Below are 72,089 nucleotides of genomic sequence, written 5' to 3'. Positions count from 1 at the left end.
AGGCCTGAAATCCACCAGAGAGAGAAGCTGAAGATCCTACATTCTAATGATTTTTCCAAAATCTCAGAAAATGAGCTAATCTAGAACAACTTGTTTTTTAAGATGACAGAGTAATCGGTCTGCCGCAACCCATAGGACCAACCGGAGCCTCCGGAACTCGGGGATAATAGACCCACCCTGTACCCTTCTCCACTTAAAATACCAAGCTTAGCTCACATGACACAAGGCTCGAACCTATGACCTAAGTCACAAGTCCCTCAACCTTTGCCACTTGAACTAAGACTGGGGGCAATCTACAACCTTTTGTCTACTAAATGTGCAAACTAAGAAATATAATATAGTAATACTACCCACCACATTTATTCCGGTGATAAATATACAGTTTAAGCCTTCCTACTGTTCAATTTTGAACCCCAATCACTATTATACACAGGATTGGAGGGGGGACAGAGTACAATAGTCTCCCTTTGGTTTTGCAGGACAATTATTTAGAGACATATACTTTTTTTAACCACAAATAACAAGTCTCAGTGTCAAAATCCTGAATAATTTACCTAATTACATTTTCTCAAATAAATTTCAACCTCCAGAATATTATGAGTCCCAACTAGCAACCCTTGGTTTTCATGTTTAATTCACAGTGAATAAGAGAATTGCAAATAGATTTCTGCTAATTACTTAAAAAACTAGTTATTAATTTCCATAATTCGACACGTTATTAATTGCAATCTGCAAGACCGATAATCATTTCCTATAATTAAACACATAATAATCATTCAATCATACGGATGGGAAAAAAACATTAAAATGACAAAAACAAAATTGAGGAGTCGTATATTAAGACAAAATAAATCGAAGAAATGAAAGGAAGCTTTACTTGTCCCAGTTAATCTCGGTTTGGTCAAAAGACTTCCTTCTAGATCCAGCAACCTCCATTTTAGGGTCCCCGAAATTAAAATAACTGCTCAAAACCCTAACTCGGCTAACATGTAAAACAGCGACTCATTATTTTTTCAGGAGGACAGCAACAAAATTGCCAAATAAATTTGAAAATGGGACTCTGAATAAGTAATTCTTTGCAACGAATATTCTAATTGGAGAAGTTTCTTGGAGGAAAAGCACCGACCAAATTGGTCAATATAATGCTCCTCCTACGAATACAACTTCTTAAAGAGTTTTATTTTATATTTGTTTTTTGGCTGTAAAATGAGATTTGGAAACAGAAATGTTGTTAGGTCTTTGTTGGCGCCTGGTTCCTCATGCGGCGTGGGATTGGGCGCCTCTAGGAACACGTCTTAAGATGCCTTGGCTTTTCTTTTTTCTTTTTTTTTTCCTTCTTCCCCCCCCCCCCCCCTCCTTTTTTTACAGTATTGAATTATTCTAAATCGGGCAACCCAAAAAATATTTAAGACGCCTTAAAATATAAAATTATAATCTTAAAAATAATGGTACACATAAATTGATAGTGTCATCATAAAACCCAACCCAAACAAATGTGTTTGATTTTCTAAAAGACACTTGATAACTCACTCATAATCTTGCACAACTTGCTCGCGTTCTTGCTATGTCAAGTCACCCTTACTACACTCAAGATCGCTAAGAGAATGGAAGAAAGAACACAAGAGAATTGTTAAAGAAAATTTTGTATTAGAGAGAACTTGAATTGTTTGCTTGGTTGATGAATTACAAATGAATGCCCCCTATTTATACTAATCACCTAGGGGCTAATATGTAAATAATAATTATTCTACAAGTTCTTTCATATTTACAACTAAGTTCATTCTCTAGAATATTCTACACACCTAGATTCTTCTAAAGACTTTCCTAACAATTCTATAGGGTTCTAGGTCTTCCTAAGGAAACCTCTATATTTCTCTAGAATTTTCCTACAAATGTATAAATATCTAGAACTTTTCTAAAGAAATTCTCCATAGTTCTAGAATATTTCACCAAGATCTTTTCCCTAACTTATGTAACCCTTCCATATAGCAAAAATATATGTCAAGTGGCACTTATGTGGCATGATGGTGTGGCGGGTCATGACACTGTCCCCCACCCAATTTTGTGTCGCTCTCAGCACAAAGCATCGACACATATGCGCGCACCTCGCCTTGGCGTCGCTGGAGATCTTTGTCCATTAGCCATGATGCCCTATGAAGCGGTTCTCCTTCCCATTTCACAAGGTAATGAACCATGTTGTAACCTTGTACTTGTCACACCTCCTTTTTCCGCCCCCGCTAGGGTACAAGGGAGTTTTTTCCAATTAAAGGACAATCGAAACGGGATTTGTTTATTTATTTCAGAGTCGCCACTTGGGAGATTTAGGGTGTCCCAAGTCACCAATTTTAATCCCGAATCGAGGAAAAGAATGACTCTGTATTACAGTCTGCGCACCAGAAATCCGGGTAAGGAATTCTGTTAACCCGGGAGAAGGTGTTAGGCATTCCCGAGTTCCTGGTTCTAGCACGGTCGCTCAACTGTCATATTTGGCTTAAATATCTGATTTTTATACAATTATGAGCTCATGTGCAAATTTTATCTTTTTACCGCTTTTATCATTATATTTTTTTAAAAAATGTGAACATCGTTTAAAAACATGTCTTTGGATTGCGTCACATAAAATGCACCCGCGATCCGGAACGTATTTTTATTCAATGTTTTGGGATTTGGATTTGGGTAGCATGAAATGCACACCCGAATTTAAGAAAGTAAGCTTATTAAAATGCGCGCCTAAAGCAATTAGCGTGTTATTATTTCTGGGTAAGGCCGTGGAATTTTGCTAAACGGCTCATCCCAAAGTCTAATTAATTTTAATTAAACATTTTATGAGGGCCCCGCAATCTATACATTTTATTAAGCGAGGCTCGTCTAGGCCTAATCTTAAAAGTTAATCATAAAACCCTCGGAAGGTGATCAAAGCATTTAAAGGAAATAAGAACGGTTTGAGATTATTTGAAGTCCGAGTCATGTGGAACTGGGGCAAGTAAAACATAAAGAAAACCGTTAAATGCAAGATATTAACCCATTAACCCATTAACCGTTAAACCGCAGTATAGCCTAGCTTCTTGTTTTCTTTGAAGTAAGGTGTAACAAGGAGACCGGTAAGCAGTAGTAATAGCATGCAACAACAGTAACAATGCAGTCTCACGGTAGTCCCAGCTACCAAAAACTTCCCGAACTACATTGACCTGATTCCTGTTTAGCCCAGGATATGTAGGAAACCTTTGAAGCAAAGGTTCGGTCAAATCTTTTTCAAAAATGCTTCACTGCTTCGGCGCTGCAGCTACTGCTTCGGCTACGAACATCAGAAGAAGCTCGTCGAGTACTCCGTGTGAAGCATTTTTTGAAAAAGATTTGACCGAACCTTTGCTTCAAAGGTTTCCTACATATCCTGGGCTAAACAGGAATCAGGTCAATGTAGTTCGGGAAGTTTTTGGTAGCTGGGACTACCGTGGGACTGCATTGTTACTGTTGTTGCATGCTATTACTACTGCTTACCGGTCTCCTTGTTACACCTTACTTCAAAGAAAACAAGAAGCTAGGCTATACTGCGGTTTAAAGCCATGTCTCATTTTATTTTATGAGGAAAATCATTTTATTTCCGGGTCGACGAGCTGCTATGTTGTTTGGATGGGGAATATGAAGGCAGTGACAGTGGCGTGAAGCAGCTGGAACGAAGGAGGGGAAGTAACCAGGGACATGGCTTCCATGACTGCTTGGAGCTTCCATGACCGCTTCCATGACTGCTTGGAGCTGGTTACGGCGACGAGGTCTGTTTGGGTTTGTTTGGAGGTGGACGATGGCGGACAGCAGTAGTCCATGGCGGACGTCAAGATGGCGATGATGAGGGTGGTCGGGGTGGACGAAAAGAAAGGTAAAGGCAGCCATGGGAGGTCTTCATTTTGGTGATGGAGAAGAAGAAACCAAGGTTGGGGGGGTGGTTTTCCTTAGTTTTAGGGTTTTTTGTCTTGTCTTTTCTTTTTTGTTTTATGTTAGGACAAAAATGAAGAGTGGGTGTTGGGTTAATGGGGCGGACCGGGTCTATCCGGTCTGAAGTGAACTGGGTCATGGGGAAGATTGGGCAATTATTTGGGCCTATGGTTTGAAAATTGAAGAAGTGGCCCAATCCGATTTTTCTTTGTATTTTTTGTTCTCTTTTCTTCTTTTATTTTCTAAAACTAAATTATAAAAATACTTAAATTATTATTAAGAACTAAATTAAGTTATAAAAGCGCAAATTAACTCCCAATAACAATTAACGCACAATTAAGTAATAATTAAGCATAAAATTGTTCATTTGGACATTAAATGCTAAAAATGCAAAAGATGCCTATTTTTGTAATTTTTGATTTTTGTAAAACTAATTTAATTACTAACAATTGTAGAATTAAATCCTACATGCAAAATGCGACATATTTTTGTATTTTTTATTAATTTAACAAATAAGCAAACACAGACAAATACAAATAATTATCCAAAAATATCACAAAATCTCACAAAATTGCACACCAAGGAAAATCATTTTATTTTGAATTTTTTTGGGAGTAATTCTCATATAGGGCAAAAATCACGTGCTTACACTTACGCCGTTTGTACTTTGGACAGCTAGCAATGATGGCCTCCATCCTCCGCCCATCGGATGCCCGTCCTTGCTCTTGGCTTGAATCTTCCCGCGACTCAACCAAGTCTAGCAGCTTCTCAAACATCGAGTCCATGCTTCCAATCCCCATTTTGCTGCCCTCCATGGTCCAGCCTTACTGGCAAACTTGAACCCTCTGCTTGGTGCATCGTCTGGGTCCGATAGCATGCCATCACTTTATAACTTGCCATCCTTTTCAACTATGTCCGTCCAACATTTCTTGCTCCCACTATGCTCCATTTGATGGTACCAAGATAGGCTTTGGAATCCCTTACTTTCGGTTTAGATTCCAAGCGCATCCCTCTAATGTAGGCGGTTTCTCCTATGTCACCCTTATGTGCTTGAGCAAAGTTCTCTATCATTGCTGCAAGCTTCCCCAACTCTGGGCATTCACTTGCCCGATATGACCCTTTGCAGAAGTAGCACTCTCCCTTAGGCACGCACTCCCTACCATTTTCCGGCCCCTTGCCGTTTCTCTTGAGCCCCTGTCCATTATGGGATGGCCTCTTGCCATTACCCTTGTATACCTCGGCTATGCATTTCCCGTTGTCCTCATCATGATCTCCCTCATCCCTCTTGGCGTTGCCTTCTTTGGACTTGGCAGGTTACATCTTGAAGTCAACAAGTGACAAGGCTACTCCGATGGCCTCGTTCACGTTGGCTATTTGATGTCTTCTTAACTAATGCTTTGCTCAATTTTGCAACCCATCCATGAAGCAGAAGAGGAAATCTTCCTCGGACAATGACGGGATTTGCAGTATTAAGGTAGTGAACTCGCGTACATACTCCCGAATTGTGGTGTCTATCGGAGCTCCCTTAGCTTCCGCCAGTCTGCCACCTCGCGTGCAACCCGCGCACCACCATACTGCTTTCGCTTAGGGACCTTCCCGTTGATCCCTTCTGCAAGTACCAAGCCCTTGGTAATTCCGACCATGATTCCTACAAAATTTCCTTCTAGCAATCTCTTGGATTCTTTCTAACATTCCTTAGTCATAACCTTTGCTTTGATACCACGCTGTCACGTCCTTAGTTATTAACTAAGTATACGTACGACACTTGGCAACTCGCTCACGATCTTACACAACTTGCTCACGTTCTTGCTATGCCAAGTCAGCCTTACTACACTCAAGATCGCTAAGAAATGTTAGAACACATGAGAATTGCTAAAGGAAGCTTTTGTAGTAGAGAGAACTTGATTGTTTTGCTTGGTTGATGAATTACAAATGAATGCTCCATATTTATACTAATCACCTAGGGGATCATATGTAAATAATAATTATTCTACAAGTCCTTTCATATTTACAGCTAAGTCCCTTCTCTAGAATATTCTACACAGTTAGACTCTTCTAAAGACTTTCATAACAATTCTATAGGGTTCTAGGTCTTCCTAAGGAAACTTCTATATTTCTCTAGAACTTTCCTACAAATACATAGATATCTAGAACTTTTCTAAGGAAATTCTCCATAGTTCTAGAATATTCCACTAAGATCTTTTCCCTAACTTATGTAACCCTTCCATATAGCAAAAATATATGCCAAGTGGAACCTATGTGGCATGATGGTATGGCGGGTCATGACACTCTCCCACACCCAATTTTGTGTCGCCCTCGTTACAAAGCATCGACACATATGCGCGCACCTCGCCTTGGCGTCGCCAGAGATCTTTGTCCATTAGCCATGATGCCCTATGAAGCAATTCTCCTTCCAATTTCACAAGGTACTGGCTACCTTTCTTTTTATGCCGTTTGTACTTTGGACAGCTAGCAATGATGGCCTTCATCCTCCGCCCATAGGATGCCCCTCCTTGCTTCTGGCCTGAATCTTCCCATGACTCAACCAAGTCTAGCAGCTTTTCAAGCATCGAGTCCATGCTTCCACTCCCTATTTGGCTGCCCTCCATAGTCCAGCCTTACTGGTAAACTTGAACCCTCTGCTTGGTGCATCGTTTGAGTCTGATAGCTTGCCATCACTTTATAACTCGCCATCCTTTTCAACTATGTCCGTCCAACATTTCTTGCTGCCACCATGCTCTATTTTCATGGTGCCAAGATAGGCTTTGTAATCCCTTATTTTCGGTTTAGATTCCAAGGGCATCCCTCCAGTGCAGGCATTTTGTCCTGTGTCATCTTTATGTGCTTGAGAAAAGTTCCTTATCATTGCTGCAAGCTTCCCCAACTCTGGGCATTCACTTGCCCGATGTGACCCTTTGCAGAAGTAGCACCCTCCCTTAGGCACATACTCCCTACCATTTTCCGGCCCCTTGTCATTTCTCTTGGGCCCCTGTCCGTTATGGAATGGCCCCTTGCCATTATCCTTGTATACCTCGGCTATGCATTTCCTGTTGTCCTCATCATGATCTCCCTCATCCCTCTCGGTGTTGCTTTCTTTGGACTTGGCAGGTTCCATCTTGAAGTCAATAAATGATTAGGCTACTCCGATGGACCCATTCACGTTGGCTATTTGATGTCTTCTTAACTTATACATTGCCCAATTTTGCAACCCATCCATGAAATAGAAGAGGAAATCTTCCTCGGACAATGACGAGATTTGCAGCATTAAGATAGTGAACTCGCGTACATACTCCCGAATTGTGGCCTATGTCGGAGCTCCCTCAACTTCCGCCAGTCTGCCACCTCGCGTGCAGCCCGCGCACCACCATATCTAGAACTTTTCTAAAGAAATTCTCCATAGTTCTAGAATATTCCACCAAGATCTTTTCCCTAACTTATGCAACTCTTCCATATAGCAAAAATATATGCCAAGTGGCACCTATGTGGCATGATGGTGTGGCGGGTTATGGCACTTTTCTTCAGATATTAATAAAACAACAGCGAATAAAAGTAGTATTGGTCTCTGATAAAACTGAAATATTTGTTGGGATATGCTGTATTACATTATCTAGTTAGATGTAAGACGACATCTGATACCAATTGTTACATCATGCGCAAGCCAAGTTTACGGCATATTCGGGTTTGGGGTTGTCCAGCATATGTGTTGAAAGGGAAAGCGGATAAATTGGAATCAAGGACAGAAGTATGCATTTTTATTGGATATCCAAAAGGAGCTAAAGGCGGTTTGTTTTATTGTCCCAAAGAAAAGAAGGTAATTGTTACGACAAATGCCAGATTTTTAAAAGAGGATTATCTAGCGAACCATATTCCTAGAAGTAAACTAGTTTTACAGGAATTAAACAATGGAGTAACTAAAGACTCATCTCTAGAACGTATCTCGGAAGCCAGTATTGGCATACCACTGTATTATCGTAGTGGGAGAAATGTCAATAGGCAGCAGATTGCACAAGAGCAATTGCCTGACATCTCACTACCCCAAAATAGTGGGAGTAATGTTGAGCAACCTCAGATTGTTGAGCAACCTCAGATTGTTGAACAACCTGAAATTGTTATGCAACTTGCACTCCAAGAAGAAGTTAATGATATCTCAGCACCGCAAGGTGTGGAGGATAATATTGAGGCTTCAGTTCCAGAAAATGATATTGCGATTCAACAACAAAATCAGCATCCACCTGTAGTGACTAGTCGTAGTGGAGAATTATTAGAAAACCTCTCCGGTTTGCGCTCTTGGGAGAATCTTATGATAGATCCCTGAAGAACCTAATACAAAATCTATTAATTACGACGAAGAACTACATGATACAAATGTTGATAAATGGGTTGATGCTATGAAATCTTAAATAGAGTCCATGTACTCCAATCAAGTTTGGGATCTTGTAGAACCACCTACTGGAGTCAAACCCATAGGTTGTAGATGGATCTATAAGAAAAAAAGAGGAGTGGATGGAAAAGTGCAAACTTTTAAAGCTAGGCTTGTTGCAAAAAGGTTTACTCAAAAAGAAGGGATCGATTATGAGGAAACCTTTTCGCCGGTAGCCGTGCTTAAATCCATTAGGATTCGGTTATCCATTGCTGCTCATTACGATTATAAGATTTGGCAAATGGATGTCAAGCCGCTTTTCTGAATAGAAGTCTTGACGAGTGCATTTATATGGCACAACCAGTTGGTTTCATAAAAAGTGGCAATGAGCATATGTTGTGTAAATTAAAGAAATCCATTTATGGATTAAAACAAGCTTCTAGGGCATGGAACACTTGTTTTGACGCATCGATTATAACATTCGATTTTGATCAATGTGAAAATGAGTCTCGTGTCTATAAGAAGTGGAATGGAGATAAAGTTACATTTTTGGTTTTGTACGTAGATGATATTTTGCTCATAGGAAATAATGTTAGCATGTTGAATTCAGTAAAAGAATGGTTGTCCTCACGTTTCGATATGAAAGACTTAGGACAAGCAGCACATATCTGTGGGATCAAGCTTATGCGAGATCACAAGCAAAGGATATTATGCTTGTCCCAAGCACTTTATATTGATACTATTCTCACCAGGTTTAGCATGCAAGATTCCAAGAAAGGGTTTCTCCCTTTTAGACGTGGAATCTCTCTGTCAAAAGATAAGTCCCCAAAAACGACTGATGAGATAGAAAAAATGAAGGGTGTCCCTTATGCTTTTGCTATAGGGAGTCTTATGTATGCTATGCTATGTACTAGACCTGACATATGCGTTGCTGTTGGCATGGTTAGTAGATTTCAGTCTAACCCTGGACTGTTGTTAAGCATATAATCAAGTACTTGAAGAGGACTATGGATTATATGTTGGTGTATCACTAAGGTGATCTTGCACCTGTTGGCTATACTGATTCAGATTTCCAGTCAGATAGAGACTCTAGAAAATCTACCCCAGGATATGTTTTTACCTTAGGAGGTGGATCCATAAGTTGGAGGAGCATCAAGTAATCATGTGTTGCTAATTCCACCATGAAAGCCGAATATGTGTCTGCATCTGAGGTAGCTAAAGAGGCTGTTTGGCTCAGAACTTTCTGAAAGAGCTTAATGTGGTTCCTTCAGTTCAAACACCAATTATACTTTATTGTGACAATAGTGGTGCAGTTGCAAACTCGAAAGAACCAATAAGCCATAAAAGGAGTAAGCATATTGAGCATAAATATCACTTAATTCAGGACATAACTCAGAGAGGTGATGCAAGAGTGCTGAAGATTGCGTCAGAGGACAATTTGGCAGACCCGTTTACAAAGAGCTTGACACAGAAGATTTTTGACAAGCGTGTAGAAGGAACGAGTGTTAGAGTAGTAGACGCATGGTTATGAGTCTAAGAGGGAGATTGTTGAGATATACTATTTGTCACACCTCCTTTTTCCGCACCGCGAGGCGCGTACGGAGTTTTTTCAATTAAAGGACAATCGAAATGGGATTTATTTATTTATTTCAGAGTCGCCACTTGGGAGATTTAAGGTGTCCCAAGTCACCAATTTTAATCCCGAATCGAGAAAAAGAATGACTCCATATTACAGTCTGCGTACCAGAAATCCGGATAAGGAATTCTGTTAACCCGGGAGAAGGTGTTAGGCATTCCCGAGTTCCGTGGTTCTAGCACGGTCGCTCAATTGTCATATTTAACTCATTTATCTGATTTTAATACAATTGTGAACCGATGTGCCAATCTTAACTTTTTTACCACTTTATTATTATAATTATTATTTTTTAAAAAAAAAATCAAAAATTGTGAACATTGTTTAAAACATGTCTTTGGATTACGTCACATGAAATGCACCCGCAATCCGGAACATATTTATTCAATGTTTTAGGATTTAGATTTGGGTCGCATGAAATGCGCATCCGAGTTTAAGAAGGTAAAATTAATTAAATCGCGCCTAAAGAGTCTAGCGCGTCATTATCTTTGGGGAAAGAAGTGAAATTCACTAAACAATCCATCCCAAATTCTAAGTAATTTTTTTTAAAAAAATAATTAAATAAATAAATGAGATTAGAGCATTATGTAAATTTGTATTATTTACATCTATTTATTTTTAGCGAAATCCTTCCTTATTTTAAGAAAATCCTTTAATGACTATCTTTCATTATTACTAAGTTTGTCTATAAATATAAAATCAATATCTACATTCTTGAAAATAACATATTAAATAGAAGAGAAAAATAAATATTAACAGAAAGTAATAAAAATTATAATCATAAATACAACATGGAATTATCAAAAAAAAAAAAAACTAATTATCCCATAGTTTGATTAAAAATTTAAATTGTTAGTAAGACTTAAGCTTATTGAAACTAATTATTTATAAATACTGAAAATTGAAAGAAAGAAAAAAAAAACTTGATTACTAAACCATATTTCTAAAAAATTTAAACGATTTAACCTTAACTAACTTTGTTTTAATTCACATCATGTCCTAATACTTGTTCGCAAACTAATTCATGTTTTAACTGAAATTGACTACATGATTCCGATTAACTTATTGTTGACGAAAGAAAAAACCTTATAAGGAACTTAGTTAACTTTTGCCAAACTGATTCAATAACGCCATTTTTACGTTATTTCTTCTATTTTTCTATTAAACAGTTTTAATCAATAATCAGGCTTAAATATATTTCCTAATAATCTGGTTAAGGCGTTATTTAATATGTCGCTATAATATGCCTAGTTATGTCTATGACAGTGATTTACAGAATAATAATACACGAATAACCTAAATACAATACAAAAAATTAAATTAAACTAAATTAAAAATTTAACACTCCATTCTTCATTTCAGCTTACAAAATGCCAAAATTACAGTTGTGTACCTGATATTGTCAATATAAGAAGAAGAAAGTCAGCAACGTAATACGTAACACAGCAACAACAACAATAACCAGCAATAACCAGTCAACGAAAATCCCAGCGACAGCTTTGAAAAATTCAAAATAAAATCCAGGAATGCCAAAAATAACGGACAGAAACCAAGGGAGATTTCAGATTTTTGAAAGGCTAGTTAATCTTCAACCCTTAATTTCTACACCTGTATACCAGAATATTTATCAGGTGTGTACTACTTTCTCTTCTAATTTTCAACTTTTTTTTATTTTTTCTTTGTATGTTTTTCTTTTCTTGAGAGTTTCAATATTTTTTTTTTCGGAATAAATGTTCAACTCGTTTTTTTTTATCTCTCCTCTTTTTCTGTCTGTGTATCTTTTCTTTCTTGTGTTCAAGACTTCACATATATATATATCATCCCATAAATCCTTTAATCAATTAAATCAATACTTTTTCTCTACCCAACCCATTATCTTCCCACTCATCCCCATTACATTAAATAAACATATCACACCACCCCATTATATTTTGTCCCCCATGCTTTATTTAAAATAATGCAAGATTCCCCTTTAATTTAAATCTTGTCCCCCCTTTATATTAAATAATCATATCACAACCCACCCCATTTCATTTTGTCCCTCATGCTTCAAATAAACAATTTCAAAATGTACAATTCCTAAACTACCCCTTCCGACCTTACTGAAATTACCAAACTACCCCTGAACGTATTACAAATTTACCAAACTACCCATCAGCTATAACACATCAATTAATCAAACTTAACCAAAATATAGACAATATGATCAATTTCTAACAATGTTCAAACAACAATATGAACACGGATGAACATCATAACAACAATATCATATGAACATGATTTTAACAACATTTCAACAACTAAAATTTGATTGAACAATATTTTAGCAACAAACAATCCTATTTTCGGATTCAACAACAACAACAAACAAAGTATGAAAATTTCTAAATTCAATCATATTGAACTTAACATCAACTCTAACAACATTACAACAAACAATTCTTATATTAAACTTTAAACAAGATTATGAGAACAATTCAAGCAATAATCATAAATGGTAAACAAGAAATCAAACTATACAAAATTCGGATTCAAGATCATCCAAACAAAGTAGGAACATGAATGAATCTATTTTAACAAAAATAACAAACAAGCTTTATTCAACTTCGAATTAAACTTAATCAAAACAAATAAACATATTCAAATCACTAATCTTCAAATAATCAATTAATCTTTTTAAATTAAATCCAACAAAATTATAACAAATATACATGATCCAAAAATTAAAACCAAAACATAACTTCACATTAAATCACTGAATTGAAAACGAACTTCAAACAAGATGAAACACGAATTAAATCTATATTAACAACAATCAACGGATTCAAACGATTTAAGCTAACACTTTTCTATATTAAAACTAAATCTTCTTAAAATTAATAAAACAAACTGAAAAATAATTTAATTGAATCTTCAATTTAAATCTATCAACAATATAATTAAACTAACCATTTTTATCTAAAAATAAATAAGAAAAATGAAACAAACTTATACTAATTTCAAATCTGAAAATATCAAACAAATTATGGATGAAATAAAACTTAGAACAACTAACCGTAAATGACCAACGACGAACATCGAACGAACTCTAAACGAAACCAACGAAACTTGGACATAAACGGACTTGAAGACGACGAAGCAACAAGCATCAGTGAAAGATGAAGAAAACGCAGCAGCGATGAGCAAGCTCGTCCATGGTCAGCCGCGATGGAGCAGCGGCGAAGAAGAAAGCGGGCAGCAGTGGCAGCAGCAACGGCAACACGGCATCGGCAGCAGCAGCAACGAACACGCATCGGCAGCAATAGGCGGCAGCAGTAGCGGCTTGTTTGGACGACGCAGCAGTAGGGGAAGCCATGGACGACGCAACATCAAGGTGACGATGAAGCTCGCCCATGGATGGACGTAACAGAAGGTGCAAAAGCTAGCTGAAACGCAGCAGGGAAACAGCCATAGTCGAGCAAGCTTTGAGCTTGACGAGCTTCAATGGTGGATAGGGCTGGGGTCATTTAGTTGAGCCGGGGTCGTGAAGGTGACGTACGTGTGTGTGTGTGTAACCATGGCTTCTTGAGGTTGAAGGCAAAAGGAAGCCATGGGAGGTGGAGAAGCTTGAGGAAGAAGAAGAAGATAGGAGGGGTGGGGGGCGGATTGGTTTAGTGTTTTTTTTAGGGTTTTCTTCCTTTTTTTTTTCTTTTGTTTTGTGTTGTAAAATGTAAGACAAAGGGGTTTGGGTCTTTTGGGTTATGGACTGGGTCGACCCAGTTCGAAATGGACTGGGTCGTAGAGAAGATTGGGCCATTTTTTGGGCCTGTGGCTTGAAATTGAAGAAGAGGTCCAATTCCGACTTTCTTTATATTTTCGCTCTCTTTTCTTCTTTTATTTTTCTAAAACTAAATTATAAAAATACTTAAACTATTATTAAGAACTAAATTAAGTTATAAAAGCGCAAATTAATTCCCAATAACAATTAACGCACAATTAAGTATTAATTAAGCATAAAATTGTATATTTGGACATTAAATGCTAAAAATGCAAACGATGCCTATTTTTGTAATTTTTAATTTTTGTAAAACAAATTTAATTACTAACAATTGTAGAATTAAATCCTATATGCAAAATGCGACATATTTTTGTATTTTTTATTAATTTAGCAAATAAACATGCACAGATAAATACAAATAATTATTCAAAATATCACAAAACATCACAAAATTGTACACCAAGAAAAATTACTTTATTTTTTTGAATTTTTTGGGAGTAATTCTCATATAGGGCAAAAATCACGTGCTTACAGCTGCCCTCTTTGCCCGAAGACACGAAGGGTTTTCGTGCAAAGATAAAGCGAGCGATTTTTGCCCATTCGAGTACTCCGTTGAAGCATTTTTTTGAAAAAGATTTGACCGAACCTTTGCTTCAAAGGTTTCCTACATATCCTGGGCTAAATAGGAATCAGGTCAATGTAGTTCGGGAAACTTTGGTAGCTGGGACTACCGTTGGACTGCACTGTTACTGTTGTTGCATGCTATTACTACTGCTTACCGATTTCCTTGTTACAACGTGCTTAAAAGAAAACAAGGAGCTAGGCTAGAGTACAATTTGTTTTTGTTGCCTTGCTTCCTTGTCTGCTTGCATTTCTTCCGGTACTTTTCTTCTTTTGACACATGCACTTGAATTTGTGCTGTGACCTCTTGTTGCAACCTTCTGCCTTCCGGTGTTGGAATTTTTATTGTTTCCTGCTGGGGATTCTTGTTGTAACCTTTGCCTTCCGGTGGGGTTACTGACTTCAAAATCTGCAGTATAAGACTGAAAAGTATTCCTCTCGTTATACAGGTGGGCGCCTGGAAATGGAAAAATGAAATGTATGCCCGCATTATACTGGTAGGCGACCTGGAATATGGAATGAACAGACAAAATGTATTCCCTCATTACACTAGTGGGCGACCTAGAACTGAAATGTATTCCCGCACTATACTGGTGGGCGACCTAGAACTTAAATGTATTCCCGCATTTTACTGGTGGGTGACCTAGAACTTAAAAGTATTCCCGCATTTTACTGGTGGGCGACCTAGAACTGAAAAGTATTCCCGCATTATACTGGTGGGCGACCTAGAACTTAAAAGTATTCCCGCATTTTACTGGTGGGCGACCCAGAACTGAAATGTATTCCCGCATTATACTGGTGGGCGACCTAGAACTTAAATGTATTCCCGCATTATACTGGTGGGCGACCTAGAACTTAAATGTATTCCCGCATTATACTGGTGGGCGACCTAGAACTGAAAAGTATTCCCGCATTATACTGGTGGGCGACCTAGAACTGAAATGTATTCCCGCATTATATTGGTGGGCGACCTAGAACTTAAATGTATTCCCGCATTATACTGGTGGGCGACCTAGAACTTAAATGTATTCCTGCATTTTACTGGTGGGCGGCCTAGAACTGAAATGTATTCCCGCATTATACTAGTGGGCGACCTAGAACTGAAATGTATTCCCGCATTATACTGGTGGGCGACCTAGAACTGAAATGTATTCCCGCACTATACTGGTGGGCGACCTAGAACTTAAATGTATTCCCGCATTTTACTGGTGGGTGACCTAGAACTTAAAAGTATTCCCGCATTTTACTGGTGGGTGACCTAGAACTGAAAAGTATTCCCGCATTATACTGGTGGGCGACCTAGAACTGAAAAGTATTCCCGCATTATACTGGTGGGCGACCTAGAACTGAAATGTATTCCCGCATTATACTGGTGGGCGACCTAGAACTTAAATGTATTCCCGCATTATACTGGTGGGCGACCTAGAACTTAAATGTATTCCCGCATTTTACTGGTGGGCGACCTAGAACTGAAATGTATTCCCGCATTATACTGGTGGGCGACCTAGAACTGAAATGTATTCCCGCATTATACTGGTGGGCGACCTAGAACTTAAATGTATTCCCGCATTATACTGGTGGGCGACCTAGAACTTAAATGTATTCCCGCATTTTACTGGTGGGCGACCTAGAACTTAAATGTATTCCCGCATTATACTGGTGGGCGACCTAGAACTTAAATGTATTCCCGCATTTTACTGGTTGGGCGACCTAGAACTTAAATGTATTCCCGCATTTTACTGGTGGGCGACCTAGAACTTAAAAGTATTCCCGCATTATACTGGTGGGCGCCTAATTGGTAAAGAATAATTTGAATTTGTTTCCTTGATTCTCCGAGAAAATTTCCACTTGTGGCAGAAAATTTTCTGCCCCAATTCTGGCGATCTTTCTTATGGCGTATCTTTAGGCCATCATCAACACTTTATTTTCCTGTTCAAATCAAAGAAAATTTAGTTAGTTTTTTTTTCGAATATGGCGAGTGGTCATGTCACTCCTGATGGGGATGATTGTCCCCTTTCCCTTATTCCTGTCCGGCGTTCTCAAAACTTGTTGGGGATGATGTTATTTGCTGGAGATAACATTCTGCTGGGGATGGTTTTTCCATTTATCCCTTCACCATTTTGTATCTCAAAAATTTCTGGAGGTTATTTTGCCGAAGATGGATTTTCCTTTCTTCCCTTCCACTTCTGTGTTGTCCGACCACCTCGGAGCTTGGTCGATATTCGGTCGGAGTACTCTGGGGATCGTCTTGGAACTTGGCTTACAATTTCCTCAACATGTAAGCCATGTTGGGGATCGTCTTGGGGATCGTTTTTCTGCTTGTTCATTTTTTTTTATTTTTTTTTTTCCGGCTCTTACCCGTACTTTCCTTGCCATTTTAGGACAGTATTATTCGGCCTGGCAATCAACGTCTTTTGCCTTATTGCCTTGTCTCTGGATTGCCCTTTTCACCTTTTATGTTGTACCATTTTGGCAACTGGTAGTAAGCTCTGAAAGACCTTTCTTAAAACATAAATTTCTAGAAAAATTCTTTTAAACAAAGAAATGAAAAGATAGAAAAATGAGAAAATCTTTCTAAACAAAAAAATGAACTTATCTGGGTGATACAACCGATTCCAATGATCATGTTGTGCATTCCGGATTAATCAACCCAGTCTATTTGTGTCGATCAAACTTTCTGATGTCTTCACTTGCTGGGGATAAATAGGTGCCCAATTCTTCGCAAAATACGGATCTTTTCCGTCAATCTATCTTGTCGCCTTATAGTGCCCTTCGCGGGGTTTTCACTAACAAGGCTCTCTCATTTCTCACAACTCCCGTCGCCTTATGGTGCCTGTGAAGGTTTTCACCGATAAGACTCTCTCATTTTGTATTTCTCAGCTTACGTCGCCTTATGGCGCCTGTGAAGGTTTTCGCCGATAAGACTCTCTCATCTTATTTTCTCAGCTTGGGATTGGAGTGTTGCCGATAAGATTTATCTCTGCCGGGAATTCTTTTGGCTATAAATTCTTTCAATTCATGATCCTCATTCAGTCAGGGACCGACGTTTTATTCTTGGTTTTCATTTGCCTATCTTAACACCTCTCGGATACTGATCGGGAGGTCTTTTTTGGATATCAATATAGGTTTTAGAAGAAAAGGATATAAAATTCAAAATAACTTTGATGGGTAAAGTATTACAACTCTTGGAATCAAACTCTTTTTTTTCAAAATTTAGAAACATAATTTCTGCCCCAGTTTTCTTTTGATTTTTTTTTCTTTTTTTTTTATTACCTTATGACCGAGCCGTGAGGCGCCTACGTATCCTCTTTGAGGAATCAGGTCGAACGTAGTTCACTGACTCCTTTGTTTTCTTGCGACCTTCAAAAAGTTTTTTTTTCATACATTTTTTCATTAATGATTCCAAGAGAGGGGTATAAAAAGATAAGTATGGCTCAAAGGGGTAAAGCAAAGGTTAAAAGTGTTTGGATAGAAGAAAGAATTGCCTCCGTCATTTCATTATCCGATAAGCATTAAGTACAAACAAACAAATAAACAACAAAAGAAATTACACATAATATCTTTTGACTGCATCAGAATTGATAGCCATGTCGATGCATCTTCCTTCAACATCTGTCAGACGCAAAGCGCCGTTGGATAATATTCTGGTCACAATATACGGCCCTTGCCAATTCGGGGCGAACTTGCCTTTTGCCTCAATCTGATGTGGGAGGATCCGTTTCAATACTTGTTGCCCTACTTCAAATTTCCTGGGGCGCACCTTCTTATTGTATGCTCTTGCCATTCTCTTCTGATATAACTGGCCATGACATACTGCTGCCAATCTTTTTTCATCCATTAAACTCAGCTGCTCTAGTCGGGCCTTGACCCATTCATCATCGTCAATCCTGGCCTCAGCGATAATTCGAAGGGAAGGAATTTCAACTTCTGCTGGTATTACTGCTTCGGTTCCGTATACCAACAAATAAGGAGTCGCACCTATTGAAGTACGAACAGTAGTGCGGTATCCTAACAACGCAAATGGTAGCTTTTCATGCCATTGTCTGGATCCTTCAATCATTTTCCTCAATATCTTCTTTATATTTTTGTTGGCTGCCTCAACTGCTCCATTCGCCTTGGGCCTATACGGGGTGGAATTACGGTGTGTAATCTTAAATTGTTCACATACTTCTCTCATCAAGTTGCTGTTAAGATTAGCACCATTGTCCGTGATTATTATTTTTGGGATCCCAAATCTACAAATGATATGGGAATGGACGAAATCCACCACTGCCTTCTTGGTTACAGACTTGAAAGTTTTGGCTTCAACCCACTTAGTGAAATAATCGATGGCTACCAGAATGAACCTGTGACCGTTCGAAGCTGCCGGCTCGATAGGCCCAATGACATCCATGCCCCATGCCACAAATGGCCATGGTGCGGACATTGTGTGCAATTCCGTTGGTGGAGAATGAATCAGATCTCCGTGTATCTGACACTGATGGCATTTTCGTACGAAACTGATACAATCATGCTCCATAGTGAGCCAATAATATCCCGCTCGCAGAATCTTCTTTGCCAACACATATCCGCTCATATGGGGCCCACAGACTCCAGCATGTACCTCTGTCATCACTATCGTGGCTTGACCTGCATCAATACATCTCAGCAATCCCAGATCTGGGGTTCTTTTGTACAACATTCCTCCACTGAGGAAAAATCCATTTGCCAGTCGTCGAATGGCTCTCTTTTGATCTCCTGTTGCCTGCTCCGGGTATATTCCCATCCTGAGGTATTCCTTGATATCATAAAACCATGGCTCGCCATCCATTTCTTCTTCTATTATGTTGCAGTAGGCATGGTGATTACGAACCTGAATATACAATGGGTCAACATGGATTTTGTCTGGATGGTGCAACATCGATGCTAAAGTGGCCAAAGCATCGACAACCTCATTGTGAACTCTCGGGATGTGTCTGAACTCCACTGATCGAAATCGCTTGCTCAGATAGTGCAAACATTGTCGATATGGTATAAGCTTCAAATCCCGTGTTTCCCATTCACCCTGGATCTGATGTACTAGGAGGTCCGAGTCTCCCAAGACCAAGACGTCCTGAACATCCATGTCTGCAGCCAATCGTAGGCCCAAAATACATGCCTCATATTCAGCCATGTTGTTGGTACAATAGAAACGTAGCTGAGCTGTAACAGGATAGTGATGTCATGTTTCTGAAATAAGTACTGCTCCTACTCCAACTCCTTTTGCATTAGCAGCCCCGTCAAAGAAAAGCTTCCACCCTGGTTCCTCATTCAGTTCTAACTCCTCTATATGTATCACTTCTTCATCAGGAAAATACGTCCTCAAAGGCTCGTATTCTTCATCAATAGGATTCTCAGCCAAGTGATCGGCCAATGCTTGAGCTTTCATGGCCGTCCTCGTCACATAGACAATGTCGAACTCTGTGAGTAATATCTGCCATTTTGCCAATCTTCCTGTGGGCATAGGCTTCTGGAAAATATACTTTAATGGATCCAGACGTGAAATAAGGTATGTAGTATGTGACGACAGATAATGCTTAAACTTCTGTGCTACCCAAGTTAGAGCACAACATGTCTTCTCAAGTTGAGTGTACTTATTATCATAGACTGTAAACTTCTTGCTGAGATAATAGATGGCTTGCTCTTTTCTTCCTGTGATGTCGTGTTGACCCAACACGCAACCAAACGAATGATCCAGGACCGTTAGATAAAGGATTAATGGCCTCCCCGACTCAGGTGGAACCAATACAGGTGGATTGGATAAATAACCTTTGATCTGGTCAAATGCCTCCTGACATTCTGCCGTCCATTCTATCGCGGCATCTTTCCTCAGCAATCGAAAGATGGGTTCACAAGTTGTTGTGAGCTGAGCGATGAATCTGCTGATATAGTTCAATCTTCCCAACAGACTCATTACTTCTGTTTTGTTCCTTGGTGGCGGCAATTCCTGGATGGATTTGATCTTTGACGGATCCAACTCAATGCCTCGCCGACTGACGATAAATCCTAACAGCTTTCCAGATGGAACACCAAATGCACATTCGGCTGGGTTGAGCTTAATGTCGTACCTTCGAAGTCTTTGGAAAAACTTCCTAAGGTCTGCTACGTGGTCTTCCTGACGCTTGGATTTGATGATCACATCATCTACGTACACTTCGATCTCTTTGTGTATCATATCATGGAACACAGTAGTCATTGCTCTCATGTACGTTGCCCCAGCGTTCTTCAAACCGAATGGCATTACCCGATAATAATAAGTCCCCCATGGCGTAATGAAAGCTGTTTTCTCTGCATCTTCTTCATCCATCAAAATCTGATGATACCCAGCATAGCAATCCACAAAGGAGCCGATTTCTCGCCCGGCGCAATTGTCGATCAAGATATGGATATTGGGCAATGGAAAGTTATCCTTTGGGCTTGCCCTGTTCAGATTACGATAGTCGACGCATACCCTGATCTTCCCATCTTTCTTTGGTACTGGCACTACATTAGCCAACCAATCAGGATATCGAGAGACCCGAATAACCTTTGCTTGCAGCTGCTTGGTTACTTCTTCTTTAATCTTCACACTCATATCTGTCTTGAACTTCCTCAGTTTCTGCTTGACGGGAAGGCATGCCGGGTCAATGGGCAATTTGTGAACCACTAGCTTGGTGCTTAAACCCGGCATGTCGTCATACGACCATGCAAAAATATCTTTAAACTCAATGAGTGCTTTGATTAATTCTTCCCTGATGTCAGGCTCAATGTGGATGCTGATTTTGGTTTCTCGGACATTATCCACATCCCCTAGATTTACAGCCTCGGTGTCATTCAGATTAGGCTTGGGTTTCTCTTCAAATTGGCATAGTTCTCGGTTTATTTCTTCGAAGGCTTTATCCTCATCATATTCAGACTCATCGTCATAATCGATCTCTTGTATCATTAAATCAAAGTCAGATTGATTTATTAGACTAGGTCGAAGATTCGTCGTGCATGCCATGTCATTAGAACCAGTAAAAAGAGAACTGTTCAGAAAGAGAAAAGAATAAAACAAAATTAAAATGAGACAAGAAAAGAATTTTATTAAAATGCGGGATAACAGGGTTCACACTTTTACAAGATAAAAATAAGATTTGGATTACACCCTGAATAATCCGAAAAATAAAAAAGCAAAAATCAAAGCCTACTACCAGGACTCTCCCCGAGTAGGAAGAGGAGTAACCGTCCAATTGTTGGTTTTGGCCTCAGGCCTCATAAACTGTATGTTTGTTCCGCTGGAACCCTCTCCGACTTCTACCATATTGACATCAGTGAACAATCTTTCGAAGCTCTGATTCAGATCCCCGTCAATCCCAATCAATGGCCCGAGAACTTTCGGGACTGGTGACCCCTTGGCGCTTGCTCTAACAAAAGATCTTGAGAGACGTGGCACAGGTTTGGGAAGAAACCAAACTTTCTTCTTCATTTTCCGCGCTCGTTTTACATCTGCCACAGTCGGTTTGAACCCCAACCCAAAGGTCTCCAAATTCTTGGGCAAGGAAACAGGTTGAACAATTCCCTGAAGTTCAGCTCCCAAGCCTTTTCCTGGCATAAACCCATTACCCAACATTTCTGAAACCATCATAACCGTTGCGGAAGCTATCCTAGGATGCTGAATGATTTCACCCTCGGGGATCTTGTTTGCCGACACTGCATCAAAAATCTGGTAGACCCAGGGACCTTTGTCATCATTGGTCTCTATGAAGGGTACAATGGCGCCTCCTACGGTGCACGCAGTGTCCTCGCCGTGCAACACGACCTCTTGTCTATCCCACTCGAACTTGACCATCTGATGCAAGGTGGATGGCACTGCTTTGGCTGCATGGATCCACGGTCGTCCCAACAGAAGGTTATAAGATACCGTAGCATCTAATACCTGGAATTCCATGGTAAACTGGACTGGACCGATGGTCAACTCAAGTACAATATCCCCCACGGTGGCTGTTCCATTTCCGTCAAATCCTCGGACGCAAATGCTATTCTTTTGGATTCTTCCGTGGTCGATCTTCAATTGGTTCAGGGTGGATAATGGGCAAATATTGGCACTTGAGCCGTTATCCACCAATACCCGAGTAACTGCCGAATCTTCACATTTGACAGTTAGGTAGAGAGCTTTATTATGCTCCGTGCCCTCCACTGGCAGATCATCATCTGAAAATGTTACCCTGTTCACCTCGAAAATTTTGTTGGCAATCGTTTCCAGGTGATTTACAGAAATCTCATTGGGCACATGAGCTTCATTCAATATCTTCATCAGGGCCCGACGATGTTCATCCGAATGGATTAATAATGATAGCAGTGAGATCTGGGCCGGTGTTTTCTTCAACTGTTCGACCACGGAGTAATCCTGCACTTTCATCTTCTTTAAGAAATCCTCAGCTTCTTCTTCTGACACAGGTTTCTTTGTTGCAGCTGGATTGGGTCTTCTCAACTCCGCCGGAGCAAAACACCGTCCTGATCGAGTCAGTCCCTGCGCCTCACAACTATTCTCCTCCACTTGTTGTCCCTTGTACATCACCACTGCCTTCTCATACTTCCAAGGCACAGCCTTGCTATCAATCACTGGTGTTTGGACTACTGGTTTTATGATGACCGGTTCCCTGCAGACCCCCTTCACAACAACCACGGGTGTAGATGATGCTCCCGTTATTACCAACTTGGCTTGTTCTGGTTTCCTTGTAGCGGCAGATGGATTCTTCCCCAATATCACCACTGGCTTGACATCTCCCCCCTTCAACTGTACCCCTGCTTCCTCATTGATCGATTTTTCTTTCGGAGTGGCACGGATCATCATCACTGTCTGTGGGGGTTTCTTCGGCTCCCCTCCTTCGTGCACAAGCTCGATCATGTGGGCTTCAGGGTGCTTTGGCAATGGGTTCTGGTTAATGTTGGGTGTCTCCGGTGCCTGTACCTCGATCTTGTTGGTATCAATAAGATCTTGTATTGCATGTTTCAGCCTCCAACATTTCTCGGTATCATGTCCGGGAGCTCCCGAACAATATTCACATCTTACCAAATGATCCATATTTTGGGGTAAGGGATTTGGTAATCTAGGCTCAACAGGATTTAATAAACCCAACTGCCTCAATTTGTGGAACAAGGCAATATAAGTTTCCCCCAACTCAGTAAAAGTTCTTTGCCTCTGCAATCTTTCATTTCTGGCGGCCGGATTTCCCCTGAAACCCATCCCTGGAGGGTTCCTGTAGGCTCTTGGTGGTGGATAGGTGTTTTGTGATGGTGGGTATGTGTTATGTGGAGGTGGGTATGTATTGTGGGGAACCGGCGCGCGCCATTGTGGGCGAACCGGAGGTTGGGTGTATGTCTGGGCTTGATGGACGGTGAAATGTTGTTCTTGTGGTTGGTAGTAGGGTTGTGGAGGGTAATTTGGAATGTGTGGGTAGTTTAGACGATGGGGTTTGGGTTGGTAATGAGGGGAAGGACCTCTAGATCTGGACCAATTGTCGGCCTCTAATGTCGTGACCTCCTCTCTCCTTTTCTTCCCTAGCGCACCTCCCGTGCCGCTCTGAATGGCCTGAGTTGTTGCCTTAATTGCCGAATAACTCAGGATCTTATTGGACTTAAGTCCCTCTTCTATCATACCTCCCATTTTCACAACTTCATTAAATGATTTGCCAACTGACGTCACCAAGTGACCAAAGTAAGTTGGCTCGAGAGTTTGTAAGAAGTAATCCACCATTTCTCCTTCTCTCATTGGGGGATCAACTCTGGCTGCATGTTCTCTCCATCGGAACCCAAATTCCCGGAAGCTCTCTCCGGGTTTCTTCTCGAGCTTTAGCAATGTGAGACGGTCTGGGACTATCTCAAGGTTGTATTGGAAATGTCCTGCGAAAGCCTGTGCCAAGTCATCCCAGGTGTACCACCTGCTCGGATCTTGTCTTGTATACCACTCTAACGCCGACCCGCTCAAACTCTGGCCAAAGTAAGCTATTAATAGCTCATCTTTGCCCCCTGCTCCCCTCATTTTGCTACAAAAACCTCGTAGATGTGCCATAGGATCACCATGCCCTTCGTATAAATCGAACTTGGGCATTTTGAACCCTGTTGGTAATTGAACGTCAGGGAAAGGGCATAGATCCTTGTAAGCCACGCTGACCTGGTTACCTAACCCGTGTATGTTCCTGAAGGATTGCTCCAAGCTTTTAAATTTCCGCATCACCTCGTCCTGCTCTGGGCTCTTAGCCGGCTTTTCAATCTCCGCCGGGACCTCAAAGTGGGGATTATAGGTATGTGGCTCGGGTGCTTTGAATGTGAGTTCAGGGGGTAGTATTGTGTATCATGAGCCTGAAACAGTGGCTCACTAGATGATCTGTGCAATGGGGCTGGGGGAGGTACCACAAAGACGGGAACATTTGGTGGAGGAGGGTTTTGAGTGGGTGGTGGAGCTTGGGAATCATAAGCCTCTCTTCCCTGATAATAGTGATGGCTTGGGAAACTTGTTGAAGGACCGGGAGATGGGTATTCCGGCGTGTGTGTTGGTTGGAGGGTAGGAGTAACGGGTAGTTCTTGCCCCTTCTGGGCTCTAGCTAAGGCTATCTGCATTTCATTCATTTCTAGCCTCATTTTTTCCATTTTCTCTAGGGCTTCCTTCACCATCTGATTGGCCGTTTTTTCTGACTCAACGCTGTTGTCTGACCCAGTCATGCTTTCTGGTATAGGACCTTTTGATCTTGTCTGATAATGGTACGGTGCCAGTACGCTCTAACAACTAACTGATATTGATTGGAAAAACAACAAACTTGTCAGTGTTAGAGTCTTAACAGATATTGTAATTGCACGTTAGGGGGATGCAATGCTCCTAGGCAGTTAATCATTTCTAACATGCTTTTGCTCTGACCGCATGCATCATCCCGGCTTATTTTTGCTCTGACAAATATATATTCTTCCTCTTTTTTTTTTTTTTTAATTACGGTCGAATCCTATAGAGATTGCCTACGTATCGTGACCCCGCACGAATCAGACCAAGCGTAGTTCGTGCCATAAGACCAAATATATTTTTTTTATTACTCAAAATAATGCTATTACAAGCCATCACAAAAAAAAATACAGACTTTATATATATATATATATTTTTTTTTTTTTTGAGAATGTTTGAAGAAAAAAAATATATGGGTAGACAACAGACTCGAAAAACAAACAAGTGCAAGATTGAACTAGGGATACATTAAAGCTTTGAATTTTGGTGCCCGCGAGGCATCATTCGGCCTTTCCGCGGGCTTGGGGGCCAGGCTTCTTTGCAAGCTTTTTAGTTCCTCCATGATCTGATGGACATAACCCATGATTGAGGCAAATAGGACATCACGAGGCATCTCTTCACATGTTAGGCACTTTGTGGTGATATAGCGCCCTATATCATTGATCCTACCCCTGATTCTATCCCTCTCTATGCACAGCTGTTCTATCCGTTGATTCTTTAGTCCCAATATTCGAGTATTGTCAATGAGCTGCTCTTGGAACCTCTCCATTTGTTCTTCCATCCGGGCTATCAACTCATAGCAGTGTTCTCTATATGTTCTAGCATCCTGGGCTTGTTTGAGGACCCGATTATTGAGAATGGAGTTTATCTCTCTCAATGTCGCAACACTCATTTCGTAGTCCCTTTTTACTTGCCATAGGTGCTCTCTCCGTGATGTTGTAACTGTAGCCCACCTGACCCGCATTCTTGTTATACAAGCCTGGGATCTCTCCAAGTCTTCTCGGCTTTGGCTGACTTGATTTCTCAATTCCGCTATCAACCTTTCATCAGAGCGACGTTTCTGTCGGTTGCTATCACTCTTACTGACTTGGCGAATTCGGGCTTTCAGTGCCTGGTTTTCTTTGGCTAATTTGTTCTTCTCACCCTGCTCTGAGGCTACTTGAACGTTGTTTTCAAACATAAGCCTTTCAATTTGTCGCTTCAGCTTCCCGATTTCAACCCGGTAGCCTTCCTCTCTCACTAACCAGCCCCACTGTTCCTGCGAATCATCCGTAAATTGTTGGACGTGAGCTCTTTTGGCAGGCCTCTGACGAATCTGGAACCTTTTCCCGAACCAAACATCGTATTTTGGGTCTACCTCACCCTTAGCCAGCTCTCGAACCATAGTCTTGGGTTCAAGGAATCTACATTCGTGCCACAACTTTCTAATTTTTCCTTCGGGGAACACGACTCCTGGACTCAACTCAATGGCGTGCTTGCTTAGATCCTCATCAGTGGGAATTACCTGAAATCTTCCTAGTTGGCGCAGTACCCGATGAGGAGCATATGGTTGGATGCTACGAAGTCCCATCAAAAGAACATGACATTCCTCGGCCGCCATGTATATTACCTCAGTATCATTCAACCACCCAAATGCCCATTCAACTTGGTCGGCTGTTGTTGACCTCAATTGTGCAAGCCATGCTTCGACGCCTTCGGGAAATATGATGCATGTCATTCGTTTCTCAAAGCCGCTAATGCAGTTTCTCTCAGTCAACCCGTGGTTCATGTATCCCACTCGGTGATGGAGGTGTTCTTGCATCCACAGCTGGAGTAACAGATTGCATCCCTGAAAGAACTTGCCTCCTTCTCGGCATATAGTTAAAGCTCGGTAGATTTCGGACAAAATCAAAGGAACCACAGTATTGTCGGTTCTTTTGATTGCAACATCGGCCATCCCTACAAGGCCTATCTCTATTTTTTTATCTTTGCAGGGACAGACCACAACTCCCAGAAATGCTGTGATAAATGCCAAAGTACGTCTTGCTTCCCACTTGATTCTGTTCCCAGTGTGAATTAATCCGAGGTTTGGTTCTTCCAAACCCTGAGGAATTCTGTACCGTTGATACAAGAATTGGAGAGTACAACATCCCTTCGACAAATCATCATTCTGTACCTTCCGACTAATGCTTAGCAAATCCAAGAACGCGTGCGGAGATACTGGTCTTGGTGAAAGTAAATACTGCCCTCTTAGTTTCCCATTCAACCCCGCATATCCGGCGACTTCCTCTAGTGTAGGTGAAAGTTCAAAGTCAGCAAAACGAAACACGTTGCGTGTTGGGTCCCAGAACGGTATTAGAGCCTCGATGATATCTGTCCTTGGCTTGATATTCAACAGATCGACAAAACCTCCCAAAACTCTTTCCACTATCTTTATACTATCCTTTCCCATATCATTCCACCACATGTGGAGTTGCGAAGAGACCTCGCTACACACTGAGAATGGTTCATTTTGACTCGTGCTCATCCTGCACATTTATTATAGTGATTAAAGAAGGAAAAACTTTTATTTGACTTAAAAACTATCTATATTCTAAAGAAATATTTTTTGGATTTTAATTTTTTTTTTTTTTTGAAAAAAACTTTTAAGGAGAAAGGAAATATTTTTGAACTAATATTCTGAATTTATGAAAGAAATACTACAGAAAAAATATTTTTGAATTTTATTTTGAATATCTTTTAAACAAATAATTGGGATTTTGAGATTAAAAGGAAATATTTTTTTTTAAAAAAAATTGAGGTCTAAAAGAAAAACTTTCTAAAGAAGTGAGTAATGTTAAATATTTTTGGATTTTTTTTTTTGAATACGGTGAGCCGAAACCAAAGAGGTTTGCCTCTGATCTCACATCCGGTGAGAATCAGACCCGCGTAGTTCAGGCTATAAACTAACTAATTTTTTGAAAACAAACAAATTTTTCCCTTTTTCTTTTATAGCAAAAAAAAACTATTTTCCTTTTTCACTTTTTTTTTTTTTTTTGAAAATAAAGCAAATTAAAATAAAAGACTTATTCCTACACACTTTCTGCTTTCTAAGCAAACAAACAATTAAAAATAAAAATATATATGTTTTTTTAAAAAAAATTCGGCAGCATTTCGACAGTACTTGGACACTGATTTTTCTAAATTAATCAACTAACTTTCCACTTGCTATTTTTATTTTATTTTATTCTTTACACTCCTGAGACTCAGAAGCCGGTCAACATGCAAGACCGAGCAAATAAATGCACATAAAACAAATAAGATGTATCAGGATGGTCATTTTCATTTTTGGTGCACCTGTCCTAGACAGACCCAACCCCTGTGTTGAGCCTCCAAAGTCAGATGCACGTGATGCAAACAAACGTTCCTACTAGGGATCCGGCATGTGGCTTTGTTATACTAGGTTCAGAACCTGGGTGTTTGTTCTAGACCTGGCTTACCCGAGCGGACAGCTCGAGCCGAGGGGGGGTAGCGTACCGGGAATACAGAAGCTTCACCGGCTTAGCAACTTGTCCGAACCTCGTTCTAAATTGGGATTTTATACTATACAGAAAAGAAGTCGTACGAAGTACACCCTTCTTCATGATTTAGAAGACTCAGAGAGGAGATGGGTTTCGGCACAGTTTATACACAGTTCACGTAATATCAAAGCGGTAAAAGCAGCATTTAGCACATTAGGCTCAAACATGTAAAAATCAGATAAAACCAAATATGACAATTTATATGAGCTCGAATTTCTAACCCTGAACCACTGGTTCTGGGTCATGTTCCCCAGCAGAGTCGCCAGAGCTGTCACACCTCCCTTTTCCGCACCGCGAGGCGCGTAGGGAGTTTTTTCAATTAAAGGACAATCGAAACGGGATTTATTTATTTATTTCAGAGTCGCCACTTGGGAGATTTAGGGTGTCCCAAGTCACCAATTTTAATCCCGAATCGAGAAAAAGAATGACTCCATATTACAGTCTGCGTACCAGAAATTCGGATAAGGAATTCTGTTAACCCGGGAGAAGGTGTTAGGCATTCCCGAGTTCCGTGGTTCTAGCACGGTCGCTCAATTGTCATATTTAACTCATTTATCTGATTTTAATACAATTGTGAACCGATGTGCCAATCTTAACTTTTTTACCACTTTATTATTATAATTATTATTTTTTAAAAAAAAAATCAAAAATTGTGAACATTGTTTAAAACATGTCTTTGGATTACGTCACATGAAATGCACCCGCAATCCGGAACATATTTATTCAATGTTTTAGGATTTAGATTTGGGTCGCATGAAATGCGCATCCGAGTTTAAGAAGGTAAAATTAATTAAATCGCGCCTAAAGAGTCTAGCGCGTCATTATCTTTGGGGAAAGAAGTGAAATTCACTAAACAATCCATCCCAAATTCTAAGTAATTTTTTTTAAAAAAATAATTAAATAAATAAATGAGATTAGAGCATTATGTAAATTTGTATTATTTACATCTATTTATTTTTAGCGAAATCCTTCCTTATTTTAAGAAAATCCTTTAATGACTATCTTTCATTATTACTAAGTTTGTCTATAAATATAAAATCAATATCTACATTCTTGAAAATAACATATTAAATAGAAGAGAAAAATAAATATTAACAGAAAGTAATAAAAATTATAATCATAAATACAACATGGAATTATCAAAAAAAAAACAAAAAAAAAAAAACTAATTATCCCATAGTTTGATTAAAAATTTAAATTGTTAGTAAGACTTAAGCTTATTGAAACTAATTATTTATAAATACTGAAAATTGAAAGAAAGAAAAAAAAAACTTGATTACTAAACCATATTTCTAAAAAATTTAAACGATTTAACCTTAACTAACTTTGTTTTAATTCACATCATGTCCTAATACTTGTTCGCAAACTAATTCATGTTTTAACTGAAATTGACTACATGATTCCGATTAACTTATTGTTGACGAAAAAAAAAACCTTATAAGGAACTTAGTTAACTTTTGCCAAACTGATTCAATAACGCCATTTTTACGTTATTTCTTCTATTTTTCTATTAAACAGTTTTAATCAATAATCAGGCTTAAATATATTTCCTAATAATCTGGTTAAGGCGTTATTTAATATGTCGCTATAATATGCCTAGTTATGTCTATGACAGTGATTTACAGAATAATAATACACGAATAACCTAAATACAATACAAAAAATTAAATTAAACTAAATTAAAAATTTAACATTCCATTCTTCCTTTCAGCTTACAAATTGCCAAAATTACAGTTGTGTACCTGATATTGTCAATATAAGAAGAAGAAAGTCAGCAACGTAATACGTAACACAGCAACAGCAACAATAACCAGCAATAACCAGTCAACGAAAATCCCAGCGACAGCTTTGAAAAATTCAAAATAAAATCCAGGAATGCCAAAAATAACGGACAGAAACCAAGGGAGATTTTCAGATTTTTGAAAGGCTAGTTAATCTTCAACCCTTAATTTCTACACCTGTATACCAGAATATTTATCAGGTGTGTACTACTTTCTCTTCTAATTTTCAACTTTTTTTTTATTCTTTCTTTGTATGTTTTTCTTTTCTTGAGAGTTTCAATATTTTTTTTTTCGGAATAAATGTTCAACTCTTTTTTTTTTAATCTCTTTTTTTTCTCTCCCCCTCTATCATTTTCTTTCTTGTGTTCAAGACTTCACATATATATATATCATCCCATAAATCCTTTAATATATATATCATCCCATAAATTCTTTAATCAATTAAATCAATACTTTTTCTCTACCCAACCCATTATCTTCCCACTCATCCCCATTACATTAAATAAACATATCACACCACCCCATTATATTTTGTCCCCCATGCTTTATTTAAAATAATGCAAGATTCCCCTTTAATTTAAATCTTGTCCCCCCTTTATATTAAATAATCATATCATAACCCACCCCATTTCATTTTGTCCCCCATGCTTCAAATAAACAATTTCAAAATGTACAATTCCTAAACTACCCCTTCCGACCTTACTGAAATTACCAAACTACCCCTGAACGTATTACAAATTTACCAAACTACCCATCAGCTATAACACATCAATTAATCAAACTTAACCAAAATATAGACAATATGATCAATTTCTAACAATGTTCAAACAACAATATGAACACGGATGAACATCATAACAACAATATCATATGAACATGATTTTAACAACATTTCAACAACTAAAATTTGATTGAACAATATTTTAGCAACAAACAATCCTATTTTCGGATTCAACAACAACAACAAACAAAGTATGAAAATTTCTAAATTCAATCATATTGAACTTAACATCAACTCTAACAACATTACAACAAACAATTCTTATATTAAACTTTAAACAAGATTATGAGAACAATTCAAGCAATAATCATAAATGGTAAACAAGAAATCAAACTATACAAAATTCGGATTCAAGATCATCCAAACAAAGTAGGAACATGAATGAATCTATTTTAACAAAAATAACAAACAAGCTTTATTCAACTTCGAATTAAACTTAAACAAAACAAATAAACATATTCAAATCACTAATCTTCAAATAATCAATTAATCTTTTTAAATTAAATCCAACAAAATTATAACAAATATACATGATCCAAAAATTAAAACCAAAACATAACTTCACATTAAATCACTGAATTGAAAACGAACTTCAAACAAGATGAAACACGAATTAAATCTATATTAACAACAATCAACGGATTCAAACGATTTAAGCTAACACTTTTCTATATTAAAACTAAATCTTCTTAAAATTAATAAAACAAACTGAAAAATAATTTAATTGAATCTTCAATTTAAATCTATCAACAATATAATTAAACTAACCATTTTTATCTAAAAATAAATAAGAAAAATGAAACAAACTTATACTAATTTCAAATCTGAAAATATCAAACAAATTATGGATGAAATAAAACTTAGAACAACTAACCGTAAATGACCAACGACGAACATCGAACGAACTCTAAACGAAACCAACGAAACTTGGACATAAACGGACTTGAAGACGACGAAGCAACAAGCATCAGTGAAAGATGAAGAAAACGCAGCAGCGATGAGCAAGCTCGTCCATGGTCAGCCGCGATGGAGCAGCGGCGAAGAAGAAAGCGGGCAGCAGTGGCAGCAGCAACGACAACACGGCATCGGCAGCAGCAGCAACGAACACGCATCGGCAGCAATAGGCGGCAGCAGTAGCGGCTTGTTTGGACGACGCAGCAGTAGGGGAAGCCATGGACGATGCAACATCAAGGTGACGATGAAGCTCGCCCATGGCTGGACGTAACAGAAGGTGCAAAAGCTAGCTGAAACGCAGCGGGGAAACAGCCATAGTTGAGCAAGCTTTGAGCTTGACGAGCTTCAATGGTGGATAGGGCTGGGGTCATTTAGTTGAGCCGGGGTCGTGAAGGTGACGTACGTGTGTGTGTGTGTAACCATGGCTTCTTGAGGTTGAAGGCAAAAGGAAGCCATGGGAGGTGGAGAAGCTTGAGGAAGAAGAAGAAGATAGGAGGGGTGGGGGGCGGATTGGTTTAGTGTTTTTTTTAGGGTTTTCTTCCTTTTTTTTTTCTTTTGTTTTGTGTTGTAAAATGTAAGACAAAGGGGTTTGGGTCTTTTGGGTTATGGACTGGGTCGACCCAGTTCGAAATGGACTGGGTCGTAGAGAAGATTGAGCCATTTTTTGGGCCTGTGGCTTGAAATTGAAGAAGAGGTCCAATTCCGACTTTCTTTATATTTTCGCTCTCTTTTCTTCTTTTATTTTTCTAAAACTAAATTATAAAAATACTTAAACTATTATTAAGAACTAAATTAAGTTATAAAAGCGCAAATTAATTCCCAATAACAATTAACGCACAATTAAGTATTAATTAAGCATAAAATTGTATATTTGGACATTAAATGCTAAAAATGCAAACGATGCCTATTTTTGTAATTTTTAATTTTTGTAAAACAAATTTAATTACTAACAATTGTAGAATTAAATCCTATATGCAAAATGCGACATATTTTTGTATTTTTTTATTAATTTAGCAAATAAACATGCACAGATAAATACAAATAATTATTCAAAATATCACAAAACATCACAAAATTGCACACCAAGAAAAATTACTTTATTTTTTTGAATTTTTTGGGAGTAATTCTCATATAGGGCAAAAATCACGTGCTTACACTATTAACCATGCAGTTTAGACATAGTATTATATTTTATTCTTTATGGAACAATTATTTATTAGAATTATTCAATTCAATAAAGTACTATTTTAAATAGATCATTTATTACATGTGTGTCCTTTTAATTATGTAGTAGGCAATTTAGTGTATGGAGTCTTAGCTCATGCACAGAAGATTAAATTATTGGTTCTCATAATTAATAAACTATGTTCACAATCAAAGATATTGTTGGACAAAATATCTTGATGATTGTAGCACAAGATTATAGTATAATTTGTCTTGATTATGGGAGTAGTTTTACTCCAACTTCTTGTCCTAGTATACTCAGTGTATATTGAACGGACCAAGTAGAGAAAAAATGTTTTTGTACTGAATATATAAAACATTTTCTCTAATTCATTAAATGAGCTTATACACCTAATCTTGATATAATTATTATGATCAATGTAATTTGTTTATTGTTTTGATTTATCAAAAGATACGACTCTATTTAGAGTTAGTGTATTCCTAATAGATTGGACAATAACGAATAACATTTGTGAATAATAATTAGTTGATAGAATCCATGACTCGGTTTTGAGTTTGATGATACCCCTTTATGTAAGCTTATGAGTTTTCATATGAAAACCCGACCGGTAGATTTTATATCCGTCACATGAAATATTTTAAGCGGAATTGTAAAGGATTTAATTAGTTGATTAAGTTAAATTTTCAGCGATTTAATTTAATTAACTGGTATTTGAGATCTTAACATAGGGAGTTAAAATAAGTGTTATTGAATTTTCAAAATTCATATTGCGGAGTTCACTTGCAGTTTTTTAGTGGAATAAATTGCAATCAATTATAGTAAGAATTAATTCATGCTAATTTCGAATTAATACTATAATTGGTAACCTCTTATTATTTATGTGATCCCTGCTATACCTAGTAAAAACCTGGACAAGACTTGGGTAAATAACTCTATTAAAGGAATACTAATTTCACCCAATAACTCACCTTTTAGAGTTGTATTGTTCTTGCCCACCCAAAAGCAAAATCGTCCAAAGATTTTACCAGGCATATAGCAGAATACTGCAGCCCTGGATTCTTGCTGTTTGGAGGATTTGTACAACTATTTCAAGAGGTTAGTGTTTCTAATCCTGTTATTATTGTGCTGTCTAGTTTACATGTATTTGATGCCTGATTTGTATGCTTGTTCCGCTGCGCATGGTCTAACAATATTATCCCCGAAAAAAATATATACTAGTAAGTTTCAAGTGAGACAAAATATTTTCAAACCTCTTATATGAAAATGCAAATGTTTTTTAAGAAAATCTCAAAACTACACCAAACCAAAATCCGAATATTACTTGTTCCACGATTTTAAAGGGGAATGAAAGTCATGTCACTCTGGCCAATGGGCTGTTCCTACATGTTGGAGAATTTTACAGTCTTGATGTTTAATGATGACATCTGTTTGTATGGGCTAATCCCAGGCTCAATAACAGTAGAGTTAAAAACTTGTGGGCTGGCAAATCTTTTATGGGATTTTTTTCTATATAATACAAAAAAAAAAGTACGATAATATTTATCTGGTTGCTAAGTTTTTTTATTCATAAAAATAACTAAGTTTTTTTTAGAAGATATATACAAATTTGGTCAAAAGTACGACTTATATATAATTTGTATATAACTTTTTGTTGAACAGATTCGGTCAAAAGTTACAATTTACCTACAATTAAGATACAACTTGTATTTAATTTTTTATTTTATAAAATCTGGTCAAACACATATTACAGATAATTTATGTTAGTTGTATGTATTTTGTATGTTGTTTGTACACTTGACATACAATTTGCATATAATTTATTTATGTCTTCGTTTTCAAGTTTCAATATGAAATTCCAACCAAAATCAACTCTAATCTTCATCAAATTTTCTTAAAATTGAGATACAAACTCCAAAAGATATGCTCAACCATTTGCAACAACATTCAATCCAAACAAATACGGACAATTTTGCAAAATTCGATTTTCGAAGGGTGTCAATGAAATTTAAGCTCATGTCTTTACTGTCTAAATTAATTGTAATTATACAATCTTTAATTTTCTCCAGGCCTAAAATTTTCTATGTTTCTTCTGTCTACAATTCAAATCTGAGATTCTATTGGGCTGAGAAAGCCATTGCGAAAGGAAGAGCTGGAGGTCTATGTGCTACAACTGTTATCCTAAAGAACCCAAAGCATCCCCAAGGAAAGTGGAATGACATTCTGGAACTTGTTATTCTAAGGCCTGATATTGGAAACCTTGCTACAATTGAGAATCAAGAATTGGGGAGGAAGAAAGGGAGAGAAAAGAGGAAAGATTGTAGTCTAATATTACATTGTATATAAATGATAAATATGTATATGAACCATCAAAGGATCTAGTGCCGTGGATGAGATTGCTCTTCCCTTAATCAGAGGTCTCGGATTCGAGCCCTGGGTATGGAAAAATCCTTGGTAGGGAGTGCTTCCCCCCGAATGGGGCCCTACGCGACCCGAATCCGGATATAGTTGGTCTCCAATGCGGGTACCGGACATCGGGTGGGAAACCAAAAAAAAGAAGAAGATAAATATGTATATGAAAATATAATTAAATGATAATCTCTTTAAGAGAGATAAATAAGATTATAGTGTAGCATAGATAGGTAAATTTTATTTTTTACGACTGCTCCTGATAAAAATTCAACAACTAAGCAGAATACTACAATTAAAGCTAAAATTAATTAACGAAAATAAAGAGATAGAAACTCTAGAAGGAATTAAAAGAACAGAGAGAATTTCAGACATTACTAAACGTAAATGGTGATAATTGGTGTATGAAATCAATCAACTCTAAAGAACGAAAAATAAGAATTAAAGATATAAAAAAAAAATTACCATCAAGAATCAAGTTTAAAGTAAATTCAAAGTTCAACCCAAAAAAAATAAGAGTTATATCATTGTATTGGTCTAAATTTGACGACTTGATAACGGTGGATAAACGAGATCGAAGAAGGGGTCGACCACGACATAACAACGGGGAGTCGTCCTCAGAAGGATTATTACCGAGGACGAGCAACCGGAGTAAAGAAATAGCGGCAGGATAGATACAGAGATGGACACAAGGAATATTCCTTATTTTGTACTTTTTAGGGTTTCTTGGGAATATCCTTTATAAATAGGAAGAGATAGAGAACAAAAAGGGGATCTGAACTTTTTGATAAGAACATATTGTAAAAGGTTGACTGAAAAGGATATACAAAAGTTGCCTTGTTCACAAGATCCAAAGATTCCTTATTCAACCTCACTTCTCGTCTTTCCACGTTAGGTGGAAGAATCATCCAAATCATATGATAATTGGGTGATATGTTCTTTCTTATTACATTTATTGCATGTTTATGTCACAACATTTATTGCATGTTTATGTCACAACATTTATTGGTAATCATTGAGTATAAATCTACTATTCAATACTCTTAAACGCCATTCATCTTACCAATATCCTATGACATTTGATCTAGAATTAATTATATTTAACTAAGATTCACCCTTTATTTCATCATAAATTAATTTAACAAAAGACTTAACGCTTTTTGGTCAAACAATCGTCACAAAAATATTTATCAATGTCAAAATATGCAAATGAACAACTCTAAAAAGAACTTAGACAGTACCACCCTTTCTGCCTTTCATGATTCTTAAGAGTTGCACACTGACGCTATCTAGTGTAGGAGAATAATTTTCTTTTTTCGGGGTGAATGAATGTCAAATCCCTTGGAAGGCCCACATGTTTTGTGTTTTTGTTTTTTGGTATGCACTGTTTTGTAGTAGCATGTATTTCCCCAAACTTTTGCTTAGTCAATGAATAAATTAAGATTGTATAAGGACAACAACCATATATATATCGTCAGCACCACCACAATTTCAATTGGTTCATTGTATTGTCACTTCCCTTCCCTTTATTTCCCCCCCTTTAATCCTCATTGTTTCCAGCTGGATAGTGAGTTAGAGACACCCTCCTCTAAAGTTCCTTTATTCTCAATTTCTCACCCACAATTTACATTCAATTCCTAATGCGGATTTGCTGTAGTTTATGGGTTGCATATCATGGTTCCAACTTCCAATTTAGTCTTAAGATTAAATAGGTGATCATGGGCGTGCAGCGGAGCTAGAGTGCTGGGAGCGAGTTCGGCCGGATCCCGTAGTTTTGGTTCGAGTTTTATATTTATTTTAAAAATGTATTGAATATGTATAAATATTAATTTAGAATCCCATAACTTAAAACGATTAGAATTTCGAACTTATAAACTTGAATCCTGACTTCATCTCTATGGGCATGTGATATTTTATTATTAGATAGGTGTAGGTTATTTATTTAACTAAAAATTCTCTCTTTTCTGATTATCATGTACTAATTATTATTCATTATTTAATAATTTGACAATCTCAAGTTCAGTTAACTACTTAAAAATGGGTCCCGTCTGATCCCAAATAGGCAAATACTAGTACTTTCTATGTTCAAGTTTATGTGAACTTATTTCTTTTTTGGTCTGTTAAAAAAAAATAATTCCTTTCTAAATTTGGTAACAATTTAGCTTAAACTTATAATTCTCCTTAATGAGAAGCTTTTATAACCACATAAATACTCTGAACCTTTTTTTGACTTGTTTAGGACCACAAATACCAAAGTTTTTTATTTTTTCTTAAACTTTATGCCAAATCAAACCGGTTCACAATTGGAACGGAGGGAGTACTAATTATTGACGATGACTGGGGGCGGGTGGGAGAAATCAGGATTTCTGAAATTTGCCATATTAGATATGCGCATCTTTGTTTCCTCTTTCTAAAAATAGCAAGAATCGCAAATAGAATGTTTTTATTTGGTATGTGGACCCTTATTTATTTTAGTTCCCTAATTCGCCTAAGACTATGTCCCAAAGGTAGCCTATATCCCAAGCAAACCATCTCCAACACCCAATTTAGTTTATTAAATTTGAACGCCAATGTGTAAGATTAAATTTACTAATGTCTTTCATTTCTCTTATTCGCGGAGTCTGCTTCCCAAAGATAAAACAAAAAATCCCCCAAGTAATTAGGGGTATCAATGGTTTGGTTCGGCTGGTTATTTCATAAAATTTGTACCGTATCAATTTTTCGATTATTTTATTTTGTATCAGTATGATTCGATTAATATTTTGGTATTTTAAAAAAAATTCTATGTAAGAGTCGCTAGTTGAAGTTAGAATGCGATAAATGTGTACTTGCATATGTTTTTTTGGCAAAACTCTCTAGACATCTTCACTCTCATACGAAAAAGATAGTAATTAAGTTGGGACTCAAGAATAGAGTTTATTAGAAGATTATTATCTAACAAGAGAAATCTAAATCATACGAGAGGAAAGATATCCAATACCTTGTGACTATCTAGATGTTGAAACTAATTTTGTTTCAATATGAGTAGTAAAATAGATTTGGAAGTTGGGATTTTGAGTATTAATTATTCGGTCACTTATAGCCATTCCATAATCCCAAGGTCCTAAGGAAATATTTAATGCTTTATTATTTTTAAACTTAATATATAAATTTATTTTTCACATGTAAATATACTCAGTACGGCCGTTCGGTATTTTTTCGGTTAATTTTTATTAAATAAAAAACCTACCCTAATTATCTGCACGGTTTTAGATTTATATAAAAACGTACAGCTTTATTAAAAAAAATCTAAAAATCAGTTCGATACGGTACGGCTCGATCGGTTTAATCAGTTTTTGAATATCCATCAACATCCCTAGTTGTAATGATAAATCTTTTCAATCATATCTCTACTTTTAATTGACAGGTTGAGAAAAAGATAATTTTTTTTAAAGGGAATAGGGAAAGCAACAAAAATATTTATATATTCAATTGGCAATTTCTTAGTAAAAAATATAGTGATTACTTCTCAAACACCATATATAGTGTAATAGTGGCCAGTACTATCTACAAGGACTTCAATAAAGTCCAATTTATTTCAATGGACAAGCTTGGCTTGTGAGCCTGAGAGTTCTAGCTTCTTCCACTCGCCACCTCAGTCTTTGTCCATCTCTTTTACTCGATTCAGTTGTAGAACTTGAGCGGACAGAACCCCATAAAAAGCTCAAGAAAATCTACAGCTGCTACCACCCCAATGGATTTGTTCAAATTTATTACCAGAATTTCTGTTTCCACCATACTTTTACTCTTCTTGTTTTCTTTCTTCAGCGTCTCCTCAACAGGTTAGTGTTCTTGGGTTTAGTTTAGTTCTTGATTACTCCTTTGGATTTTAAACTACTCGGTAGCTCCATTTTCTCTTAATGTGGGATTGTTCTTGAAAGCAGGGGCGGAGCTAGAGTGTAGTTACTGGGTTCGGCCGAACCCAGTAGCTTTGGTTCGAACCCTATATTTGTCTTAAAAAATCCATTGAATATGTATAAATTATTAATTTAGAACCCAGTAGATTAAAAAGATTAGAATTACGAACCCATAAACTTGAAATCCTGGCTCCGCCTCTGCTTGAAAGCCAGGAATTGCTTCTATTGGCTATTTTCTGAGAGATTAGCATGTTTATCTATGGTTTTAAGTATCAAAAACTTGATTTTTATGGCAATGATTATTCTCTTTTATATGGCTTTACATAATTTAGTGAGCGACTGTGTGAACTGAAATTTTACTTAATATATTTCTGGCCAAGCAAAATCCTAGTATTAGGCAACAGAACATTGGGTGTTGATTTGGTCTATACTTGGGGAAATTTAACTCCAAGATTGGATTTTTACGTCTTTTCTAGCACGAAATGAAGCAATCGGAGTAGTGCTAATAGGTTCTCTATAAAAAAATCTTGGGTCAATTTAAACCTTGAGGTGTAATCAATGTGATTCTAATAGAATCTTACTTTTGCTTTTCTTTGTTGAGTCCCACATTGACAATGAAGGGGATGGGTAGTCTCCTTATATGGACTTGGGCAATCCTCACCTCTTGAGCTAGCTTTTGAGGTTGAGTTAGGCCCAAGGTCTATTTATCATTCTTGAGGTGTGATAGTGTGATATAATGAATATTACAGTAAAACTCTGTCGAGTCGATTCCATTTTCGCTTTTATTAAGGTTAGTACCTTGACCATTTCAACAGGATAATGGAAAAAAGTAACAGTTCTAGCAACAATCTTCATCGTACCATGATCAAGTTCACTGAATATAATGATATCAAATATATGGCACTTCTTTGCAGCTACTGCATTCTCTGAGATACAAGATTGGAGGAAATCATTATAGTTGAGTCCCGTGTCTGAACTTTAAGTCTAGAATTGATAAGCAATCTGAAACAATAAAGTTATTCTCTCTGTAGTTGGTCATATTGTGAGAATTGAGAACTTTAAGTACCACATTATATAACAGGTGGCATTTAAAATGGACGTTAAGATTTCTATCCAAAAAATGATTTCTCAAAGTAAAAACTTTTTGTGGAAGATATATTTCATGGAAACATTTTCCACCATACCAACTGCAGATATTTTTTATTTATTTTGTGTACCAATATTAACATTGTATCTGAGACATGTCTTCACGTCCCCCGCCTCTATTGCATATTTGCATTGCATGTGTGTGGGAATGTATAGGCAGTTTTTGACTATATCTTACCTTTTATTTCTTCCTTTCTCCAATAGATGCCTTTGATGCACTTGATCCAAATGGAAACATTACAATAAAATGGGATGTGATTACCTGGACACCTGATGGATATGTGGTAAGTAACAGTAACCTTGATCATCTAGTAATAATCTGGACCTCCCTTAGATGGATCACCTTCATCCTATAAGCTAATCCGAACTGTATAGCATGTAGTTCACCTTCTGCAACTCCCAATTTGACATGCGTATTGCTCTTTCAATTTTCAGTTTTCTGAGTTTGATATTAGCTAAATAGATTTAACCCTTCACCCCCTTTTTCAAGTTAAATCGTTTTTTCCTGAATTCGGATGCAGCTTCTAAGCTTTTTTTTTTCACTCGTTGATACAAGACCAAGTTTCAAGTTCTTGAGCAGCTAGATCTAGATTGGAACTTTATTTATCTTGGATGGCTTCAACCTACATGGCGTAGTTTCTTAGCCTTTGAAGCTTGACAGTCTCTTTTGACTCCCTCCTCTTTGTTTCATCTTCTTATAAGCATTTCTCAAATAGGAAGTGTCTAATCATTATCCGTTTTGTTTTTAACAGGCTGTGGTGACGATCTACAACTTTCAACAATATAGGCACATTCAAGCGCCAGGCTGGACTTTGGGCTGGACATGGGCAAAGAAGGAAGTCATATGGACCATGATGGGAGGTCAAACAACAGAGCAGGGAGATTGTTCAAAATATAAAGGAAATATTCCACATTGCTGTAAGAAAGATCCGACAGTTGTTGACCTGCTGCCCGGGACTCCTTACAACCAACAGATTGCAAATTGCTGCAAGGGAGGAGTGATCAACTCATGGGGACAAGATCCAACCACTGCCGTTAGCTCATTCCAAATCAGTGTTGGTGCAGCTGGAACAACCAATAAAACAGTTAGAGTACCTAAGAACTTCACCTTAAAGGCTCCAGGGCCTGGTTATACTTGTGGACCTGCTAAAATTGTAAAACCCACTAAGTTCGTCTCTGCAGATGGTAGAAGAGTGACACAGGCTATGAGTAAGTTTCCTGTCTTAACTATATGCATTTTCCATTCTTATGGTTGGCAACTCGTGTGCCAAAATTTTTAGCACCTCGATGCCTCGTCCAAAAAGTAAATTCCCAATTAGAAATATGGAAAACCTTCTCTCAGAAGGCTGTTATTTCCCTTACAAAGCATAGATGTAACTGCTTGAATATCTTAACCTTACAAAATTTATTTTCAAGCTCATTTAAGATAAATACAGTTGCAGTCTATTGAATATTAAGTTCTAACCTTTTATACTGTCCTTGACAGTGACTTGGAATGTCACATGCACTTACTCACAGTTCCTAGCTCAAAAAACTCCTACATGTTGCGTCTCCCTCTCATCCTTCTACAATGATACGATCGTGCCCTGCCCGACGTGCACCTGTGGCTGTCAGACTAATGGCACTCAGCGTGGGAATTGTGTAGAGTATGACCCACAAATTATTTTGACCAATTCTTTGGCATTGTTTCTATTAAGTTTTTTTTGTTAATTACTTCCTTCTCAAGCTTCATTGCAGTTCAAAAACGCCGCACTTAGCTTCAGTTGTATCAGATCATGGGAAGACCAACTATGTTCCTTTGGTACAGTGCACAAATCATATGTGCCCAATTCGAATTCATTGGCATGTCAAAGTCAACTACAAGGAATATTGGAGAGTGAAGATCACCATAACAAACTTCAATTACCGGATGAATTATACACAATGGAACTTAGTTGTCCAACATCCGAACTTTGATAACCTCACTACGTTATTCAGCTTTAATTACAAGTCACTAACTCCTTATGGAGCAATCAGTAAGTCCTCAATCTGATTGTAAATGCTCTGGCATCATAGTTGCTATTGTTTTATTTGTGAATTAGATAAATCACCATCTTTTCTGTCCGTCTAATAATATTCTCGTTATAGTTATTTTTCCACATATGTTAAGAAAAGTTGAAGTTTATTCTACTCTTTCCTTGTGTAAGAAAAAGGCTTTCTGAGAACTGTTTGAAGGCACCTAAAATTGGAAGGTAATTTTGGAATGAAAGCATTTTGTTTTAGAATGTGACAATTTGTGGGATATCCTAAAAAGAGATCTGCTTCTCCGTTTTTAATTTAATCTACTATTGGTTCCTAGATATACCTACAGGATCAGCTGAGAGATTGAAAATTATACGACTAACCTTATGGTTGTTTTTATAGATGACACTGCTATGCTATGGGGTGTGAAATTCTACAATGATCTGCTGATGCAAGCAGGTCCTTTAGGAAATGTCCAGTCAGAGCTTCTATTCCGAAAGGATGCATCAACTTTCACTTTCGAAAAGGGGTGGGCTTTTCCTCGCAGAATTTATTTCAACGGTGATAACTGTGTGATGCCTCCTCCTGATGCGTATCCATACTTGCCAAATTGGTTCTCGATGGGAGATCTCTCTGCTTAAATTAGTGGTGACACTGATGTCATCGATGGCAGTTGTCCTTGCTTACATTTAAAAGTTTATACCTTGTATAGTGCAATGTGTCTGTTTCTGTTGGTTATCTTTGGGTTGACACTCGTGTTACCAAGTCTCCTTTGGAAGTTGTGTCAGATGTCTAATTGTATTTTGTAGGTTTGTCAAGTTTTTCAGTGTTTTTAGGCTGTATGAGAATAACAGTCAATTCACAAACACATAACTGTTTATATTAAATTCTTTTGATAAGTTTGTTTTCTCCACTATCGCGTTGTAACGACTTGCTAAATTGTAAAAAGATACTTTGTGAAAGGAGTTGCATTTCGTTCCAGCCATTCTTGTTTTCCATCTTCCGTCGATTGTGGTGCAATGTTTCTGTATACCTCAGCTGAGTTACATTTGCTTTTCCAGTATTTCAGTGAAAGCATATATGTAAATGCTATACTCTATAAATTGTTGTCATTGTGTGAATGTTGCATGACATGAATGAAGTTTTCATATATGAATGCTTACAAAACAATAATGAACCGACAAGCTCAATTTTCCTTTGGAATTGAGTGTGATATTCTAATACACATACAAAATTTGTTGCAGCACATAGTCATGAGTCATGACCCAATCTGTTCTGTCAAAGAATGTACTGGTGATCCGAATATACCAAGAGGTTGTGTTTGCTTAGCTTCAAAATTTTCAACGACTGACAAAACTGGAGAAAAGATCAAAAGAATATAATCAAAAGCAAAAGCAGGGATATTAACAATGTCGAAACAGCAACAGAGCTATGATGGGCAAAACTGGGCAAGTATGGGTAGGAATCTGGTGGTGGGAGCATGCACTCGTCACCATTAAAGTAAACTTTCCGTGGAAATGCCCATCCTTGTTTGAAGGTGAAGGTGTCCTTGTCTTTTTGGAGAAGCACTTCTGATTGAACATTCCCAGATGGCCCTGCTTCCATCAGTAGGTCATTGAAGAACTTCATGCCATAGAACATTCCTGTGTCATCTGCAAATGAATATAGCCATATCATGATCATGTTAGAGGTGGCGAATGGGAGTGTTGGGTCAAATTTATACAGGTCAAAGCTGTCAAATCAATAAACATGTCACGATCCAATGGGTTAATTTGATCAAGATGGGTCAAACAATGGGTCATAATCCAACGCACCTATATGTGTAATAGGTGTAATTTGGGTTTAAACCGTTCAAGAGTCAAGTCTATAAAGTGGTCATAACCTAATTAGTTTAAACTTGGATGGATTGGGCGAGTTAAAAAATATTTGGGTTGATTTTGGCACATCTAATCATGTTGCATATATACATAGAGTATTTCAAAGAGTTTAGGAACTTACTGATGGATTGATAGGGAACGAGAGGCTTGTAATCAAAGCTAAAAACTTGTGTTACATTGTTAAGATTTGGATGCTGTACAACAAGAGTCCATTGTGTGTAATTGATCCTGTAATTGAAGTTGGTTACAGATAGCTTGACTCGCCAATAGTCCTTGTAGTTGAGTTTCACATGCCAATGCACTCGAACTGGGCACATATGGTGCGTGCACTGTATTAATGGTGCGTTGTCTTTTCTTGGAGTGTTTATTCCAACTACACTCAGTAGCTTGGAGTCGCTCCTATATATTTGTCATAAGATATTAATAGTATTAAAAAACAAATATCTGTGCTCCTCTTAGAAGGGAGCCTTAGAGCAACGGTAAAGTTGTCCTATAGGTCACGAGTTCGAGTCGTGGAATCAGCCACTTTTGCTTGCATTAGGGTAGGTTGCCTATATCACAACCCCTGGTGTACGGCCCTTCCCTGAACCCCGCGTGAACGCAGGATGCTTCATGCACCTGGCTGCCCCCTTTTTTTTTTTTTTTTTTTTTGGTGTTCCTTCTAGTGTATGTCTAATTGATGTCCGAGAGTAGAAACTTACTTGATGCATTTGTGTTTGTTCTCACAACCACAAGCACAAGAAGGACAAGAAGTGATGGTTTCATTGTAGAAACTTGACAGAGAGACGCAGCAACTCGGGTGTTTTCGGGCTAGAAACTGGGAGTATGTGCATGTTACATTCCACGTCACTACAAAAGGGTAAGTGGTTAGTGAATAAAGTTCAATAACCATACGTGAAATTAACTTCTGAATTTTATTGACGAACATGACTTACTTAAGGCCTGAGTTTTTCGACGAAGATCAGGTGTGAAAAATTTGGTAGGAGGAACAATCTTTGCAGGGCCACAAGTGTAACCTGGTCCAGGACCAAGCAAAGTGAAGTTCTTAGGAAGTTTAACGGTCTTGTTCGAGGTACCGGCTTGGCCAACGCTGATTTGAAATGCAGATACAGAAGATTGAGGATCTTGGCCCCAAGAAGCCAAGACTCCACCTTTACAGCAATTAGTGAATTGCTGGTTATAAGGAACTCCAGGGAGCAAATCTACAACAGTGGGATTTTTCTTGCAACAATGTGGGATATTGCCTTTGAATTTAGAGCAGTCACCTTGTTCAGTGGTTTGTGCACCCACCATAGACCAAATCACTTCTTTCTTAGCCCATGTCCATCCTAAGGTCCAACCAGGGGTCATGATATGTCTATACATTTGGAAATTGTTCATTGTTACCACTGCCTGCAAATGTTCCATGCACATCATACATAAGGTGTCAAAATCGTCTCATCCAGCTAGGAAACCAATTGCGCGCAAAGAATTTAACTTATATATTTTAACTTTGCAGTAGGTAAATTGCTTTATGTTCTAGGTTACTAATATCACAATTACCTGTAGTTATCTTTTAGGCGACCTGATCTTTTCTTACACTGTATGTACGTAGAGGTTAAACTCAGTTGCAAAATCTATGAGATAAAAAAAATGATTTAACTTTTATATAATGACAGTACAAAAGAATTTTCACTATCAGGTCGGATCACATAATTACATATAAGTGTTCGTAAATATGATAGTACTGTATTATAGATTAAATACAAAAGGGAAACTTACGACATAGCCATCAGGTGTCCAAGACATAACGTCCCATTTGATGGTGATGTTCCCATTGGGATCCAGTGGATCAAAAGCAGCTGCAATATAACAAATAATATTTGTTTGAGATAGCAAACTAAAAATTTGAAAAGAACGAAAATGAATACAAAACGAAGTCTGTTGACTTAACACCTGCATGAGGAATGAGAGCAATAATGAAGAAGAAGCCAGCTACTGTGATCAAACCTCTCATTTTTTTTTCAGAGCAAGAAAAGTCTATATGATCTTTACATACACAATCTATTAACTGCTTTTACACTTAATTCCAAAGATGAGTAGAATTAATAAGATGATATTGCCAGGATATTATTATAGGAATATAGGAATAAAGAGGTGTGATAAAATTAGGAAGAAGTGGGAATTTGGAATTATATGAGTTTCTTTTGTACAAAGAACCAACAACTGGTTGTTCATTTCTTCATTTGGCTCTATTTATATTGCTGTTGCCTTTCTGAATCTTGAAGCAACGATTTGGTAATAGTACTATGTACGCAGCCAGTTTTTGTTCTTTTTTCTCTTGTCCTTCGTATCCGACTATAACATTCCAACCATCATTAATTCTCCCTGTTTAATTTTCTCCAGGTTATGACAAGATTGTCATTCCAAAGAACCGACTCGAAGCCATTTAATTTGGACTACGCACACATACAAAGAGACCTCATTTTCAATATATACAGAGTAATAATTTTTTACATTATCAAATCTATTAAAAGATTACTTCAGGTAAGCAGAATTAGAAATGGACAAGCGGGGTTGTTCAAATGGTCAGCACCCCGCCTACAACCTAGGATCGTGAGTTCGAATTATCAAAGGAACAATAGCAATAATAATTATATAATTTACTATAACATGTTAAATTACACTGATAGTATAAATTAAAAGTTCATTGCATGCACTGTAAATGATGGAGTATACGTTAAATTCATATAAATAACCCCACAATTCATTGTGATGATCATGACATTCTATCTTTTTAGTTAGTAGTTTTCTTTATGGTTGAGTACTTGAGTTGGGTATAATAATAACGAGGGATCCTTCTCTCGCCATCAACTACCAGATTGGATATATTGAGTACTTTGGCAAAAAATATTCACGTGGTGAGTCGGAACTACGAAGTGAAAATGGCGTAACACCTCGCAAGAGTTTACCTTAAGGAAAGGATAAAGGTTTGGTAGGGACATGGTAACAAGTAGAATGTCCCGGCCCCTTCCCATACAAAAACAAATACAACGATGTTCCTAAATTCTCCTTAATTTCCAATATATGGGCTATTTTATACAACTATGTTCCTAAATTTTCTTTAATTTCCAATATATGGGCTAATTTTTAGCAAGTAGAACTGGCGATTGGGATGAATCGGAAATCAGGCTACAATATCAAACTGCATGCTAATCTTATTTCCACAAAGAGTGTTGGTCGATTAAAATAGTAGGATAATAGTTATGAAAGTTAAAATCCAATAATCAATTACACACCAAGAGCTTTTTTCCTTCTAAGAAAGTAAAAAATTGCGAAAAAGTAGGTATTTAATTTTAAATTGCGAAAAAGTAGGTATTTAATTTATTCTTTTATTTACTTAAGATGGTGATAGAAGTTGGAATTGAAAAAAGAAATCACGTTATTAGCATATTATATATCAATTTTTTGTTTTTTGTTTTGTTAAAAGGTGAATATGCTCGATTGGTAGAATATTAAAGCATCTTCACTTTCTCTATGAGCTCTACGATCTCTTAAATTAATATTCTAAGAGAAAAACGTGGTTATCAATGGCAATTAATTTTCCTTTAAATTAGACAAGATCAATGTGTAATTTTATTGTAGTTATATTAAAATTACAAATAAAAGAAAAAAGAGAGAGACAAACAAGGAAATAAAGACATAAGGAATGTAGCTAAGGTCCTTTTAGGTCTAGTTACGAATATGACTTTGGATGTGGTTTGGCGTGTTCAAAACGCTAGTATGATACTCAATAAACCATTTTTGTCTTCCCATCTCTTTCTGTTTTCTTTCACCTTTCCTTTGTAAAAGAATTCTCTTTAACCATAACTTTAAGTAATGATGTAAAGTTCTAAAATTATCGCAGTATGATTTTATGTTGAATTCTGCATTAGTGTATATGTTTTAACAGTTCATGGAGTGCCTTACTTGTTTGACCAAAAAATATAAACCTTTGGTTAAACTAATTAATTTTATGTAACGAGGGGTTGAACCTAGTTAACCAAAATAACTTCAGATCAATAATTGGTCTATGTAGATGATGTTGGAGAGAAAAAATGCAACGTGTATTTAATGTTTCAATGTCAATAATGGAGGAAGAATATCAAATATTAAATAACAATAAATAACACTAAAGTCAATAAGGAGAATGATTCACTCAATACTGAATCAGGTGGATGATTCTTCCTTCTGACAATAATGAATGACATACAAATATGAGAATATCGGAGACTTTCTCGGATCTAATGGGAAAAGTATAGAATAACAAACAAAAACGAATATCTTTAGAAAGATGATGTTTGTATTATCTAGAGAGAGTCTGCTTTTCAAGAGTGTTCTTATCAGAGAATATTACATACTTTTTTCCTTATCTCTCTTTCCATTTATAGGGATACATACCCAATTAACCCTAAAAAGTACAAGTACAAGGAATATCCTACAGAATATTCTTTTAAGATCCTATTGCTAAACTAGCCATTACTGTTTCTTTTGATGCTTGACCTCGACTATGATCGGTTACTCGGTGATGAGTCCTATTAGTTACTAGTCGACCTCGACCAAATTACATTTGGCAACATCACTTTGCGTCGAACGCCCTTAGACAGATTTTGACCCATACAGTTAGTCTCTCCGCTTATCGGGGTCGTCTCTCGGACGACCTCGATGAGCGGACTTCACTAGTCATGGTTGAAAAATTTAGGCGAGCAGGTCGAGTAGTAACGCTATGGGCGAGATGATAATGTGGCGCTTCGTGAGCCATAACTTACCGTTACGTCGCTTCAGAGTGACGTCATGACACCATGCGTCATTATTACACGTTTTCCTGATGTGTTGCGTCGTTTCCCGTGCCTCTGCCGTTTCGACATTTGTGCTGGGAATCGACGGTTTGTATTCTCGATTATGGTGCCCTGGCTTTTATAAATAGGGACTCAAGACCCTTTGCTTGATTCTTTGTGCTTTTCAAAATGCTGAATCTTCATCTCTTCCTTCTTTTTTCAGTGTTCCTGCTATTGTTACCTTCATTCTTGTATCCCTATTTTCACCGTACCTGATAATTTCGCTGCTTATACCTCCTCTGCTCTTGCACCTTCTCCGTATCAGAACGTGTAAAAATGGTTAACCCAATTAATTCAGAGGGATTACCTGATCTAGTCCCCCTAGCAGTTCGCATGCCTCCCCATGATGATGGGGTGACCGTGGTTGCTGAAGATGACAACTTTCCAACGGTAGCTGAGATAATCCCCCATAGGGAGAAGGCTAGGTCTGGCTTCTCTAAGTTTCCCGAAGATGACCCCGAAATTCCGGAGTCATTGATGAAAGGGGCGGCCATTGCTGAGTTTAGGGCTAGATAGACCTCATCCCTACGGGGCATGACGTGGTGCAGATACACCGCCCTAGGTACTGCGCTTTCTACACGTACCCCTTCTTTGTGGATTATTTTTTTTCCTATCCTTCACCTGGCTGAAGAGTTTTGCCGCTACTACCGGGTGTGCCGGGCTCAACTCTCCCCTATATCTACCAACTCATCCACATGATTTTGAAGTTTGCGGAGTTGGTCGGGGTTGAGGTGACCATCCGTCACTTGATGCATCTCTTTGCTCCCAGTTTCCATAGGGGGATGGTGTTATATCTTCGCCGCAGGTGCAACAAGTGTCTTTTGGTAAGAATGGACAACCGCCAGTTTTGGCTTTGCTACTTCTACGTCAAAACCGAGGGCGTGGTGGAAAACTTAAGCCGATTTCCTGAGATTTGGAACTACGCACGTAAGCACCTTTTCCTTCTTTTGCATTTTGTGCTGGTCGACTTTGGTTGTACATTATCTTATTTTCTTTGTCTGTGCAGTGGAGGCTGAACCCTCTCCTTTGGTCGAAAATATTCACGAGTGGGTTAGCCGAGTCCTTCCTCATACAGTGGGGATCCGCGAATGGTCGGCCTTCCGCAATAAATTTGGTCCCAAGCTTCCCGGTAAGTCAGATTGTCTTCGTCATAAAAAATTTTCGTAGGTCGCCTTTTACCTATGCGGGAGTTGATCACGACCTTTTCCTACTCTTGTGTTCCGTCAGGCGGCCGCCACAACAGAGCCTGTCCCAACTGCAACCACATCCAAACTTGCCCGGTTGTCTTCCCCCGTTTGACCTCGGGTTTCGGTGCGACCAACTCAGCCATCAGTGGTTCAATATCTGGGATGTCGGCTTTCCTATGCAGCATTTAGTGGATGAGTCATCATCGAGTGGGGAAGGCTTGAATCTGCGAAAAAGAAGATCGGTGGATATTGGCGATAACACAGTTTGGGAAGTAGACTCTACAAGGGATGACCAAGGGCCTATCACTACTGTACCTGAAAGTGATGCGAATCCGTCATCTGGAGTTCCACCATCAACGGGAGTGGTGGAAGGTGCAGCCTTTCCTGAAGTTGAGGGTGAACTTGGGTGGCTGTCTGTGGAGGTCGGCAATAGCGCACTAAGAAGTGAGCTGTCATCCCCGGTATCAGTTGATATTCCCTCGTCGTCCGAGGTGAAAGGCAAAGGTATTGCCGAGGATGGATACGAAACTGTCTCTGATATTGACTCCGAAGAGTGTCACACCTCCTTTTTCATACCTCCGGAAGGGGTATATGAGAGTTTTTTCCAATTTAAGTGCCAATTGAAACGAGATTATTTTATTTAAAAATCAGAGTCGCCACATAGGATGATTTATGGTGTCCCAAGTCACCGGTTTAAATCCCGAATCGAGGAAGATTGACTCTGTTTTACCGTCCGCGAAATACAGAAATCCGGATAAGGAATTCTGTTAACCCGGGAGAAGGTATTAGGCATTCCCGGGTTCTGTGGTTTTAGCACGGTCGCTCAACTGTTATTATTGGCCTATTTATTTGATTTTAAAAACATCCTTAAAACCTATATGCGTTTTTATTCCTTCTAAACCGCTTTTAATAATCCGATTATTATACAACTAATTATTTGATTACACGTTGCGAATCATGTCAGTGGAACCGTACCCACGCTCCACAACATGTTTATTTTATTAACAAGATTAAATTGTGGTCGGGTCGTATAAATGTACCCCCGAATTTTAAAAATTAAGCATCACAACTACATCACGGGAACCGTACTCGTAGCTATGGCAATTTATTTAATTAACGCACCTAAAGCAAACTACCAGATTTCAAGGCATTTTTCACACTAGTTAAGATATCGATGTAGGGGCCATAGACTAAGTGATTGGATGACACACCTCACTTTTATTAAAGGAAAAACATTCAACTAAGTGAACTATAGATATTTATATTTAAAACAAATTTGAAATTAAGTATCACAACTACGCCACAGGAACCGTACTCGCAATTATGCTGTTTTAATTACGTGCCTAAGGTAAACTATGAGGGGTCACATGAAATGCACGCCCGAATTGAGATTTATGTATCGTGACCATGCCACGGGAACCGTACCCATGGCCACGATGAAATAAAATATTTCATAATTCCATTCCCATAAGTAGAAATTTTAATTAAATTCCTTTTCACTATACTCATGTCAATAATTGGAATTACCAAATTCAAAAGAGGTTTCAGTGAACAATTTTAAGGATAGAGGGCAGTCAGGTATCAACTAGGACACATTCTACTCAGAGGTAGGAAACAGTTAGCGGTAAAACAATTAACACTTGAACCTTGATTTTATGTAAATGACTTTTAAGATCTTAATAACATGCATATGAATCCTACCATAGTGAACCTCACTCAATTGTGCTTGACATTAATTCTGCTTAAAGTATACGCACCAAATAAGTTAGATTAAGTAAACCACTTCTGCTTAAGTGAGTTTAAACCCAAACTTTACTTATACTTCTTAAGTGTAAAATCAGATTTAACCAAACTCTTATGCCTCATTCTCAAACCAACGATTCACTGCCCAACAGTAGAGAATAATGCATGCAAAAGAAACAAGAATCAGATAGCAACCCCAAATTTAAATTCACTTTGACTTGAATAACATAGAGGATAAAGAATCGGACAACCAAACAATCATTAATTCATTTTCAGGCAACGAGATAGAAGAGATGGACTATGATGAAGCCTTTCAACTAATTCTGCACGAAAGCAATTACAGACAAACTGCAATCAAAGCTCGAATGAACAGAACTCGGACGACACCTCAACTCAATCGACCTCTATATTTGGAATCCATGATTGAAGGAAGGAACTAGAATTGTGTTGTCTTATTCTCTTTTTTTCCGAAAACTGGAATCAAAACAGGAACATTTCATGTGCGATTAATCTCAAAGGGGACAGACTTTCCAATTACAGCAGCCATAGAGTGGAAACCCGGACCGAAAAACCTCGACTGAAATCGCACGGGTCCGGAAAACCTCAACAATCGAGCAGCAAATTCCGACCTCAAAACTTCTTGGAAATTCAGATTTTTAGAAACCTTTTCTTAGTTTTCAGATCTAATTGTTTTTTTTTTGAAAATGGGTGGCTGATTGTTTTTTGGTTGCTACTCTACTTCGGCTGGAAATCGTTTTCTGGCGAGTTCAACGGACAGGAAATGAGGCGTTAGGTTGTTGTTGAAAAAACTCTCCCTACGCCCCTGCAAGCGCAGGTAAAAAGGAGGTGTGACACTATGAAACGGCGGATCTGATCTCTTAGGGTCTAGGAAATTAGGTCTTTTTTTTACCTTTAAATGAAGAGTATGTAGGGTTAGGCTAGTGGGTATTGGGTATTGGGCTTGGGTTGTTATGGACTAGGTCCGAAAATTAGGCCTAAAAATGGATTGTTTGAGCCCAAATTTATTCTTTCTCCGTGAACAAGACTAAAATACTACCTTATTTACTAATTAATCTTACTTAAATAAAATAACTATTAAAATAAGACTAATCGTTAAAATAAACTTTTTTGGTATTTTTAAATATCATATTAAAATAAAAATAAGGTACTATTTTTTGTATTTTTTAGTTTTACGAAAGATATATAAACTAAAAGCAACTAAAAAGAAGAAATATTTTTGTAATTTTTATTTTGTTTTGATAAAATAAAATAAAAGAGTCAAAACTAATTGAAATATCGATATTAGGCCTAAACTAAATATTTTACGCTAAAATGGGTGAAATCTCGGGGAGGGTCAAAAATCACATGTCTACAGCTGCCCCTCTTTGACTAGAAACGCGAAGAGTTTTCAGACAGAGAACGACTTGACAGGTTTTTTGACCCGACCCTTATTTGAGGAGACCAAAAACTAAGAGGAAGGAGAATGTGACCGAGCCCTGGTATCTGAGCTGCCTACATATCCTTAGCTATAAAGGAATCAAGCCACGTGTAGTTCAGAATTAGGAAAAGTGATGGAGTATACTGAGGTGGAGAGCCGGTCGAGGTGCCGTTCCGTCGAGGTTCCGATCCGTGGTCCTGTTATTACATCAAAATCAAAAAATAAAAATGACTAGCTGAGCCTATCAACTATAAGTTACAAGATTCCTATCTATAAATCTTGTGAAGCTTGATCTTGAGTCTCGAATGGTTCTTCATGTAGACTTTAGATTTGAACCTTGACGCTTGCTAGTTACATGTGCTAGTTCATTCTTCTTGAGTTTTTCGGATCAAAACCGGACACACCATGCTTGTGACTTCCATCATGTCTTGAGAAATCCACCTCTTGTCTCAGCTTCTGCATTTTGGATTCGCTTCCCTCTTGTCTTGAGGCGCCCACTTCGCTTGTCGGAAGTCACAAGAGATAAGGAGCGAATTTTGGATTCGCTTCCCATCCTTGAAGAAGTGGCGCCTGATTTCCAAAAAGTTGAAATGTATTCCCTTATTTTCTAGGTGGGCGCCTGATTGCCAAAACTTGAACTGTATTCCCTTGTTCTCCAGGTGGGCGCCTGCTTTCTAAAACTTGAACTATATTCCCTTGTTCTCCAAGTGGGTTCCTGATTGCCAAAAACTTGAACTGTATTCCCTTGTTCTCAAGGTGGGCGCCTGATTACAGCGAAACAGACAAAACAAAAGAAACTTTTCTGTCCCAGTTTGGTATCCGGGCATATCTGTGAGTGGTAATCGAATCATGTTACCAAAAGAGCTCTAAGAATTTAAAAGCTAAATCCAATTGTCCAAGAGGGTCCTAAAAATTTCGAATTAAATCTCATCTTAAGAGTGAAAACTTTAAAGCTAAATTATTTTTCCTAAAGGTAGAACTTACGCTAAATCTTGTTATCTATGAAGGTCTTGAAATTTAACTAGGTCCCATTATCCAGGAGGGTCCTGAGAACTTTTTTAAAATTAAATCCCATTATCTAGGAGGGCCCTGAAAATTTTAAATTAAATCCCATTATCTAGGAGGGTCCTAAAAATTTTAAATTTAAATCCCATTATCAAGGAGGGTCCTGAATATTTACGGTCGAACCTGTCTGGTACATGCTTTCCTCATGGGGGGTTCCTACAAATCGAACAAATTTTCTTTCCCCTTCTCAAACTGCCTTTGTGCTGACAAAATTTGGGCACAACACTTGAAAAATTCAAGCTTCCAAGCTTTGATATAGATATAATTTCCGTCCCTATTTCAAATAAAGAAAATTTGTGAGTTTATAAATGTGGTGGATGGTTTGTGGACTTGGCCTTGAGGTCGACTATTCCTTCACTTGCCATGATAACATTGATTTTTACTTGGAAGACCTTGCTTGTTTGTTGATTGACCACTTTCTCTGTCACCCTTATCATAGAAAATACCTCTGATTCATTCAACCCCAAGTCCTCTATCTGTTGCATTATGCTCATGAATTGACATGTACCGAACCTTTGTATTTCACATGAATCCCAAAGCATGTTAATTGTTACCCACTCAGTGCACTTGCTGTTCTTCCCTGACGTATGCCACTGGCCTTGGCCTTGAGGTCTATAGCTCATTCACTTGCCATGATAACTTTGATTTCCACTTGGAAGACTTGCTTGTTATTGGTTAACCACTTTTTCTGTCAACCTTATCACAGAAAATACCTTTGATCCGTTCAGACCCAATACCCTCTATCTGTTGCATTGTTCATGAATTGACAAATACTGAACCTTTGTATTTCACATGAATCCCAAAGCACGTTGATTGTTACCAACTCAGTGCACATGTTGTTCTTTCCTGACTTATGCCACTTTGATGTACTAGCCAGATCCCATTTTGTGCAATTGGAAAGCTAGTGGCAAATTTTGAAGTCATTTCTTACTTATTCTGACCAAATAGACTCAAGAAGAGGAAGTAAACAAGACAAAAGGAATAGAGTAAAGGACAATGAAAAGAGATGATTCCTAACAGGAAAACTACAAAGTAGAAACTTATCAGATGTGGATACCAATTCTAATGACCATGGCATGCACCTTTGGATCAAGTGGCCTAATCTATCAAGAAAGTCTGATGTTCAACTCTTGTTATACCCCTAAACCGTGAAACTGGGCTTCAATGCTCCGATTATCCAATCTGATTCACGATCCTTTTTCGACTTGTAGTGCCCGAAGGGTTTTCACCATCAAACATCTCTCATTTTGTTCTTTCTCTCAACTCACCATCGCCTTATAGTGCCTGCGAAAGTTTTCACCAATAAGACTCTCTCATTTTGTTCTTTTCTTCTTATTTCCTCTAATTCTACAGATGACAAGGCATTAACCATGGTAAAAACATCATATACTCTTGGCATGTCTAAACTCAATACTCTCAAAGATTATCTGGGAGGTTATTTTTGGACTGTAATGTGGCTTTTGGACAAGGGTAGAAAGAAAGGATATCATAAAGACCCAAAATAACTAAGACAACGAGGTTAATTTATTTACAACTTTTGGAATTCATTCTAAAAACTTTGCCCCAATTTCTAAACAAGGGAATTTGATTCTTTTTTTCTTTTTCTTTTGATGGAGTTACTAAGAAAGACTGCCTCACTCTCGACTTCGTGAGATTATGAAATATTTTATTTGGTATGACCAAATCGTAAGGCTGCCTACGTATCTTGTGGTGACAAGAATCAGGTCAAACGTAGTTCACAAGACTACTTTTTGTTACTATTTTCCTTTTTTTTCTTCCTTTTTTTTTCTCTATTTTTTCTCTTTTTTTGAATTTTCCTTTTGGAATGAACTTTTTAAGATAAACCTATGGGGACATGAACTTTTTTTTTCTTTTTGTTTTTTCCGTATGACTCTACCTTGATTCCAAAAGGGGGGAGGTCAAAGAAATTAGTACATGCTCAAAAGGGGTACCAAAGGGTATAAAGTATTTGGATAGCTGAAAGAGGGCCTCCTAATCTCTTGAAAATGCAAAGTACAACACATGCAACCTGAGGATAAAAATTGAAGATCATGCATAATATTTCTTTTGTGACTTCGGCATTGATATCATTGGTATGACTTCCACTTTTCTTTAGCACCTTGTCAAGTACAGAACCCTCGTTGGGTGATTCCCTCTTCACAATGGATATCCTCCGTCAATTTGGAGAAAACTTTCTTGACTTTATCTTGTAACTTGAGATGCACTTGAACTCAAAGTTGTTTGCTTCAAATTATCCGGGATGGACTGTCTTTTAACGAATTCTTGTCACCCCATTAACTTCCCAAATTATCTGCCCCAGTTTCACATGGTACGGGCTTCAAATGATCTCAAAATGTTTAAATCAGTACTTATTTCCCTCAAGTGTCGCTATCATCTTCAAAATTATTTCATTCCTTCACGACTAAACTAACTTTTAAGACTAGGCCTAGAATTATACGTGCATGTCATGTCACTAGAGCCAGCATGAAAAGAACTATAAAAGGAGAAGAGCACTAAACAAAAAAAATAACTAGAAATAACAGAAAACAGAAAATTGCACTAGACAGACGGTGACAGGGTTTGAATAACAAAACAAGAAAAATAAATTGGGGTTACAATCCTGAAACAAACCTAGACAACACTAAATGAGTTATACGACTAAACGAACTAGGTAAAATAAAAGGATAGAAGGGTTTGAGTCACAATACAATATCCAGATTACAACCCTGAAATAACCCAGACAACAGAATTGACAACAAAATAAACCACCAGAAACTCCTCCCTGGCTAACCAAGAAAAGAGCATCTTTCTAATCACCAAGCTCGACATCTTAGCCACTGAGTTCCGCATCAACATTACTAGGACCTTCACCAGTCTCCATCACATTGACCTAAGCGAATTGCTTTTGGGTCCCTTTTACTAACTCATTCTTAAGATCAACTTCTAGAACTGAAACTGATAGCGCTGAAAACTTTGCAGCAAGTGGCCTTCCAAGGAACTCAGAAGAGTTTTCATATTCATTTTCAACACAACTTATGCCCACCTTATGCATCTCATTATGAGCATGCAATGAACTTTGGCTAGTAACTGTTGCATTTGGATTTTGCAAGGTAATGCCACCTATATCGACAAGCTTCTGGACTGCTCTTTTCAGATTCCAATACTTTTCTATGCTGTGCCCCGGGGCATTAGAGCAATATGCGCACTTTTGAGAATAATCAAAATTCTTTGGAAGGGGGTTCGACATTTTTATCTAAATCATCTTCAACATGCCCAATTGCCTCAATCTTTGGAACAAACTGGCATATGATTCTCTAATAGGAGTGAAAGACTCTTCTCTTTGTTGCCGCTAAACTCCGGCCTAGGTTGGAACCTCTTTCGGGTGGGTGGTTGATATGCTTGAGGAGGCGGGTAAGATATTTGTAGAGGTGGTGCAGTCCATTGCGGGTATCGTGGGTGTGGAGCATATGGAAGTGCATTGGGGATAGAGTACTGGGAAGGTGAGGTATGACCTTGGGGATTTTGTGGAGAAAAATAGCATTGGTGAGGATTATTTAGAGTACGAGGATATTCATGGGGTCGATATTGAGGCTAAAAGCGTTTAGCAAGAATGTCCACTGGATCCTATCATTCGCAGGGCTCAACAACATCTTTTCTATCAATGGAAGGACTGTCCCGAGCAACTTGTTCATTCCATATGAACCAAAATTCCCTAAAACTTTCCTTGGGGTTCTTTTCCATCTGCGATAGGGAGGAGCAGTCTGGGATAATGTCTATATTATACTAAAAGTGTCGCACAAAATCTTGAGCCATGTCATCCCATGTATGCCACTTACCGACATCTTGACAAGTATGTCATTCCAAAGCTACCCCAATCAGGCTGTCACTGAAATACATCATCAGTAACTCATCTTTCTCGCCAACACTTCTCATTTCACTAGAATAATCCCTCAGATGGGCTACTGGATCTCCACGCCCATCATACAAATTAAACTTTGGCATCTTAAACCCTTTCAGCTTTCTGGATATCTCATCTTTCTCCACTGTCTTAGCAGGCTTTGCAGTCTCACCGGGAGGCTCGAAATGAAGAGCGTAAGATTATGGACCCGAGACCTTGAAAATTGGTTCTGGAGCATAGTATTGGGCATCGGGGATTTTGACCACAGTCTCGCTAGAGGATCAAGGAAAGGTAGCATGTGGATGAGCTACAAAACATGAGTGGTCAAAGGAGCGGTATATGAGGTAGTTCTGGGGGTGGAGTGTGAAAAGATTGTGGGGAGATATTCTGGACTTGTGACAGTGGCGGAATGATGACAAGACTTTCAGTGTTGTTAGTGAGAGCTAATGGTGGAGGATGCCCACTAATCCAGGCTTGATATATTTCGGCCATCTGTCCTTTCAACCTTAAGACCTCTTCTTTCAACTTAGATTCTGATTCAACAATTCCCTTAGACGGATCAATAACCCCTGTGTCCAAGTCTTTGCTAGCCATGACTACCTTGCCCTTTGACCTTGTGTTTCATGTATGAGTTACTTAAAAACCACAAACCAACCACCCTTATGCTCAATGAAGATAACAAAAGGAACAAAATAGGGTCATCCTGTTAGCATTAGGGCCATTTAACAGCTACAAATATCACATTGCGTGCAATGCTCCTAGCAACAATTAACGGTTCTAGAATGACTTCAAGGGTCACAAGGTCACTTGGCATCATCCCAATTTTGTTCATTTCAATCTTCTCTTTCTTTCTTTTCTAGCACTTCTTGGCTTGCTCATTTTCCTTCTCTTTTTTTTTCTTCTAATTATCACTCTTTTCTTTCCTCTCATTTCTCACATCCCATGATTTTACCTCTCTTTTTTTCTTTTCTTTTATCGTTTCCTTTTTTTCTCTTTTTCTTTTAAATAAATCAAAAATGAATCGATCGAACCATATGTAGGTTGCCTATGTATCATATCCCTCATGAATCAGACCAAGCGTAATTCTTGAAAAGTAATGGATAAATTAAACTAAAAAAAATAAAAGTCTTTTTGGATTATTCATTTACAACTTTTTTTTTGATTTTCAAAACAAAAACAGGAAATATGATAATGAGAGACTCAACTCAACTATACTACGACAAACTTCGCCACCAACTAAAAGAATCATTGCTACTGGACATGACTATAAAGTACAAGACAACATAAAAAAGAAACAGACTTAAAATATATAAAATTTCTCCTTTAGCAACTCCTGAATGCAATGGTCCTGACCAGATGGTCCTGGGGTGTTTGTCATGCTCAAACTCCGGTAAGTAGATTCACACCTGTATAAGAAAACTAAAGCCAAATAGAGTTAAGGATTTAGAACACTGTGTGAGACAGTAACACTCCCTGTTGGACACATGCAAGACATGATTGTGCAAAATAGCCTACGTGGCCAAAAGGCAGCTAGAAGTGCCAACTCAACAAAGGTGACCTCTAAGACATGGAAAAATTACTTTTGCAGAAATGACCGATTTTGTAGAAATGGCCAATGTGGCCAAAAAAATGGCTAAGCATGCAAATTCAACAAAATGGGCCTTAAACATAGAGGACACCTTGTTGTGGACCTAGGACTCTAAGACATGAGTTAATTGAACCACTTTTGCAAAAATAGCCGTGTTTGCACATGATTTTTGCCCTATATATGAATAATTCCCAAAATTCAAACAAAATTTTTTTTCTTTATTTTTACAATTCTTGTGAATTTTGGTGTCATTTCGTGTTAATTGTTTGCATTTTATTTGTGCATGTTAATTCATATAAAACACAAAAAATATGCATTTGCATTTAGGATATAATTTTATATTTTTAGGACCGATTAGGGGTTAGTTTATTTTAGAACCAAACATGAAAAATTACAAAGTAGCTCACTTTCGCTTTTTAATTGTTTTAATCAAAAATTGGCGTAAAATAGGTTTTAGATAATTTTTAGAGTTTAATTAGTTTAGTTTTGCAATATATTGGGACTTTATTTTAATTGTTGCAATTCTATAAAATCAGAAAAATAATTACAAAATTACAAAGTGGAAAACAAAATAGATAAAATGAAATAAAAAAGGAAACAAAGCAAAAATGAAGCAATTGGGCTTTTTTCTGAAATTGAGCACTAGCCCAATCACGCCCAAGCAGCCGAGAACCCTCCGGTCCAAGGCGTTAGATCAAAACGACGCCGTTTGGCATCGATTAATCCAAACCGTCGAGGTATCATGATCTAACGGCCGGGAATCCCCACTCTTACACTATATAACTGTCCAAAACTTACCCCCCACCCCGGTCCTTCGCCTTCCTCACCCTACCTCTCCTTGCAAACCCTAATCCCAGCCACCCCAAAATCCTCACCGGCGGCAAGTGCAACCTACACCGTTCAAACCCAAATTAACACCATAGATCCCCCATGAATTCCTCTTTCCATTCCCGCTATTGGTTTCCCTCGAATATTGCCAGAGTTCGTCGAATCTCCGTTTGAAGTTTTCCGGCCAAGTCGCAAGTTCGTCCAAACCGGCCCAAAATCATACCACACCATCCCTAGAATTCCCTCAACCCAAATCCATGACCATCTTCCTTCGATTCCCGGTGGAGCGGCTCGAATTTCAGATCTAAGAATTTCTGGCCAAAACCCTAACCCAAAATCTTTGTGATTTCAGACCGTAATATCCTTAACCATGTGTTCTCTTGTAAAAACACATGATTAGGGATGTTACATGTCAAAAATCTTTAAAGATTCGAACGTCGATGGCTGACTGGCATTTCTCTTGGCATCAGTGAGCTCTCGTTTTCCTCTCTTCTGTTTGCTTCTATTCTAAATACTGGCTAGTGTCCAAAGTTTTTGTCAACTCTGTCTGGATTCCATGTTTTGATTTATGGCTTTATTCTAATTTATTTTGTTCTTGGCATATTAGTTTACCCTGTTTCGATTCAAGAAGTTAGTTTAGGTTTTGATTAGTTTAAGTATAATCAGAATAATTGTTCTTCACTTTAGTTTGCTAATGGTAAGTCAGTGCTAATGTGTTTTGTTGATAATTGGTCATTGGTTAAGCGGGCTTTGATCGGGATTAATTTCAGTTAGTATTAGTTGATCATTCAATTTTAGTGTTAATTGGTGTAATGTTTAAAATATGTGTATTGGATATAGCTGAGTAAGTCATTTGTTAATTAACTTTAGTTAAGTTTAGCTAGGGTGAGGGGATTGGGATCAGTTAACCTTAGTCTATAGTTTTCAGACTATTGGAAGGGCATTTTAGGCATAGAAAGGGGCAGTTTCTTTAGGAATAGTAATTTCAAAGTAGGGGTAAGGGTAGTATAGGTATTTTGGGGGGGTATAAGAGCATCCTAGGGCCTTCTAGAAGGGTACTTTAGTGTAGATATTAGCATAATAGAGGTATTTACTTGTTGAGCAAGTCAAAATAAAGGGACCAAACTGAAATAAGGGAGGGGCTAAAAGAGAAACCTAAAATCTGATTCACCTTCTTGTGTCACCTATAAAAAGGGCATCAAGTGCCTTGAGGAAGGGCCTTCTTTTCAGCCATTGTTAGCTCCTAAAAACTCTAGCCATTATAGACTTCAGATCTGAAGTACTATTCCATTAGGCATCGAGTGACTTTCAATTCTCAGCTTTCGATTTACCACTTCCTAGTTCAAATTTTTGGTTGTCATGACTTAGCAGTCTCCTGGATCTATTTCTGTTGGTTTTTATTTGAGTTCATTTGAATCAGTTCAGGCCCTTCAGTTGAGGCAGCAGTCGAGTAGTGTGTTACTTAGTGTTTGTTGAAGCTGTTTTGTGTTAAATCACACTTGTTTGGTTGTTGTTTGAGATTGGTTCTGGTGTTTAATTCTCCCTGAGCTGCTGAATATTGCTTTTGGATACTGTTGCTGTTTCACCTGCTTCTGCTAACTCCTTCTTCTTTCACTGCAATTCAAAAACCAGGTACATATCCTGAAGTTTGACGCTATGTATCTTCATTTCACTGGAAATATGAATCAGGATTGAAGTGAACTATCTGCTGTGGAGTTGTAGTTTATATGATTTTGGCATTAATGCTTTATATATGTAGTTCATCTGTTTCATTATAATTATATTCTTTGGTTAAAACTGGTGATGCATGTCTGATAGTCGAGTCATGTAGCTAAATAGATGCTCATTGGACTGTTAAACTCATTGACTTCATTGTAGGTAGATAACCTGTTTAGATTGGTTTGGTACACACGTTTGATAATTGATTTTTACAGCTAGATTTGAGTTATTGGTACTGTTAAATATGGGTTGTGCAAATCCAATTGTCTCCTTCTATTTGTATTCAAATTGAGCTCATAAATTGTTAATTTGGTATAGTTAAATATCGGTGTAGGTCTGGTTCTGCATGCTTTTAGTTTAGTCTAGGATATTTTAAAAGGTAATCCGAGCTTCTGTGTTAGTTTGAATTCATATTTCTGCTTAAATTGAGATTAGGACTATTGAGTCCTTGATGAAACATTAGTTGCCTAAGCAATCAAGCTTCCTTGATGAACGTCGAGTGGGCCAGGGCCCATGTGGGAATGAGATTTAGCCTTGTGAGGGCTCGATCTCAGGCTGTCAAACGGACTGCCCTCACGAGTTTAGGCTTCCTAGGGGATTCGATCCCAGGTGCAGTCATCTATCACTTGGGCTTCTTTCTTTCCTACCTGACCAAAATATTCGAGCCGTTTCTGAAGCCCATCAGTGGTCCAACTTGTTGTTGAGCTTGGACTACTGAATTTCAGTACATAATTTCACCGGACAGTTCAATTCTCACGTAATTAGTTTTCTTTCTTCTTTTAGAGACGATTGATCAATACAAAATTGTAGTCACTCTCAAATGGGCCTTTTTAATAAAAAATGTTGAGACTAATCTCGCCAAACAAAATCATGTATACGAGGCCTCAATAAGTGATTATTAAAATGATTAGAATTTGGCAGGGCCATTTAGCGAACTTCTCGACCTTCCCCAAATAATATTACGATAGAATCTTTAGGCGTGATTTAATTAAATCACTTTCTTAAAACTCGGGTGCGCATTGATGCGACCCAAATTCAAATCTCGACGAAGTTGAAATGTGTTGACAACCACGGGTGCATTGATTGCGACGTGGTTCGAAGTACGTTTTCACGACGTCGCAATTCTTTTAGAATAAATAATGATAAAAAGCGGTTTACGAATAAAAGACACATAAGCTAGCATGTATTAAAATCAGATGAAATCAAATACAACAGTTAAGCGACCGTGCTAGAACCACGGAGCCCTGGAATGCCTAATACCTTCTCCCGGGTTAACAGAATTCCTTACTCGGATTTCTGGTTCGCGGATTGTTAACAGAGTCATATGTTTCCTCGGTTCGGGATACGACCGGTGACTTGGGACACCATTAATCTCTCAAGTGGCGACTCTAAATAATAATATTAAATCCCGTTTCGATTGTCCTTTAATTGGAAAAACTCCTTACGCCCTTCCGGGGGTGTAGTGAAAAAGGAGGTGTGACAAGCCGTATTTTGCAAAACGACCTATGTGGCCAAAAGCGGTAGACATGCAAATTTTGGCTAAGACCCCGCGAAGCCAAGGACCTAAGACTCATTAAGAAGACCGAACCCTATGTGGGTTGCCTACGTATCACGCCCCGAAAGATGAGAATCAGGTATGTATAGTTCGGGCAAATTGGATACGAGCGAGAATTAAAAAAACAACTAATTTAGAGAAAATATAGTTTTTGTGTTTTGTTTTTAAAAATGCTGAAACATGTAAACTCTTTTTGGATTTTCTTTTCCCTATTTTGCTGATTTTTTTTGAAAAACGATAATGGGAAAATGCAAATCTTTTTGGATTTTTTTTTGGTCTTTTATTGAAAAAGTGTGAACGAAAATTATAACTGGGCCCTACTTGCTTTATTTTACACTTCATACTCTTTTCTTTCTCATTTTCCTTCAACCCGCATTGGTCCGCCAAATGACCCCGTTCATCCTTGAAGAATATAACATATAGCACATAAGATGCGTCAAGATGGTCTTTTATTTTTGGGTACACTTGTCCTAGACGGACAAAACTCCTGTATTGAGTCCCCAAAGTCAAATGCACATGATGCAAATAAGCGTTCCTACTAGGGATCCGACATGAGGCTGAGTTATTCTAGGTTTAAAACCTAGCTGTATTGTTCTAGATTTGGTATACCCGAGCGGACAACTCGAGCCGGGGGGGGGGGGGAGGGCTATGTACCAGGAACCAAAAGGCCATCCGGCTTTGTAACTTGTCCGAGCCTCTTTCTAATTTAAGTTATGACACTAACAGAAAAGAAGTCACGCCAGCGTGCACTTCCCTGAAGATGAGAAGATAAGGGTTTCATAGCAGTTTATACACAGTTCAAATAATATCAAAGTGGTAAAAAGCGGCATTTAGCACATTAGGCCCAAACATGTAATAAAACCAGATAATAAATAAAGCCAAATATAACAATTATTCTAAGCTCGAATTCTTGAATCCTAACCAGAGATTCTGGGTTCTCATCCCCAGCAAAGTCGCCAGAACTATCACACCTCCTTTTTCACACCTTTGAAAGGGGTATATGAGAGTTTTTTCTAATTTAAATGACAATCAAAATGAGATTATTTTATTTAAAAATCAGAGTCGCCACTTCGAATGATTTATGGTGTCGCAAGTCACCGGTTTAAATCCCGAATCAAGGAAGATTGACTATGTTTTACAGTCCGCGAAACACAGAAATCCGGGTAAGGAATTCTGTTAACCCGGGAGGAGGTATTAGGCATTCCCGGGTTCCGTGGTTTTAGCACGGTCGCTCAACTATTATTATTGGCCTATTTATTTGATTTTAAAAGCATCATTAAAACCTATGTGCGTTTTATTCCTTCTAAACCGCTTTAATAATCCGTTTGTTATACAACTAATTATTTGATTACACGCTGCGAATCATGTCACGGGAACCATACCCACGCTACACAATATGTTTATTTTATTAACAAGATTAAATTGTGGCCGGATCACATAAATGTACCCCCGAATTTTAGAAATTAAGCATCACAACTACGTCACGGGAACGGTACCCATAGCTATGACAATTTATTTAATTAACGCGCCTAAAACAAACTACGAGATTTTAAAGCATTTTTCACACTAGTTAAGATATCGATGTGAGGTCCATAGACTAAGTGATTGGATGGCACACCTCAGTTTTATTAAAGAAAAAGCATTCAACTAAGTGAACTACAGATATTCATATTTAAAACTAATTTGAAATTAAGTATCATAACTACGCCACAGGAACCGTACTCGCAATTGTGTTGTTTTAATTACGTGTCTAAGGTAAAATATGAGGGTCACATGAAATTCACGCCCAAATTGAGATTTATATATCGTGACCATGCCACGGGAACTGTACCCATGGCTACGATAAAATAAAATATTTCATAATCCCATTCCCGTAGGTAGAAATTTTAATTAAATTCCTTTTCACTGTACTCATGTCAATAATTGGAATTACCAAATTCAAAAAAGGTTTTAGTGAACAATTTTAAGGATAGATGTCACTCAGGTATCAGTAGGACACATTCTACTCAGAGGTAGGAAACAATTAGCGGTAAAATAATTAACACTTGAACTTTGATGTTATGTAAATGACTTTTAAGATCTTAATAACATGCATATGAATCCTACCATAGTGAACCTCACTCAATTGTGATTGACATTAATTCTGCTTAAAGTATACACACCAAATAAGTTAGATTAAGGCAAACCACTTCTGCTTAAGTGAGTTTAAACCCAACTTTACTTATACTTCTTAAGTGTAAAATCAGATTAAACCAAACTTTTATGCCTCATTCTCAAACCAATGATTCACTTCCCAACAATAGAGAATAATGCACACAAAAAAAACAAGAATCAGACAAACTGCAATTACATTGAATAACATAGAGGATAAAGAATCGGACAACCAAACAATCACTAATTCATTTTCAGGCAACGAGATAGAAGAGATGGACCTTGATTAAGCCTTTCAACTAATTCTGCACGAAAGCAATTATAGACAAACTGCAAACAAAGCTCGAGTGAACTGAACTTGGACGGTACCTCAACTCAGTCAACCTCTATATTTGGAATCCATGATTGAAGGAAGGAACTGGAATTGTGTTGCCTTATTCCCTTTTTTTCCGAAAACTAGAATCAAAACAGGAACATCTCATGTGCGATTAATCTCAAAAGGGACAGATTTTCCAATTACAGCAGCCGTAGAGTGGAAACCCGGACCGAAAAATCTCGACTGAAATCACACGGGTCCGGAAAACCTCAACAATTGAGCGGCAAATTCCTACCTCAAAACTTCTTGGAAATCCAAATTTTTAGAAACTTTTTCTTGGTTTTCAGTTCTAATTGGTTTGTTTTTTTAAAAAAAATGGGTGGCTGATTGTTGTTTGGTTGCTGCTCTGCTTCGGCTGGAAATCACTTTCTGGCGAGTTCAATGGATAGGAAATGAGGCGTTAGGTTGCTGTTGAAGAAGGTGGATGTGAGCACGTGATTTTTATTGTCGCGACAATCACTCCAAAAGGAAACGAAAATAATAGTAATTGGTCTTGCTGTACAATTTCTGGATTTTTACGTGGCACTTTGTTAATTAATTATGATTTTGGCCGATTTTTTTATTTTTATTAAAACAAAATACAAAAATGTGTGTCATGTGCAATTTGAACCGTAATCCGTTTATTAAATAGAAAAATCATAAATATGCATTTTTGTCCGTGATTGTTGTTTTGTTTAATTTTATTTGCTTTAAATATTTTAATATATGTGTGCAAATAATTGTATTAAGTGTTTGATTAATGGATTTTTAATTTGATTTACTTAGGTTTTGTTTTAAGATAAAAAAAATATAATAAAAAAAAGAGTGCAGAATTGTGTTGAAATTAGTTTGGGCCTATTTTCGTTTTAATTCAAGGTCCAAAATCAAACCCAAAACCCCATGTGTACCCGGTCCACACTAGCTGACATCCAGAGCGTCCAAACGACATCGTACTGATTGAGTCTGATCTAGGCCGTTGATCCCAGATTGATCAACGACCAAGATCACTTCCCCATAACCCATGATGAACCCGACCCATTCCACCCGGACCGACCCCAACCCTTTACACTTGAAACGACACCGTTTCCCGTTAGCTGAAGGATCGTGGCCCTTCATCGTGTCTCATCCAACGGCCAGGATCCATCTATCCACTAACTATATAAGCCTATAACCATTACCCCACGCCCCATCCAAAGACCCCCCATACCTTTCATCGTCTTCACAGAACCCCGGAACCCTAGAGCCGCCCCCATCTCCCTTCACCAAAACCCGGCGGCATGAATGCCGGTGACCTCCACCTTAACACCATAGGACCGCCTCACCCCCCTGAACATGGATCTGTTGACCATTTAGTTCGAATCATCCCTTAGGTTCTCGAATCTTCATTTGAAGATTCGAGCAAAACTCGATCCACACCGATGCACCCCAGTTTCATACCAGATAGTCCCCGGACCTCCCTCGTGACCAAACCATGCTTGGTTTGGTCCGAATCTAACCATGGAAGCCCAAGTCCCAAATCTACCATCTACGAACCATAGAAACCCCAAGCCTGGTCCGTGTCTGTTTAAGCCAAGAGATTAGGGTCTAATGGACCTTAATCGAAGTGTTTCTCATTTGAGAGACACTTCGATTAAAGTCCGTTCAACCTTGAGAAGGGTCTGTTCAAACACAAGCTGATTTTTCTTTCAAAGATTTTAAGGTAAGTTGTTTTCTCTTCTTTATTTCAGTTGGTGTGTTTGTTAAAGGTCTATTCGTATGGCCAAACGTCTTGTTTAATTTGTGTTTTGAATTTTACCAACTGTGTCCTGTCTACCTTTCCTGAACCTATGTGTTTGATTAAGTCCTTATTCTATTCACTGATAATGTGTATATGTGTATGTGCTGTGCAATTAGTTGAACTTCAAATTTGACTGATCAACTGATTCCCCAGTACAATTTTGCTTAGTCAGTACAATTCGAATCATGTGTTCGATACTGTTAAATGTCTGATCATGGTTTCGATGGTACATGTTATGATTAGTATAGTCGAGTCGACATATGTCGTCAATTAGTTTCAGTTGTCCGAACAATAACCAATTGACCTGCTTCTGTTAAGCATTGCCTGAATCAATTAGGAACTGAGTTTAGTTACTTATAGTTGTTAATTTGATTTCAGAAATCTAAGGTTTGGTCTGTAATTGCAATCTGAATTGATGGCATGTGCACTTGTGCACAACATGTGCATAAAGGCCCTTTTTGAATTAAAATAGTTTGACAGCATATGCTGTCAGATTACATTATGCTGCCCATATTCTGCTTTAGTTTCATAAATAATAAACCTTACTCAAAAGGTAAGTCTGCCAGGGAATATCATGGGGGTGTGTTTTTATTTAAATAGTAAGTGGAGACTGAAAAGAAGACAGCACATGGGAGGGGTTTTCTGATTTGATAAACAGGCTGTTAAAGGGTTGAGTTTTAGGCTTATAAGAGGGGGGGATACACAGGGACACACAGATAGACAGAGGGAGAACTCAGATTGAAGATAGAGAGCTGAGTTTTGGAAAACAGAAAAACTGGAAAAGAGAATTCTTCTTGATAACTCAAGTAGATTTCAAAAACTGAAAATTGGCACTGGAAAGAGATAGTGAGAGGAAAAACAGAGAGGCTTATACAGACACACTCACAAGAGAGAAAAACATACAGAAAATCAGAAACTGTTTCTTCCTACTGTTTGTTTGATTCTCAGTTTGTTCAACTTGTTCAATCAACTCTGTTTTCTTTGGAGTATCAGCTAAGTTTATTGGTTGATTCGCATTGTTTGTCTCTCCTGGATTTGGCCTGTCTTGGAACCTTGTTTCTACTGCGTTGTTTCCTGCTGTCATTTTTGCCAATTTTTCCATCGGCTATAGTTATATCTCGCACTGGGATTTGTCCTTGGTTGTTACCTGCTATTACTGCTGCTGTTTGGTGTTGCCATTGTTACTCTGCTGATTTCCCTTCTTCTTCGATTGTAAGCATTCCCAGGTACACACTCCTGAAACCTTGTTGGCTGAAAGTTTGAAGTTTGAAGCAGAAATAAAGAAATGAACATCGGTTTACTTTACAATACTTGTGTTCAAAAATAGGTCGAATGTTAGTTTGGCCTGTATTTGTTTAAATTCAAACTGCAAACACTCTGTATGAATTAACATACATTCTGATTTGAGATGAACTATTAGATAGCATTTGTTTGTTAGATCAGACGTGTTTTAATGCATACAACCATTAGGTTTTGTTTTAGTTATGACATTATAACATAGAATCATAGCAAGCATCTGTATGTATTTTTGTCTAGATCCCTGAACTGTCAAAACTGTTATATTTGGTCCCATTTGATTTCAAGATAAGTGTACCCCAAACTAATTCTCATGCGGCGTTACGTTAACAGGGTGATAATGTATGCCAACCCTCTTGTTAGATTACTTGTTCCTATATAGGATCGATACGGGCTTCAATATAGATTCATTGTTTCGAAATAATGCGATGACTTTTGAGGAAAACTAATAGGCATTTTCAAATCTAATTAGTAGTAGTTTTTCTTAATAAATAGCCGATTTCATTTATCAAGCCTAAATAAGTTAATTTTAAAATTCAAACTTGAGGGTCGCTTAGTGTAAATTTAGTATGTGTTATTAGTTTGCTTGCAATCTCCCATATCTAATTAAAAAAGCTTATTCACTCTTTGAAGACAAGGCATGAGGTAATTCTCATCTCATAAACAACCAATTAGGTAACCAAACAAAATTCGGATTCGTCAAACATAGTAGAGATTTAATATGTAGTTGCTTAAACAAGTAAGTTTGATATCTTTCTCTTTTATTTTTAGAGACAAATGTAATAGAAATGTAGTCGCTTTAGGATATCCTTTTCCAAAATAATGAGACGAGCCTCGCCAAATAAAAAATGCAAATTGCGGGACCCTCAATAATTAACCATAATAAATATTTAGAATTCAGGACATGCTGTTTAGTGAATTTCATGGCCTTCCCCAAAGATAAAAACGCGTTAGACTCTCTAGGCGCGGCTTAATTGAATTACATTCTTAAATTCGGGTGCGCATTTATGTGACCCAAATTCAAATCTCAACGGAGTCGAAATGTGTCAATAACTACGGGTGCATTGATTGTGACGTGGTTCGAGATGCATTTTTACGATGTTGCAATTCTATAAAAAATAAATGATAATAATAAAAGCGGTTTTAAACTTAATAAAAGCACATAAGTCACAACATGTATTTAAATCAGATATTTAGCCGTTATAACAATTTAAGCGACCGTGCTAGAACCACGGGATTCGAGGGTGCCTAACACCTTCCCTCGGGTCAACAGAATTCCTTACTTAGAATTTCTGGTTCGCAGACTTCATTTGGAAAAGTCGAAAATTTCCTCGATTTGGGATTCAAGATAAACCGGTGACTTGGGACACCAAAAGCCAAACCTTTCCCAAGTGGCGACTCTGAATTAAATAAATAATCCCATTTCGAATATTGTCACTTAAATTGGAAAAACTCCCTCGCGCATTTAATCCTTCGGGGGCAGGCGCGCAAAAAAGAGGTGTGACAGTGGAGATGGGGTCGTTTTTGGTTCAGGCGCTGATCTTCGAATTATAGGGGTCCTCGAATTCAGGGGGTGGGGTCAAAGAAGATGATCTTAAGGGGGGGGGGGGGTCCTATGTGTGAGCACATGATTTTTGCCCTATGAGAACTACTCCCAAAAAATTCAAAATAAAATGGTTTTTGTGTTGTTTGTGATTTATTTGTATTTTGTCTGTACATGTTTATTTCTACTTTAATTAAGAAAAATACAAAAATATGTATTGCATGTGCTTTTAGGATTTAATTTTACAAGTTAGGAATTAATTAAACAATCAAGTTTGTTTTATAAAATGGAAAAAATATATGTACTTTGCATTTTTGCATTTAATGTCCGAATTGTGTGATTTTATTTTTATTTGATGTTTAATTTTGTGTGATAGCTATTATTAAGAGTTAATGTTTTAGTTAATTGTCAATTTTATAATTTAATTAGGAATTTTGGTTTTAGGAATTAAAAAGAAAATAGAAGAAAA

At 37.8% G+C, this 72,089-nt stretch overlaps 2 protein-coding genes and 1 pseudogene across 4 annotated transcripts in view; 1 reads left to right on the top strand and 2 right to left on the bottom strand.

Annotated features, from left to right (window-relative positions):
- The window catches only part of LOC107813499 (uncharacterized), a 4,935-nt gene extending 3,633 nt beyond the window's left edge, over positions 1 to 1,302 (bottom strand). Inside the window, exon 1 of one of the 2 annotated variants that reach the window (XM_016638771.2) lies at positions 878 to 1,302. In XM_016638771.2, the coding sequence (XP_016494257.1) occupies positions 878 to 936 (59 nt within the window). In that variant the 5' untranslated portion in view covers positions 937 to 1,302. The remainder of the gene's footprint in view (positions 1 to 877) is intronic. The other variant, XM_016638773.2, reaches the window with a different exon arrangement.
- Positions 1,303 to 39,224: 37,922 nt separating this feature from the next.
- Positions 39,225 to 43,726, top strand: LOC107806661 (protein COBRA-like; annotated as a pseudogene).
- A 146-nt stretch (positions 43,727 to 43,872) lies between these two features.
- LOC107806738 (COBRA-like protein 4) lies at positions 43,873 to 46,841 on the bottom strand. Of its 2 annotated transcripts, none has more exons than XM_016631001.2 (6): positions 46,557 to 46,841; positions 46,383 to 46,462; positions 45,557 to 46,013; positions 45,323 to 45,470; positions 44,743 to 45,020; positions 43,873 to 44,396 (listed from the first exon to the last, which is right to left on the bottom strand). In XM_016631001.2, exons 1-6 carry the CDS (start codon positions 46,615 to 46,617, stop codon positions 44,113 to 44,115), a joined length of 1,308 nt encoding a protein of 435 aa, XP_016486487.1. In that variant the 5' UTR covers positions 46,618 to 46,841; the 3' UTR covers positions 43,873 to 44,112. The 2 variants fall into 2 exon arrangements, with proteins under 2 accessions (XP_016486487.1, XP_016486556.1); XM_016631070.1 differs by lacking the exon at positions 46,557 to 46,841 and adding an exon at positions 46,164 to 46,237 and having other exon boundaries at positions 46,383 to 46,460.
- Between the last annotated feature and the right edge of the window lie 25,248 nt (positions 46,842 to 72,089).

Source organism: Nicotiana tabacum, chromosome 3 (genome assembly GCF_000715075.1).
Source record: "Nicotiana tabacum cultivar K326 chromosome 3, ASM71507v2, whole genome shotgun sequence".
Classification (NCBI taxonomy): domain Eukaryota; kingdom Viridiplantae; phylum Streptophyta; class Magnoliopsida; order Solanales; family Solanaceae; genus Nicotiana; species Nicotiana tabacum.
This window is presented reverse-complemented; position numbering and strand designations above follow the sequence as displayed.

Coding starts and splice junctions, on each gene's coding strand:
- LOC107806738 (XM_016631001.2), bottom strand. CDS start 46,617: ATGAGAGGTTTGATCACAGTAGCTGGCTTCTTCTTCATTATTGCTCTC. Junction 46,014..46,382: donor GGACACCTGATGGCTATGTC/GTAAGTTTCCCT, acceptor GAACATTTGCAG/GCAGTGGTAACAATGAACAA. Junction 45,021..45,322: donor AACAAACACAAATGCATCAA/GTAAGTTTCTAC, acceptor ACAAATATATAG/GAGCGACTCCAAGCTACTGA.